The following is a 72,089-nucleotide window of genomic DNA, read 5'->3' as shown; positions in this document are numbered from 1 at the left end:
ATGTTCTCCACTATAACATCTCCACATACTCTGTGCTTTCATGTTCCAAGAGGTGGCCATCTTAAAACCAGGCAAAACACTACTTTTCTGTACTGTCAAAGCTATGAGCACGCAAACCTGTGCTACTTTAGGCTGTGGGTGCCGGTAAACTTCACAACTCAGCGGTTGGCAGAGTTTTTGCCAAACTCTGCGCTCCAAGGAGAGCACAGAGTGGCAAAACTCTGTGAACTCCGCCAACGGAGTGGAGTTTACTGCCCAGGCCTACATGTGTTTCCACAGGCTGGCTCCCCAATTCTCCTATGGGACTCTGTGTATCCTCTGAGCCATCTCATATGCAGAAAACCATTTATCTATGTCATCCCCACCACATAACAGGGCACCAGGTCTTGAGGTATGCATACCCTCACTGCTCCATGACACACTGGATTGTTGCTACCAATGCTAGTTGACTCTGCTGTTTGCTTAGCTTTTAAGTCCAGCTCCTCTCATGAGCAGTAGAATCTAGGCTCTGTCTGACTCCATCCTTTCCTCCTCCATGTTAAGTTAGGCCATCTGCAGCTGCAGCTCTCGCTGCTTACCTGTCTGCCAGCTCCTCAGGAGGCAAGTTGTAGGTGGACACACAGCTCCCTGCCTTCCCAGGGGCTCCCCTCCTGGGGATAAGTTGTCCTCCTCCTTCTCCTCAGATTGCTGCAGCTCAGGGTCTGTGGCAAGGAGCTCCTCTTCCTCCTCCAAAACAACCCTCTCCCCCTTGGGAACATCATCTTCCTGATTATCTGGGGTGGACTGCACCCCTTTAACCTTCTCAAATTCTCTACGGGCTACGTTGGCTTTTTTGCCACATTCAGCACCCTTTCCTTGCAGAGCTTCTGCAGCTCAGCCCTGCTGAGTCATCCACATTGATACGCTCTGTTAGACCTGGTATCATTGGTGTGAGTCCCCCTTTCATTTTTTTACTGATTGCCTCCTCTGTTTTTTTCTGTTTTGCTGGTTAGATACTTTGGGCACTGTGCCACTGCTATTCAGTGCCACAGTGCAAGTGCTCCCTGTGTTAAGTTGATGTATTGATTAGTGACTCCATGATTGGGTTATTTGATTTACTTGTAAGACCCTAGTACAGTGCACCATGTGTGCATACGGCTTTTAAATCAAATGCTGCTGGTGGGCTTGCAGCACTGGTTATGCCACCCACAGAAGCATCTTGTAAAGTGTGTCTCAGGCCTGCCATTGCAGAGCCTGTGTGCAGTCTAGCACTGCCATGTCAACTTGGTAAGTGCACCCACTTGCCAGTCCCAAAATCCACCCCGAACTGCCAAGCCATGCCTTCCCTGGACCAGACTCAAGCTTCCTAGGACCGGTTTCTGGCAATTCAGAGTGTTGGACTGTTCCCATGAGGCACAGGGTCAGACTGATTTGCATATGGCCATGTCTGAACTGGGGTGGCAGAGTGGGCTAAAGAACGGTGATGGATTAAACCCAGATCTGTTGACTGGGTGCGAGTGTTTGATTGTTTCAGATGCTCCGTCCATCACCAACCCCTTTTGTACCGCTTTTTCACCATAAGTTGGCAAGTTATGCTCAGACGTGAGTCCCTTGCTCACTTTGCCACTGGATTCAAGCAAGCCTGGCTGAAGACGGCTGAAATGCCAGAAACCGGTCCTAAAAAGCTCGTTTCCGGTCCAGGGAAGGCATGGCTTGGCAGTTCGGGCTGGACTGTTCACATGAGGCACAGGGTCAGACTGATTTGCATATGGCCATGTCTGAACTGGGGGGGCAGAGTGGGCTAAAGAACGGTGATGGATTAAACCCAGATCTATTGACTGGGTGTGAGTGTTTGATTGGTTCATATGCTCCGTCCATCACCACCCCCTTTTGTACCGCTTTGTTCCCCATAAGTTGGCAGGGTATGCTAAGACGTTAGTCCCTTGCTCACTTTGCCACTGGATTCAAGCAAGCCTGGCTGAAGACGGCTGCAATGCCAGAAACCGGTCCTAGGAAGCTTGTTTTTCAGTCCAGGGAAGACATGGCTTGGCAGTTCGGGCTGGACTGTTCCCATGAGGCACAGGGTCAGACTGATTTGCATATGGCCATGTCTGAACTGGTGTGGTGGAGTGGGCTAAAGAACGGTGATAGATTAAACCAAGATCTGTTGACTGGGTGTGAGTGTTTGATTGGTTCAGATGCTCCGTCCATCACCACCCCCTTTTGTACCGCTTTTTTAGCACCAATGTAGCCACCGTAGCACCATAGTGCAAGGGTGCCTCCATTGCAGGCAGAATTGTTTTTGTGCAGGAAAAATACCCCTTGTTGACCTAATTGAAAACTGCCTGCTGTACTTAAAGATCTCTGCCAGCAGGTAGACATCTTTTTGCCTTCACCAGAGCCACCAATGGCTCTGCTGAAGGCACTAAAACACTCATGAGTGTGCACCATGTTTAAATTGCCCGTTCAGCAGACTTTTTGTTTTCAAAAACAAACTTCCAAAATGGTTTAATGGGAAATTTTAAACATAAATGTCCCAGGCATAGTGTGGATAATTTCTTTGGTTTCTTGTTCTGAAACACCAGTATTTTCCTCACAGTCCTAGTGATTTGTCTTGGATAGTATGCACAGCACCATATCCAGCTTATCTAGGATGGCTGGTCGGATATATCTTTGGACAGCCATAGCTTGATTGGTGCCGTACGTCTGAGCATAATAGTATCCTGTAAGGAGTTCATATTCCTAACACATGAAAAACGTGGAAAATAACAGTAGAAGCAGAAAGTGGTGTATCACCACCGAGCCACATAATCTCTTATGCTGCTCATTCCATCATTACTGGACAAGATGGACACTTCATAAACTGGAATCCAAAGGTGGCACGTGAAGACAAACCTGCTAAGATCATTTCACCTAATAAAGCTAGACTGCAGTCTTTCTGAGCAGGTCATGGTTGTCCACAGCCTAGAAGAACATGAGGAGGGAGGCCAGGTCCCTGACCTCTGATATTTCGATGGACAGCAGCACGTGCTTTACTAATCTATGAACACCTTGATCTAAGTTGTCTAGTATAGTGAATGATGTCATGGCAGACCTGAGTTATGAAGATTGTCTGTACTTTTTCTGCCCATATAGCCAGAGAGGTACTCCACTCTATGCGCTGCCCACTGAGGTATTCACAGAGCTGTCTGGAATGTCTATGAAATGACTGACTGTGAGAGAAGAGCTGACTGGACATGGAGGTCCACATAGCACAATGTTAGAGGGGATGAGACTTAGAGCATTCGACTTGTGCGTTTTTGTTAATTAAATATGGTTAGTATCCAAGTGGTGTAGCTCTCTAGATAGGGATAGTAAGTACATATAAATGGTACAAGCTAACTGCTTGCCCTGTGGTTCTCTATTAGGAGTTCCGGGCCTGGTAAGTTGAAATTCAGCTGTGCTAAACTCATACATAAAATTCACTGTGCTTGTGCACAGGCATGCAGCTCACTTTTCAGTGTATGCATCTCTGGCACTGTGAGCTTTTTCAATCAACTTCTCACATTTATGTTATGTTATGTTAATATAACTTATTAAGCACATAAACACCTGGAGGTCTCTAGGTGCTAAGACTTAACATAAGCCCAGGGATATGAGGAAACCTAGTTTTGGAATAGCCATGGTTTAAGGCCCTTTCTAAATAAGGCAAGTGAGTTTGCAGCTCTGATGTCCATAGGAAGAATATTCCATAGTTTTGCCGTGCTGTAGCCAATGCTTCGGCCTCCCCAACTAGAGGTGCGAATCCTCAGAACCATCATAAGCCTGGCGCCAATAGAACGTAACTGTCTGCCAGGATGATACCAGGAGAAGATGATTTTAAAAAATACCGGACCCGTGTTATTCAAGGCCCTGTAGGCTAAACATAGTGTCTTAAACTTGAAACGATGTGCCACCGGAAGCCAGTGAAGTTTACGGATTTCTTTAGAGACTGATTTGTGCTTTGGTAGATTTAACAGGAGCCTTGCAGCTGCCTTTTGCAGCATCTGCAGTTTGTCTGATGTTGCTTCTGCATATTCAGATAGAGACCCTTACAATAATCTAACTTTGATAATACCAGTGCAGTTACAACCGTCCTCCTGGAATCGAAGGGGATATAAGGAAGAACCTTCTTCAATTTCCTAATCAAATAGAAGGCAGCAGAAACAGTAGCATTTGTTTGCTGAGAGAAAGTTAGTTTGTTGCCAATCAGGACCCCAAGATTTTTTGCCTTTTCTACAGGTTTTGGTAACTCTCTGATCTTGACAGGCCACCAAAGGCCGTCCCATCTTGGCTAGAGATGACCAAAAATCACTATTTCGTTTTTTGCCGAATTAAGTTTGAGATAATGCTTGCCCATCCAACTGCTAATTTCTATCAGGCAGTTATGAAACTACAGTGCAGGGGTGCTTGATCTTTATGTGCAGCTATCACGATCCGTGTGTCATCTGCATACGATGTTAAATTGAAACTAAAATGTTGGATTAGGTGAGCCAATTTTGACACATAGATGTTAAACAGGGATGGGCTAAGCAATGAACCCTGTGGGACCCACAAGGAAGCACAGAAGGGGTTGATATAAACTGCTCCAGGGTCACTGTCTGTCTTCTTTCCTTCAAAAAAGATGATAGTAAGGACAGCCAAACCCTTAACCCCTAGTTTTTCCAAACGCAGTAGCAGTATTTTATGGTCAACGGTATCAAAAGCTGCCGACAGATCAAGGAGGATCAGGGCAGCAACACCTCCTTTTTCAATTCCTGTCCTAATCTCCTCAGTGGCCTTGATCAAGGAAGTCTCCGTACTATGCCCTGGGCGAAAGCCAAATTGGGAGGAATCAAGTGGTTCAATTTCTTGATGAATTGCATTAAATGATTATTCATGATTTTCTCCACTAACTTCACTGGAAGTGGCAGCCTGGCAATAGGACGATAGTTGCTTGTGTTTCATGTGTCCATTTTATTAATGGAAGGATAGCTGCATCCTTCCAAAGAGCAGAGACAATACCAGAGGTGAACATAATATTAAATATTTCAGTAAGGATGGGACTCACCTCTTTTGCTATATCTCTCAAAACTGCGGGGGGCAAGGGTCCAGAGGGGATCTGGATTTAATTTCCTTAATTAATTTTTCCACTCACTCACTAGATATCTGGGAGAAATTCTAAAAGATATTCTTACCGGGCTCAGTGCTCAAAGACTCCTTGACTGGCTCGTGTGTGAGGGCAGCTTCAAAGGAGTCATAGATGTCATTGACTTTATTCCTAAAGGTGCTGGCGATGTCATCACAGAAACGTTGATTTCTCTTTGTGGATTTTTTATTAGGCAAGGAAGTGAGTTTCTCTACCATCCCAAAGAGTTCTTTGGTTCTATGATGTTTGACTTCTCATTTGTGCTTGATAGTGGCCATTGTTTAGGGCCTATGTTTGCTTCACTAACTGAACACAATGGAAATGAACAGTTGTTGTGTGTTGTCCAGAAGAAGTAGGTGTCCATCGCCTAAATGCCCATTGTATTGTTGGGCTTGCCCAGAGGTATTCTGCATAGGTCAGTGTCACCTTCCTGACCCCCCAATCCAGAGCCATGTCTCATGGAGTTTTCAGTATATCTTACCTCTAATACTGTTCATTTTGAAGGTTCTATGACATTAGCAATCATTGTTCAACATCATAACAACAGTCTGCACTGGCCAGGATCTGTTGTGGGAGCGTATCACTCCTTTAGTATTCAAATATTCAATTATATTAGTGGCAGCCAATTTTCAGGTAACTGTGGTGGGCCTTCTGATAGCCAGCCTCAAGAAAACTGTTGTGGTACACCACTAGAGAGCCTTTTTTATAGCACTTCTCAGAGGCTTTTCTGTTGTTACTTTTCCTAGCTTACGTCAGCAACATAGAACTCTTGCTAAGGACTTTTCCCTACTGCAAGGTAGTGATGTGGTGTGGTTATGTCTGTGGTGACACTAGTACTGCTGGTTCAAGGCTCTTTTGTTACCAATGAATGAGTATCCTGACATGAATTGGTGAGGCTGAAGGAGCTGGCTTCCACGTCCTAGATCTGCTCTGGAACCCAAGGTTGATGGCTCTTTTTATTAACATGAAAGCATGGAGGGAGAGCGAAATCATTAGTAAATGAATCAATGCAGGTCCAATGTACTATGACTCAGAAGAATCACAGACTCCCAATCAAGTTTAGTTAATTTATTACAAAGCTAAGTGCAGTTGAACCTACAAGCACCACAAGGTGAGGGTGTTGAAATACATCAGAACTAATACGAAGCCAAATCTATGCTGAAGTTGAGGCGGTGCAACATGCACAGGATTATCAGTTCGAGGACCAGGATGCACAGAATATCAAGATTCCCCTTCATTGGCAGTTAGTCGATATAAAGTATTAATCTGTCCCTAAAATATCACTAGCATGACATCCGTACATAGCATTCCCCAAGGCAAGATCCATTAAGGTCTCAGTGTGTCAAGTCTTCCTAAGAAGTCTCTTCACATCAGATGGGTCAAGTAGCATAAAGCTACAGAGCTAGTTCTAAGATGCTTTCTCTCTCATGGCAAGGCAGAAGTCTCTAGTACACTTTCCCTAACTTCGATACATCAATACCACAGGTAGTATCCCATGATGCATTGCAGCATCACACCATCCAGTTATGCCACCTACTTGTAGGCGATTTTCCATTCGGTAGCGATGCTCCCAGGCCTTGGAGAGATGACCTTGATTCCCAGGCTTACTCCAGGGGCGTAACACAAGCCCATGCAGACCACGCGTTGCGGGGGGGCCCGCGCTCCTGGGGGCCCCGGCCGGGCCCCTCCTCACGTCACTCAGCAGTACAATATACGCTGTAGCCTGAGGCAGTGAGGCTCTTAAATGGTGCGCAGCGCTGCCGGCCTTGGCAGGCAGGGGGCCGGGACCCCTGCGAGTATTTGAGATGGTGCGGGCGGGGCCCCGGCTGGGGGCCCCCCCTGGCTGGGACTGGAGTCTTGCCTGTAAATGGTGCGGCCGCGGCGCCGGCCGGACCCCGGCCGGAGGCGGGGCCACCTTGGGACAGTCTAGTGTTCTAAATCATGGTGCGTGCGGGGCCCCGGCCGGGCCCGAGTCTTCGATGGCCTGGGGGGCCGGGGCCCCGAGAGCAAGTCCGAAATGGTGGGGGGGCCCCGGCCGTGGCCCCCGTCACCCTGTGAGTGAGTGTTGGACTAGACTGTCACTGGACGGAAAGTGAAAGAATAAAAGGCCTGTCCCGCGGCCCGCCGCCATTTCATAGAATCAGGCGGGCTTAGACTAAGATAACAGTTATCTTAGTCTAAGCACTGCCGCCTGATTCTAATTTCTATGATATGGCGGTGGGTCACTGGACAGGCCTTTCATTCTTTCATTTTCTGTTCCGCACTTCCGCCGCCGCGTATGCGCGTGGGGGGCGTGGGCACTAGGGCTGGCTGCTGCTGAGTGGTGGTGAGCAATGGGGTAGCCCCAGGGCACGCGCAAACATCATGCGCCAGCCAGCCGGGCCAATAGGCAGCAGCACTCAGGTGCGTGTGGGGGTGGGCGTGTGCGTGGCATCAGGGGCGTCCGGGCGCGGCGGCGCGCATAGCCATAATTTAAAGTGAACAACAGAAGAAGACAACGAACGAACAAAACAACTTCTGACTAATCCTTAAGTTCTAAGACAAAGAAAGCAGCCAGGCCCGCCCACGCTCAGCCTGTCCGATTTCCGAATCCATTCCGAACTGACAACTCCGAAGACCGAAGTAAGTAAGTAGTAGTGTTTTGCTATGACCCGGTCCCGGCTTCAAGGAGGTGCGTGGACCAGGCCTTGGTTTAAAACATTGTTTCTTCCTCAATCCTCAGTCTGTAGTTATTCATGGTTACCGGGCCACACGGTGTGCCTTGAACGAGAAAGAAATAACACACCCATCGCTAAACCACCAGGCCTGATAAATTAATTTGCACGTAACGTTACCTTTTGCAGGTGGGGGTGGGATCAATATTCGAACTGCGTCGGCCGAGAGCAGCTGTGTTACTGTCACTATAACCTGCAGGAACGATAACAATTGTAACATTTACACAATTACTGCACAGCAACACACGTGTATTGCTCTGCGCAGCCGTAATTGGGAGGAAGGATGGTTTGTGGAAATATGCCTTTTTACTGTGGGCGCCCAGGCAGCAAACACAAAAACTAAACCAACTCCATCTTGCTTGTGTTGTGTCATGGATGACATTGCCCGGTTACTCACCGGTAATACCCATTACTCCGAGTCCTGGTCTCCCCGTCCCATTCCTGATGAAGTGAGCAGCTAGTCTGCTCTACAGAACCCCTAGCTAGCTGAGCTGTTGGCACTTCCCCCTTGGATGATGTCACCATCACGGGACTACAAAAGGGGGAAGTGCCGGAAGAAACATCCTGAAATACCAAAGACAACAGAACGAAACACATACAATCACCCACAGACACCCCAAACCAGGGAGGGAGGGAAGGGCTCAGGAATGGGATGGGGAGACCAGGACTCGGAGTAATGGGTATTACCGGTGAGTAACCGGGCATTACCTCCTCGTATTGTCTCCCCGTCCCATTCCTGATGAAGTGAGCCCATACCCAAGCACACGGTGATTGTAAGAAAAAAACAGACCAGAATAATGCAAGAAACAGGTCCAGTTTAATCCACAAAAATAAGTACAGATCACAAATCATGTACAGCAGACAGGACAGAAGCCCCAAAAGCAGCAGAGGCCGCCATCCCCAACTCCAGACGATAATGGGCAACAAAAGTGTGGGGAGAAGCCCATGTGGCAGCATTGCAAATGTCCCTCAACGAGGCCCCCTTGAACATGGCCCAGGAGGAAGAAACACTCCGAGTCGACCGACCCTGAACAGAAGAAGGCAGGGGACAGCGGGCAGAATCGTAAGCAGAAACCACAGCGCCCTTGACCCAACAAGACAAGGTGGACAGAGAAGGACGAAGCCCCATACCCGACAGGCCATAGGTGACGAACAGGGAATCCACTTTACGAAAACCAGCCGTACGCTCCAAGTAGATGCTGAGAGCCCTCAGCACATCCAAGGAATGGAGGAGCACCTCCTCAGGAGAAGAAGGAACCGGAAAAAACACCGGGAGAACAAGATCCTCCCGACAGTGAAAGGAAGAAACCACCTTAGGAAGAAAGAACTGACTGGGACGGAGAATGACCTTGTCAGCGCAGAAGCGCAAGAAGGGGGGAGAAGCCATCATCGCACCAATCTCACCAACCCTCCGCCCAGAAGTAATGGCCACCAGGAAAATAACCTTCGCAGAAAGGAACTTCAGGGCCATGGAGTCCAAAGGCTCGAAAGGAGGACCCGTCAAAGCCCGCAGAACCAAGGGAAGATCCCAAGGAGGCACAGGCGAATGGGAAACAGGACGCTGAAGCAAGAAACTCCGCAGAAGGCGAGCCACCAACGGGGAGACAGAGGAAACAGAGGAACCCCGAAAGGCAAGAATGGCAGCCCACTGCGCCCGCAGGGAAGAAACCGCAAGCCCCAGGACGAAACCATCCCGTAAGAAGTCCAGCACCTTCACGGCCACACAGGAGTCAGGAGAGAGACCCTTCCCCAGACACCAAGAGGAAAAACTCTTCCAGTGACGTGCATAAGAACGCAAGGTGGAAGGACGCCTGGAAAGCTGAAGACACTGGGCAACCTCCAACGAGCAACCCAAATCCAGCAAACTCAACCTCTCAAGTGCCAAACCCCCAGCCGGAGGCGACGCAGGGAGGCAAGGCCGAGAAGAGGAACCCTCAGAGGGGAGGGACACAGGGGAAACCGCCAATGAGGGCGAACAGAAAAGGTCAGCAGAAGGGGGTACAAAGACCGCCGAGACCACTCCGGAACAACCAGGAGAACCTCCGCCCGATCCCAACGAATCTTCCGGAGGACCCTCGGAAGTAAGGCAAACGGAGGGAAGGCAAACAGCAGACCCCTCGACCAAGGAATCGAGTAAGCATCGGTGGCCCACGCCTGCGGAGAGGGGACAATGCTGCAAAACCGAGGAAGAAGGGCGGAGTCCTCCGAGGCAAAAAGATCCAGCCAAGGAAGGCCAAACCAGAGGACAATCAGATCGAACAGATCCGGGGACAGACAGATGGACACCGAGGAAGGGAACAGCCGGCTCAAAGAGTCCGCAGGCCCATTCTCCTTCCCCGGAAGATAGACCGCCGTCAGAGACAAGAGACTCGACTCGGCCCACAGGCCGATCTTCCGGGAAAGGAGAAACAGGGCACGACTCATGCCCCCCTGGTGATTCACATAAGCACGAACCACCTGATTGTCGGTCTGCACAGAGACCGCCTGACCCCGAAGGAGAGGAGTCAACGAAAGAAGAGCCAACCAAACTGCCCTCAACTCCCTCCAGTTCGACGACTGGAGGGACTCGAAGCCGGACCACCGACCCTGAGCCTTGGAGGCACCCAGAACGGCACCCCACCCTAGAGCACTGGCATCCGTGGACAAAACGACCACAGACTGAGGAGGAAGGAGATCGAACCCCCGGGAAAGAGAGAGAGGGGACAACCACCACTGGAGATCCGCCCGAATCCCCGGAGTGACAGGGATCAGAGTCTCGTAGTCCAAGGAGGCAGGATCCCAGTGCAACAGGACATGATGCAACAGGGGGTACAGATGGAGCCTGGACCAAGGAAGGAGATGCAGAGTGGAAGCCATCTCCCCCTGACTCCGCAGCCAGAGACGGGCAGACACCCGGGACTGGGACAGAAGCCAGGAAAGGTGACGAAACAAAGTCCACTGGCGCTCCTGCGAGAGAAAAACCATGTCCAAGTCCATGCGGAAGAGAGCCCCCAGGAACTTCAGGGACTGGGAGGGCACCAGGGAGGACTTCCTGTGGTTGATAAGGAACCCAAAGGACCCCAGCAGAAGACACACCTGGTCCACATCCGACAGAGCCTGCGAAAAAGAAGGAGAGACAATCAACCAGTCATCCAGGTATGGAAAAACCAGAAGACCCCTGGAATGAAGGATACCCACCAGAGGGGCCAAGAGCTCGGTGAACACCCTGGGCGTCGAGGAAAGGCCGAAAGGGAGCACCCGGAACAGATAGTGAAGGGTCCCCACAGCAAATCGGAGAAAACGCTGGTCTTCCGGATGTACAGGAACGTGCAGATAGGCATCCATGAGATCCAGGGACGCCAGGAAACCCCCCGGCAGGACCAGAGGCAGGATGGACTGGAGCGTCACCATCTTGAACGGACGATGGACAACGAATCGATTGACCCGCTTCAGATCCAAAACAGGACGAAGATCCGAAGTGTCTTTCTTGGAGACCAGAAAGAGAATTGAATAGCAACCCTGGCCCCTCTCCAGCGGAGGAACCTCCACAATAGCCCGCTTTGCCAACAGGAGCCGCACACCTGCCAACAAAGCACCTCTTCGCAAAGGAAGATGCGGCAGGGGAGTCTGAACAAAACCCGGAGGAGGAGGAGAGGAAAACTCGATCCGGCAACCTTCCGAAACAGCCTGAACCGCCCAGGCATCCGGAACCGACAACCACTGGGCGCGGAAGGACAGGAGGCGGCCACCAACCGGCCAGGGCAGACAGTCATTGAGAAGAGGAGGAAGCAGGGGCGGCAACACCGGCAGCGGCCCGGGGCTTGGCACTACCAGGGGCCCCCCGGCCACGACCCCTGCCATGAAAGGGCTGAGAAGCGCCTCTAGCAGGAGGCCCAAAAGCGCGACGATAACCAAATCCACGCCCCCGAGAAGGAGGACGGACCGGGGCCACCAGCTTGCGGTTCTCCGCTGACTGCTTGACCATGCCCTCCAGCTGAGGACCGAACACCTTCGAACCCTCAAAAGGCAACTTAAGGAGAACCGACTTCTGGGAAGAGTCCGCCTTCCAGGAACGCATCCAAATATGACGACGGGCAGCAATGGACGCACCAGAAGCAGCGTCCGACGCCCCCAAATTGTCGAAGGAAATGTCCGACAGGTAACGCACCTGCAACTCCATCAAAGACAGAAGAGGCGTGGCATCCTCCTCGCCGTCATTCAGCAGAACAGACAGAGACTGGAAGTCCTTAAGGAGCGACTGAACCATATAGTTGGAATACGCAGTCGCCCGGACAGAGGAATTAGAAGCAGCATAGGAACGCTTCACCGCCCCTTCAACACGCTTATCCACAGCGTCCGCAGGAAGGGCGTCCTCAGAAACAACCAAACCCTGAGAGGAGAGGCCAGCCATTAAATTGTCCACTTTCACAGCCTGAGGGAACTCATCAGCAAAACCCTCAAGAGGGTAACGTCTGGACAGGAAACGAGGAAAAGAAGACTTGTCCACCTCCTTCCATTCGTGAGACAGCACATTGCGCACAGCACTGTGCAAAGGCAAAGAATCCGGAGCAGGCTGGACATACTGCGTAAAAAAGTCATCCTCAACAACAGCCTCCGAAAGAAAAAGAAAAACCCAAGTTGGACCTCACATGGGCAAACAGTTCAGCGAGCTCAGCACCCTGAACAAAACGACCACGGACACCCTCATCCTCATCAGGACCAAAGTCCTCCACAGGATCAGCCTGCGCATCCAAAGAAACACGAGGCACCTTGGGAGGAGGCCCAGCCGCGTCCCTAGCCAGGAAAGCAGCAGCCACAGCCTCATTAATAAGGAGGCGCAGGGCATCCAGAGGGGCCGCAGAAGAAGAAGCATCCGAATCCATTGCGGAAGCAAAAAAGTCCAAACAACACTCCCAACAGGCAGAAACAAGGACAAAAAACATCCCCACAAGGACCCCAGAAATAGCCGAGGACCCGAACACCTGTGGGAGGAGAAAAAAACAGGCCCGGTATAAGAAGCCCAGTCAGCCGCCAAAATCGCCCCCTGAAAAGATGCAGGACACCAAACTCCAAATAAAAGCCCCTGCCCGCTAGAGCAGGGTGAAAAACGGACCGGAGAACGCCCAGGAACGGCCGCTGGAGCAGGCCAACCCAAGCCAGGTGAGCAAGCAGGCACAAGCAACAGAAACGGCCGCTAACGCGAGCCGCGTGTAAAACAGTGCCCCCAAACAGAGACGGCCGCTAACGCGAGCCGCGTGAAAGAAAGAAGCCCCAAAACGGAGCCTAACGCGGGGGAAACGGCAGAGTAGAAAACACAGGCGGCCGCTAGAGCAGGCCGCCGTAAACAAAAAAGAAAACAACACGGAGACTCACCAGAACAGGAAGCCTCCAACAGCACAGCCAGGAACGCGGTCGTAGACTGCAGAAAGAAAAAAACAGGATGTTTCTTCCGGCACTTCCCCCTTTTGTAGTCACGTGATGGTGACATCATCCTAGGGGGAAGTGCCAACAGCTCAGCTAGGTAGGGGTTCTGTAGAGCAGACTAGCTGCTCACTTCATCAGGAATGGGACGGGGAGACCAGGACGAGGAGGTAATGGATGTGAGTGTGACACATTGCTGCAGCAAGCGGCGCCTCTTGGAGAAGATGTAGAGCCCGCGGCAGTTCATGCCCATTTGAAGTGCACTGTTGAGGACGCTGGACAAAGCTCCTTCGAGCCGCGCTAGACTAGAGCCCTCGTCGCGATCACATTGCGACAGTGGCCTTTCTGAGGGGGGTCGGAACATGCTGTAAGAGTGGTCTGGAGATCTACTGGGAGCGAGCGTTTGACAACAATATGATGGACCCGATGTAAGCACGCTGATTAAAAATTAGTCCTTGATTGATAGCGTAACTAGCTTTGGTGGCGTTCACTTATGTGACTGACTCTTAGAGTATATCCATTCGTATCTCTTATTTCTGTTTGTATCTCTTCAGTGTGAGTCTACATCTTGTACATTTGTAATTTTTTTCTGTTTGTATCTTTTATGTAACACATGTAATCCTTAGTCCTTATGTTTTTCAACTGGTTCTTATGTAAAGCGCTCTGACACCTTCGGGTAATGTTCACGCTTTATAAAATCGCATTAAATTAAATTAAATAAACGCTTGGCTTGAGTGACTAATAATGAATGGTATTTTGCAGAGCTATACTGCGGTTGGCGTGGAGTGACAACGGAGTGAGATATGAATATGATGTTCTTGTTCTGGCATTTACAAGAGTTTGTCATGGTTGCATCTGCTTTGGGAAGAATGCATTTTTTTAACAAATATTATCGCTGTACCAGGAGGGTTTGTTTCACGTATAATCGAATGCATATCTGTTTGTCTAGGGTGTGTCATAGTAAAATGCTGCGTGAGCAGTTGGCTAACTTCACTGCCAGTGACCGCACACAATGATGTTCCCTTCAATGCAAGGACTGCTATGGAACTGTGTGTTTTTTCAGTCCAAAAATATATTTATCCCTTTTTCTTTTAATTTTTCCTTAATGTTGGTGAGGGCCCAACAGCTTTCACCACTATAACAATGTTTTAAAAATAATGACAACTCCAAATGGCTGGCAGAGCACTTAGTTTGCGAATGTATGTTTCTTAAAGGGGTTAATGCGATGACATACCTACTTTATATTGTAATGTTTTGCTTTTACTAGTAAGTTTGTCCTGGCTGAATTCATTGCTTTCATTGTCTCTTAAACATCTTGTATTGAACGTGAGGTTTGTCTTTATTTCGACCACATTGACGTGTGTCTTTGAATAAGGCGTAGAAACGATTGGAAATAGAATTGTTATGTTTTCATTTTTCTGAGTCCTGCAAAAGTCCTGCAACATGATCAGACGTTGGACAATTGTGAAAAGTGTTAGTAAAAAAATATTAACTGCACTAGAAACAGTTTAATGAACTGACATGTTCCCGTAGAAAAACATATCCAGCACTCACCAAACTGCATGTCTGAAATACATCGATGTTACTGTAATATTCACCAATTAATCCGCTCTTAGTTCATTCCGACGTTATAATCGGTTTTGTTTGACATTTCCATTAGATTAACTTTGCTTATTGTTGGGGTGTATGCAATTGAGGTCTAAAATTAGCTTCCTAAAAAAACACCATCCTTATGCTTTGACGTACAACGCACAATGTTTAACCTGAAGGGTGGAGCGAGTGCTTTAGTAAATAAAGCGGCTTGGACCAAGATCAGGGGATGGTGTGCGTGTTTCAGCTGCACACAGCTGTATTGTCAAGACCCGCTGCTTCAAGTTTAAATTGATGTATATCCACAAATCAAAATTACCAGTCACATATTTGACGGCTGTCCGAACGAACGCTTCTAATATATCATGGCAGCTCACTACCTCGTGCATTATCTGTCGTTACTCTAAGTACTTATTACCCATGACACCCATGGTTTAAATGGAGCGTCCAAACTGCCAGTGTTCTGAAATTAAAACAAAAATGGCAATTACGTTTAAGTAATGCCTGAATCATTTTTTTATACCAAATTGTACTTTCTACAACCTTGTCTGAGGCCCGACTGTTAAATCTGAGGTGTATTGATTGCAGAAGACTGTATCTCACTTTCACACAGTGTTCCAAATTCCAGCTAGTACAGCTTAACCATAAGGTTCTCATCTGTAGAGCTGGTATTTAACAAATTGCTCTAGTTCACTGAGGTCTTCAATTTGTGAATACTTTTATTTTAGACTTTGGTTTTGTAAGGCTCTAGTGCAACAGGAAGAATACTTAAAACTGCTGGTGAGCAAATGGGTAAGCAAGGGAAGGGATGGGGGTGGGGTGGGGGAGTATTACCTGACAAGCATAGTAATCGGCAAGGCCTGTGTGCTTGGCAGAGGAGGTCTGTTTTCAAGTATTTCCAGTCTGTAATTAAGTCCCCCTCAAAGCGAGCACTTTAAGTTCTGGTGGTCCAAAATGCTGAATGCAGGTTCCTTCCACAAAATTGTTCTCTTTAATGGGAATGAAGGTAGGCAGTTCTTTAGAGTTGGCTTTAGGTATCTGGCTCAGTAGTATGGGGATTATACTATAGACACGCACTTTTGTTACATGTTGTTGACAAAATTGAAGGTTTTCAATTAAAATTTGATAAAACAGCAGCCAGCGGAGTGACATCCGTGCAGAAAATGTGTGTCTACTCCTTTTAGGCTTAGCGTTGCGTGGGCTAAGAACATTACCCTCTTGGAAGTTTGTTCAATGCTTTGCCTAGAGAACCCGCTAGAGTCTAACCTTTGACTGTAAGTCAGGATGTTTATTTCAGATCGGTGAGTTATGACTCTGGGTAGCCCATAAATTTAGCTCCGCTGACTAAATTCACAGAGTTTTGCCCTCTCCGCGTTATGTTTGTATCACGGAATTCAGTCAAAGCTCCGCTGAGTGGCAGAGTTTTTCTCATGTGCAGCTTGCCAATGGTGAATTGGTGAGCGTTAACGACAATTAGCAACCCCAAGCGCAAATTTCAGGCACTAGGATGGCACCCAGTGAGATTTTCTCTACGCAAGCGGTCGCGCGTGGTTGTTTGCGGTGAAAAAGCTGCAGCTCCAGTAGAAAATCCTCTTGAGCGGTAGCAAAGAAGCAGCTCTGTCTGGCGCGTTACATGGTGCAGTTCGCACTGATTTTGCAGCATGGAACAAGCTCCCAGCACTAAAAATCATGTGAGTAGTGTGACATGCCGATCAGGGGCGTAACACAGGCCCCTGCAGCCCCCGCGGTGCGGGGGGCCCTCACCCTCCAGGGGGCAACGTCAGCACCGCACTTCTGCTGGGAAGCTCTAGATTGAGTCCGGAGGGGGCCCCTTCACTTACCTTGCAGGGGGGCCCCCTCAAGGTTCGTTACGCCACTGGCTTACTCTGATGAGAAAGTGCAACAGTTTTCCATTATCAGTATCAACACTCAATGTATCCTTGTCTCCCTAAGCCTAACTCCTAAAACAAAGAAATTATACTAGCTAACAAAGATGAATTTTCCACCCGTAACAGAAACCTGAGAAAGAATAACTCCAACATGCACATGAAGTTCAACTATAAAATCTAATGCAAAGGGAAAAATACAATTCAGGTCTACATAGATCGGCCAACATAAGAAATGGTAATAAAGGCCTCATGAAATTACATATAAAATGAACACTATTCACTGAGCACTTCTAGATTAGCACATCAAATATGTGAATACTTGTCAGTGGCATGTATGAGTTCTGCACGTTAATGTTTTCAGCTAAACACATGTAGTTGCAATGTTAATTTCTTTACATTTACATTGAAAATATCCCTAACACATCACCTTTCACGGTATTACAGTTCACACTCTAATGTCCCTGGTTAATACTACAAAGGAATATGTGTGAGTGCAGATTACCTGTGATTATGATACACCTCTACAAATGAAAGAACAAAAATTGTGTTACATCAAGGCTGTACAAGACTAGCAGTTTTTCTTCCAAACCATGTGTGTCCTGTCATTATACAGATGTTCATGCAGAACGTGGTAACACCTACTTCGACTTCAGGATTGTGCACCCCACCTTCTCACTATAAGGAAGTTAAACAATGAGATTTGTATCCAGGCAACCAAAGATTTGGTGCAAGGGTGTTGGCAGTAGTATTGAGTCTTTGAGCATGAGTAACAGAATCACCATAAAGATACATTTATTCAACTCTTACAACCTATTGTGTTCCAAGTAATGAGTATAATTTACAGGTAGTGGAAATTTTTAGAAAGAGGATAGTAAAGTTTATGATAAGAAGAAAACTTGGGTAGCCACTGACCTTCCAAACAACGATAAACAAGGCACACGTAGCAAAATATCTCTTGCTTTTCAGGGAATCTCACTAGTCCCCAAAAAAGCAGAAGCTTTTGAAGTAGGACTGATGGAACATCTTACGTTGAGAGGGAGCGGATGTGCCTTACTAAAAAGTTGCAAGTATGTCCCACCTAGACCCTGATGGAGCCACCCACAACATACAGTCCTTTTGAACAACATAGCAAGGAAGCATGGCTGGAGTGTAACACACAATGGCGGCTCGCAGAGGTAACGCTGGGGGACGGAGAGGCTGGGCGGGGGCGGAGCTGGATGGGGGGGTAGTGGAGTCGACATAGTACGGCAGATATTTATTTATTTAGTTAGGTTTACCTTTGCTGTCAGACTCTACTACCCCACCACCTAGCCCCGCCCCACAGCATTACCACTGCGATCCGCCTCTGGCAACTCGTCAAACTAAATGGCCTTTTTCAAAGTCGATAGCATTTGAAGGAGGTCTTCATGAGATGCATGAAAAACCAAAAGGGAACAAGTGAGAAGTTCCAGCACAAGACCCAAGCAAAAGCAAAATTGCAGCCAGTCCACATCAAGTGGGACTTTGCATTGAACTAACTGAAGGGAAACCAAATAATATTGTTTCAAACATGGATGTAGAAGGAGAAAGGCAATTGACAGTTAAGGAGTTCCAAAAAAAGGAGTGTCCTCATCAGGTTTGCAGTCCCCGACAAATTTCGCTAGCTGGAACACAGGCATGGGTATTGCAGAACCTGACTGTGAAAAAGATGCAGTTGGAAGACCTGATGCGGAAAATAGATGCTCTCATGTTAAGTGCTCGATGGCGTAAGCCTTCCAGAGATTAAACAATGCACTGAGGGAGTGAAACCTCTGCTAGGTGCTACAACCCCTTCCGAGTAGGTTTAAGTCTGGAAATAATACTTCGAGAACCCTTGCTGTCATGACCTATGGTGAGACAGATGTATTATCTGTCCCGACGAGGAGTTGATGTGGGCCTTCCAGGAGCAGGCAATCTGAGCACAGGAAACTCTGCAACACTCAGCTGCCTGAAGAATCTGTGGTAGGACATTGCAGTAGACCTATATCGCACAGGCACCATGAGATTTCTACAGTCAAGCTGTATGGATAATTCTGCACCTTATACCTTAAATGGCGAACATTAAGCTAAATGCTAGCGAATAGGAACTACAAAAAAATTTGAGTTTATAGCCTCTTCTAGTTGTCTTTGTAGATCCTTATTTTAGTGCTTCTAGTACTTACTTGTAAGTAAAAGTTCTTTAAAGGTGGAGCACTGACTAGAAAATAAAGTGTTATTTTCTGTGCACTACTGCTTCTGAGCTTGTAACCTCTACCACCTCTGAGAGTAAGGTGTAACTATTTGCTCTCACTACCTAGAGATACCTAAAGGGAGTAAGTCGGTTAGCCAGTTGTGGTGTACTGAGACATCCGTAGTGTCCACCGTACCCAGGATTTCCTAGGACCCTAAATGACTCACATTAGAGGAGGATGGATGTTAATCCCATTACTACAGGTGCATGTTGATTTCTAAAGCATGTGATTGTTGAATAGACCTTTGTATACCTGACTATGAATGTTATGGCATTATGTTTTCATTTCTTTGAATTTGAAGAATCTATGCCATCCATGATAAGTTTAAAAACACTACCTCATAGGTCTGTGCGGTAAACCTGTTTGATGCACCATGTGCCATAGATCCTGTGATAAGGATTACTTATGATCACAGAGAATGCAGAAAACACAATTCAGTCCCATCATCAATGATCATTTTTATTCATTCTTTTGTCCAAATGCCATGAAAAGATGGAGTCCATGGACCAAGATGTACCTCAGCAAGACACAGATTTGTCTTCTGTTCTACGCACATCATGTCTCTTCAAACCCTCCCATCTAGAGGAGCATGAACATTCCCAGACCAGGACCAAGGACCTGATCCTTCAGAAGTCTAAGGAGGTCTGCCCATGCAACCCAAAGACAATACCCAGGTCTCTCTTCAAACTCTTCCCAATTCTTGAATGGGGACCACAGTACAAGGTCAAAGAGAAGCTGCTGGGGGACATTGTATCAGGGCTCATCGTTGGAATAATCACCATTCCTCAGACTATTTCTTACTCACTTTTGGCCAACCAGGACCCGATCTATGGACTCTACACCAACTTCTTCTGCTTTCTTATTTACATTGTCTTTGCCACATCACGCCATAACTGCGCTGGTGCGGATGGCGTACTTTGCCTGATGATTGGTGAGACAGTTCTCCAGCACCTGAAGGCTGCCGGCTACAACACTGATGTAGGCATTCCTGCTGGATCATTCATAAACTCATCCTTAGCAGCTAACTCTACCGACGTATGCAATAAAAGCTGTTATGCTATTAAGGTTGCTACATCACTGACCTTTCTTGTTGGGGTTTATCAGGTATTTATTTCTTATTTAGTTTTTTGTAGCAATGACATGTTTCCACTGCACAGTGCTAGGTTTTATTGCATGGTTGACCTACGTAATGTGTTTGTATTTTGTGGGTATATTAAAGGTTAAAGAGCATAATACTTTTCTTATATATGATCAAGGCATAGTTCTTAACCAGTGTGCCATCACAGTATTAGTTCAGAAGTTAGAGGAAGCGATGTGAAGGAAGAATGATTATTTGTGTGAGGGTATACAATGTTGCATGTTGGAGAACATAGATTGCTCCAGGAGAGAGTTAAACACCATGGGGCAGATTTACAATAACTGGCGCATCCCTGCATATCAGCAGGGATGCGCCAGTTATTGTGCACCGCAGCTCTGCCACCCTGGATGCGCCGCATTTACAATGCGGCACACCATGGGGCAAAAATGGCACAGATGCGTCACGCATCTGTGCCGTAAAAGCGGCGCATTGCTGGAGTTGAGTCGCAAGCACGACGCAGCTCCAGCAATGCTTTGGGGGGCCCTATCTCCACAATGCTGCGTCAATCCTTATGCCTGCTTCAAGCAGGCGCAGGGTTTTGATGCAGCATGGGCCCAAAAGTGACTGAGTGAAATCTTGTAGATTTCACTCAGCCACTTTTGGGAGGTGTTGCTGCGCCGGAACGCCCCCCACCCTGCGATGGAACGCCTCCTTCTGGTGCAGGGCTTTACAAAGTGACGCATCTGGGAGATGCGTCACGTTGTAAATACCCCGCACTATGACGCAACGGTGGCGGAAAAGAGGCACAGGGGGCTTGTAAATCTGCCCCCATGTCTTGTTTTTTTTTTCAATCAATATATCCTAAGTTCTTGTTCTGGACCTCAGAGCTTGACTGCATAAGAGTCAGACGAGGCTAAAATGATGAACTTCTTTACCACGTGCCTTGTTTACTATGTTCATCACAATTGGATTTGTGTTATCGACTGTGGAAGGTTGGGAGTTTGCTTGAGTTGAGGTAGATGCTGTAGACTCACTCATTAAGCCAGGACAAATTTGCTTTTCAGTGAAATTGAGTTACGAAGTAGGTCCTTCAATACAACAAAAGTATGCACTGTGTTCCGAGATGCTCTAAGATGTTCACATTTGGGTGAAAAACTTGCTTCACCATTTCTGTCCTTGGGGGTTTTCTTTGGAGAAGGTGTTTCAGTTCTGGGAACGCTATTAGAAAGAGAGCATAACCGAACCTTGGGCCTTGGTGTGTCGATAGAGCTGCCTCTGTACTTTTTTTTTCCTGGACAGTGTTTTGGTAAACAGTAAATGTTTAAGCCAAACAGAAGTTACTGGCTGTTGTGACCCAGGATGCTTGTTTCCGGTCCAGGGAAGACATGGCTTGGCAGTTCGTGCTGGACTGTTCCCATGAGGCACAGGGTCAGACTGATTTGCATATGGCCATGTCTGAACTGGTGTGGTGGAGTGAGCTGAAGAATGACGATGGATTAAACCTAGATCAGTTGACTGGAGGTGAGTGCTTGCAATGTTCAACACTCCGTCCATCATCCCCTTTGGTTTTGGTTTTTATAAACAACCAGAACTCGGAGTAAAAGATAAAGGACCTCATTTATGAAAAGTGTTGCATTGTTGTGGGAAAACAGCGATGCAACACTTTTTAGTGCGCCATTCTTGCAACACCATGGATGCGCCGTATTTACTGTATGGTGCTCCATGTCGCAAGGATTTACAGATATGTCAGTGTTCCTGACGTATCTGTAGGTTCAAAAGTGACACATAAGTCATAAGTCATAAGTTCTTATATAGCGCACGATTCACCTAAAAGGTATCAAGGCGCTTAGCAGAAAGAGACAACAACCATGAGTTAAAGAGAGTGACACTGGTTAATTGGGGAAGAGCCATGTTTTCAGACCCTTCCGAAAGGCCAAATGGTTAGATATGGACGACAGATGGAGGGGCAGTTTGTTCCAGAGTAGGGGGGCTATGTAAGAAAAGGCCCGACAGCCATTTCTCGTGGTCCTGGCCCTTGGCTGGACCAGGAGGCATTTAGAACTGGATCTTAAGACTCTGGAGGGATTGTACCAGACCAGTTTCTTTGCTAGGTAGGAGGGACCAGTTCCCATAAGGAGCTTGTGGATGATACTAAGTATCTTAAAATGGCTTCTTTAGCGCACAGGGAGCCAGTGTAATTCCCTAAGACTAGGCAGAGCGGGTGACCTAGGGGACAGGCCAAGCACCAAACGAGCTGCGGTGATCTGAACAGTTTGTAGCTTGGTCAACAGACACTCATTAATGGAAGCAAACAGGGCATTACCATAGTCTAGGCGACTGATAATGAGCCCCTGAATCAAGGGTTTCCTAGATTCAAGGGGAAGCCATTTAAATATTTTGCGCAACCTGCGCAAAATGCCATAGCAGGTACGAGACACTAGATTGATGTGGGACTTCATAGAAAGGGTCGGTTCAATCATGATTCCCAGGTCACGTACCACTTCTTTGGGCTCTGGGCAGAGTCCCATTTCTTGCGGCCACCAATCTTGTGTCCATATCTGCTTGGCCTTACCAAACAGCATTATTTCTGTCTTGCTGCAATTCAGTTGGAGTTTGTTGGCACTCATCCAGTCCTTAATCGCAATCATGCATTTCTGGAATCTGGAACGAGTATCAAGAAAATCCAAACTGCAGGTAATCAACACCTGAGTGTCGTCCGCCTAAGACACTGTAGAAAAACCAAAAGATTTTATTATGTTGGCCAAAGGGGTGAGATAGAGATTGAAAAGCAGGGGACTTAAAATTGATCCCTGGGGAACTCCTATGGAAAGGGGGATCCTACTGGATTCCAGGGTGTCAAGCTTTACGTATGTGTGCCGGCCTGCCAGATAACTCTCAAACCAAGCACGGGCTTTGCCTCTGACACCAATCTCCCACAGTCGTTGATGAAGAATACTGTGGGAGACGGTGTCAAAGGCAGCCGATAAATCCAATAGGATAAGTACAGCAGACTCCCCTCTGTCAAGAGTGAGGCGAATATTGTCCACTACCTCCATTACTGCAGTCTCGGTCCCGTGAGCAGCACGGAACCCCGACTGCGAGGGATCGAGGAGTCCCTGTTCCTCAATAAAAGTTGAGACTCGCTTGTTGACCAGATGTTCCAGTACCTTTCCAAAGTAAGGCAAAAGCGAGATCGGCCTATAATTGTACAGGATAGTGGGGTCACTGTTAGTTTTTTTAAGAATTGGCTTCATCTGGGCCACCTTCCAACAACTGGGGAACGAGGCCAGATCAAATGAAGCATTAACGATGTTGGTGAGGGAACTAATCAGTGACGGGAAGATCTTATTACACTTACGCGGGACCAAAGAATCTGTAGGGGTACCAGATTTCACCTTCAAGAGGGTTTCTAACACTTCCACAGTAGTGGTGGGCTCAAATTCCAGAATGAAAGGGGATTTGATGAGGGCAGTGGTAGAGAGGGGGCAGGGAGGGGCCTCTCTGATTTGAGGGATATCTGGTTTAGGTGCAGCAAATGTGGAGTAGATCGTCTTGATTTTGTTATCAAAGTAAACTGCAAGTGAGTCGACCCACTGAGCAGTGGGCAGAAATGCTGACTGCTCCACCTGCGGAGAGGTGAACTCATTAACTATTTTCTATAGTTCTTTGCTCGAGTGGGCGGCTTTATTGATCCTAAGGGTGAGGTAGGCGGATTTAGCAGCTTTTATGTTTTTCAGGAATTAGAATGGACCCGTTTATAGTTCAGACGATTTTCAGGTGTTCCGGTCTTTCTCCACAGTCTTTCCGCCGATCTGCTGGCGGATTTATCAGCTTTGAGTTCCTCCGTAAACCAAGGTGATGCTATTGATTTCACCTTGATTGTGGTTTCAGGTATAATAGTGTCCAGAGTACCCCTAATAGATGCTTCTAGCTGGACTGCGGTTGAATTGATGTTTGTAATATGATGATTAGGGGGTATAAAAGCAGATGAAAATGCTTCTAAGGTCAACTTGCACCAGGGCCGTATTAATTTGGTGTCTGAGTGATTAAAGGTCCTAGAGTCAGTTGGTTTGCAAAAGCTAAACTTTACAAGATGGTGATCGGTCCACGTCATGGGTAATGGAGGCTCACAGTTAAGGCTGGGCAGATTGGTGAAAATCAAATCAAGAGTGTGCCCCGCCTGGTGTGTGGGTCCAGTTACTCTTTGAGATACTGATAGCGTTTCTAAAGTTGAGAATAGGTGGCAGGTATCTTCATCGTGGACAAGCTCTGCGTGGTAATTAAAATCGCCTACCAAGATAAAATTATCTGTGGCCAGTACATGAGAGGCTATGATATCAAGGAGAACATTGACAAACTTAGTTTTGTCTCTCGGAGGTCTGTAGACTAGGGCAGCCCTTCCCAGTGACGTTTTATTATACAAGATGTTAACTATTATTATTTCAAGCAAAGGATTGACGAAAGATTCGAGCAGGGTGATGGAGATAGGAGATCTGGCCGCCACCGCTACACCTCCACCTCTCCTACCTTCTCTGTCTTGCCTCATAAGATGATAGTCCCGGGGAAAGGCAATAGCCACATCAGGCGAGGCTTGGCCATGTAGCCATGTTTCAGTGAAGAAACAAATGTCAGGTCGCTCAGTGTCTAAGAGGCTCCATACCTCAAGGGCTTGCTTGGGTATGGATCTAGTGTTGAGATATAGAGCTGATATCTGAATACATCCGTTGGTTGCATCCGAGTTCGTAGAAACAGAGCGATCAAGGCTAGGTAAGGACACAGAAGAAGCGGTGGTTTTGCAGGTACTATCCTTCAGTGTGCTCGGCGTAGCACGAATTTTATGTACATTTGGCAGATATCTGGGATTGAGGGCTATTAGTTCCTCCCGAGAGTAACAAAGCATGATGGCTGATGGAAAAGGCTTACCGCTAAGCAGCTGAGGAAATAGGCAGGGGTCGGGGCGGCAGGCGGCGTCCTGGTGCGGACGGGCGCAGACGGGCTTTTCTTTGGCGTGCCTTCGGCGCGCCGCCGGCGCTGAAGTGTGCCTGAAAACAGAAGCAACTCCAACAATGTGTGTTTTCACATGGGGCAAAACCCATGTGAAACGGCCTGCGTCACTCCTTATGCATGCTTCAAGCAGGCGCAAGGATTTGATGTAATGGCGCCCTAAAAGTGGTGCAGGGAATTCTCCTATATTTCACTCTATCACTTCTAGTGGCTTTTCTGCACTGGAACGCCCACCGTGCATACATTATACCTGATGCAGGTATAATGTAGTGCAGGGGTTTACATTTGTCACTTTGTAAATATGGCACAGTGTGACACATTTTTTACACCGTCGCAGTGTAAAAAGTGACACACCAGCGGCAAAAGGGCCTCATAAATAAGGCCTAAAGAGCCCTTTACACTAATAGTGCTATTTATTAAAATCTGACTTATAAGCTTAAGGCTTATCATGGCTGAATTGTTTTACACTATTGCGTAGTTTATCTGCAAGTTATAACTTTTGACCTTTGTAAATAGTGTCATATAGCAATAATCTCAGTGCCAGGGCCGAGGCTCTCAGTAAATTCTCCAGTAGCTTGTAAATGTAGTTGGATCTTTTGTATAATGGAGATCATGAAGTGAAGAGTTTATTGAGGCTGAGATCAGAGTTGAAAATAATACTCCTTTCTGCGTTGCTGCTGTGTGCCAGGATCAAGAACCAACCAAGCATGATAGTTTTGACTTGTGCACTACCTACAACTATGACCCTTGTTTGGCGTCATTATGTATCAGAATGTTCTCCTTCATCCAATAGTATATGCAGTCTGGATACCTATTGATGTTTGCTTGGTCCTCTACTTCATTTCCAGGTGGAAGCTGATCAAGATGTTATTAGAAACTTAAGATGGAGTTAATCAATTGCTTTTGGCTGTCAGTGTTTTTTTGTTTATTTTCTTGAACATAACATGTGTTGCCTTTTGGCCACTCCCTAGTGCTTGTCTGTGTGTTTTACATTAGAGAGATGGGTCCCATAGTCTCCATGCATGAAGGTCCAGAGGGCGATAAATCAGCTGGTGGTTAAATTGTCAGGTGTCTGGCAGGCCTGAGAATGACATGTTCCTCTGTTAGCACAGTCTATCCTCTCGTTAGAGGCAAATCCTGATCAAGGTAGTCAGATAGCAAAGTTTTCCCACTTTAATCATCATTATCCTCATAGCTTTATTCGATTTTTTTGCGACAATAAATCGTACAAGTGTACATTAAAATGACGTTACACAAATATCGATACAAAAATATATAAAACCTGTTAATGGATAAAAGACTATAATATCAGAAAATGTCAATAAAAGTCATTGGCTCGCAGTCACACATAAGCAGGAGTCGTATCACAGAGAAGAAGCTGAAAACTTTATTCAATCATTCAATAAACTTTATTTCGGTTAGTTTTTAACCATAAAAGTACATAAAATATACATTTTCATTTTTCCACAGTTCATTTGTAAATATGGAATTAAAATACATCATATGCAATCAGAGGGGTGAAGACAATTTGTTTAAGACAATAAAAATTTAAATAGTTTAAAATTCTTTCTTTTTAAAAAAAAAGTTAAGATAACATTTGTTGATCCAAAATAATTATCACATCTCAGCAAATAAAAACATAAAGTGCAATGTCATTTAAGTGATTTCCTTCGTATGGACCACATAGAAAATAGAAATTTGGTGATAGCAGACACTATCAAAGGATTTGTGTCAGACTTTAAAATCCTAAAGAAGACTTGGTAGTCCCTTATGCCCAGATTATTACATAATTGTATTATCCACTTTCTACGTATGTGTGAATAGGCTGGACAGAAAAGAGTAACATGCAGGGTGGTTTCATTTTCGATTCCACAGCCGGGGCATAACTGGGTTGTGCCCCCCGTCCACCTATCAATCGTAGAATAGAGGGGCAGCGTTCCAAATCTAAACTGTAAGTACAGCTTCTTCGCTAAAGTGGGTTGAATTACGTCTATTTCTTGTTCAAAGCTGTATGTGGACTTATGGCTCAGGAAGGCACCAGTCAGGCTCGTTGATGATACTGAGCTAATGGTCCTCCAGAGACTAAAGTCCTTCACAGCACTGGACAATGTTTTCTTGGAAATAGTTACGGATACTACCTCAGGATTTAGCCACAGATTTTTGTATCCAATTCGAGCAAGAGACTGTCTTACAAAGCGTAGCCATGGAATTCTACCTGCTCCTGGAGAGGCTAGAACCACCTTTAGTTCCCTTTTGTAACTTTCCAGCTCGGGGGTGCTCCAGAGCCTCCTCCAATAGAGGAGGGGGCGTGAGGCGATAACTTCGGCTATAGGCCTAATATTCAGGTCAAGCCTGAGTGGGACTAAAGAAGTGCTTCTGGGCAAAGTTAGAATTTGCCTAATAAAATTGTTTTCTGTAATGGTTAGGTCAGTAGAAGGAACATGTCCCCAAAGTTCCGCCCCATAAAGGGAGGAAGATCTTGCTTGAACTTTGAAGATTTACAATGGGGCACTTATAATTTTGTTCACACAGTTTTTTTGAACTTTTTAAATTACCCCAGTTGTCTGTACTAGTTTTAAGTTTGCCTTAGCCATTTGTGCTCCCCACCCCATTTTGTCGGTGAGAGTCAACCCTAGATAGTCAAATGTTGGGACTCTTTCTAACGGTCTGCCTTCCATCATATGGTGAGGACAGTTGGTGGTATTGGCATTAAATACCAGATACTTAGTCTTATCGATGTTGACTACTAAATTTCTATGTTTGCAGAATTTAATGAACTGGTTTAAAACCCTCTGCATACCCATAGGGGATTTTGAGAGGAGCAGAGTATCATCTGCAAACATTAATGCAGGAAACCTCAGCGAGGCTAATTTTGAGGAATCAATATATTTGATTGATAATAAATCTTCGATGAGCCCATTAAGAAAAAGGGAGAAGAGGGTGGGGGCAAGGACACAGCCCTGCCTAACCCCTTTCTCAACCGGGAAGGGCCCTGTTAGCTGACCGTGTTTCCCAAAGCGCACTCTGGCGTAGGTGCCATCATGTAGGTGTTTAAATTGGTGGCATAAATAGGGTGGCACCCCCATTGATGATAAAATTGCCCAAAGTTGATTACAATCCACCATATCGAAAGCTGACTTTAGGTCCACAAACGTCAAATATAAGCTTCCCGGTCCAAGATAACGTGCTTCCAATAAAGAACTTGGAGCCGGAAGAGTTGGTCGATGGTAGACGCTTTGGGCCTAAAGCCTACCTGGAGGGGGGTCAGTATATTATTATCGCTTACCCAATCCTGTAGGCGTAGTAAAAGTAGTCTCGCATAGATTTTCTGACTAACATCGATAAGGCTAATAGGCCTGTAATTTGATGGTTCTGACGGAGAACCCTTCTTAAAAATGGGAATGATCTCCGCCCCCAACCATGTGTCTGGCAAAGGTAGGCCCTGCAAAAGTGTGTTGTAAAGTAATAACAGATAGGGGGCCCATACTACTGGTTCTTCTTTGAAGTGGTCGCCTGGGATCCTATCTAACCCAGGAGCTTTGTTAGATTGCAGAGAGTGTACTGCAATAAGAACCTCGTCCAAGGTAAAAAGCGGTATGGGGCAATTAGGGTCCATATCCGTCAAAACAGTAGGGGCTAAACTATTTAATGTCGGGGGGGGGTAGAATATAACTCTTTAAAATGTAGAGACCAAGATTCTTCAGGTATATTTGGATCAATTGAGGTCCTACCTTCTGGTTTCCCTGTATGAACTAGGTTCCAGAAGGACCGTATATCTTTGGCCTCAAGTGCAAATCTGATGGCGTACCATCGTTCTTCTTCCCACTCTTTTTTTGCATTAAGAATCTTTAATTTATAGGCACGCCTAGCTTCAGTCACGGCGGCCGAGGAACCTTGTTTCAGTGCCGTAAGTAGCCCCTGCTTCATTACTTTACATCCCACATTAAACCAGGGGTGTTTTGAAGCAAATGGCTTGGGTTTGATAGGGGTAATTTTGTAAAAGGAGTTCGCCAGTAAATCAGTAAGTTCCTCGTGCAACCCTGCCAGGGACCTATGTACACTGTTACTCATTGGTTGAGTCATAATTAAGTTTGCCCTTTCTCAGAGGGGAATTATACTCAGGTACAATTTACCCAAAACGTCAGTGGATTTCTTCAAGTTGGCCCATCTGATTCTCCTCCCGCCTTGAATTATTCTGAGGTCGCTATTTTCAAATGTTTCGGTAGCCTCAGTAATCATGTCAAAGTTAATCTCAGTTGACAGGGGATTATGGTTGCTCTCCGTACGACTAGAGATTTGGAAGTTGAGGATCCTGGGCCATAGGGGCATACTAACCATGAAGTAGTCAATTACAGAGGAGTGACCCCTACCACTGGAGGTTGGTTGGCCTGGGCTGTCCCCCTTAAAACGCCCATTACATGCTCTAACAGAAAAAGAATAGGTTATTGAGGTTAGCTGAAGTACCGAGGACGACCATTGTTTAGCTGGATACATACTTGGGTGGGGGATTGACCATAGTTCATCCTCATCTGTTAAGGTAAGGTGGACTCCAATGAGTGGTTCGTAATGACAATTGAAGTCACCACCAATCATCAACTCAACGTCTCCCGGAAGGGAGTACAAAAGAGAGGACAGAGAGTCTATGGTTTTGGAGGTGCCCCCCTGTCCTGCTGGCCTCGAGTAGATATTAATTAGTGCCATTTTAGGTGTTTTAATGTGTGACAGTATAATGCAGGTTATATCAGGGCTGTTAGTGTCTATTCTTTTTACCGAAAACCCAAGATGAACACCCACCCAAATACTTAATCCCCCCGATGGTCTACCTCTAGGGCCCTGCAGAGCTGGCTCCATAAACGTAACATAACCCAGTCTAGGTATAGGGTTAAGAGCCCAAGTTTCCTGGATATACATATCCCGTGGAGGTCTACAAAAGCACACCAGTCAGGATTGTCCTGATTGGCGGCAAGGCCTGCTATGTTCCAGGTAAGAATTTTGAAGGTTGAGTTTTGGTTATGGGTTCTAGATGGCTGTTTACCACAATTAACCAAATTAACTGGACCATCAGGAGCATTCGTAGGTCCTTTACGTGCTATGTTGGATGGTGCAGGGGTAGGGACAAAAATGTAAGCTGTTGGTAAAGTTAATGCTGGTCCTCTTGGTGATGAATCCCTATCCAAGGGGAATTCATCACTAGAGGATAACAAGTCAGTAAGATCTTCTGCACCCTTCAACTCCAATCTAACATCAGGTGGTGGCTGGGCAAACTCTCGTCCAAATCCCTTTTCCACAGATCCCCCGATATTTAAAGTTATACTATTCTGTATCAACGTCTGGGGCTCAGAGCGTCAGTCGCAGTCCCCCAAGCCCGATAGGACATCAAATCTATTAAACAGCATGATGTTCCCTAAAGGGCATTAATTCAGCATTTCGTCCTGTGGGAATGAATCTCTTGCAGTTAGATACCGGGGTTCATAAAAATGGGACAGTGGCAGTGTAAAAATTCCAGGCAACAGAGTGTTTTGGGGCCAGTTACAAATAAATTCGACGCACCTCCAGTCTCTGAAATTAATAATAACACAGTCCCCCACCATAGTTTTAGTGCTCTTGCCAATCAGTTCACTCTCCTAGCAAAGAGAATTTCTGCTGTAATGTTTGTAGGGAGTGGTCGTTTCTGGTTGAGCCAGAAGGTACACTTATTTTTAAGTTCTGCATAGGACTCCCTTTTTCCCTGAGCCAGAGCGGGGACCCCCGCCAAAACCACCACATAGGGCGCTGATTGTGGTGGGAGATCGATGTTAGGCAGGTGATCAGTGTTCTGGACCGGGGGGAGTTTTCGAAGTCTTGGTGCTGTGCTGTCAGCAGCTATTTGATGGGGTTGACCCTTGTTGCAGTGTTTGCTCCTGGTGGCAAGCTGGAGGCTAAGGCATCAATGGAGGTTAAGGCAGAAGATCTTTGGGTGGGGACAGTACGACTTTTAGATGCTGCAGCAGCGTTGGAATCGGTTGGCCTTGGGTCTGGTGTTTTTGTATGCCTATGAGTAGAGTAATTAGTCCTCGAACCCACTAGCTTCTGGAGTGATGCAACTGAGAGTTCAAGGCAGACTAATCTATTCTCAATTGAATCTAATCGTGTGGTAATTGGGGTACAGAATTCTTTGAACGTACTTTCCAATTTCTTCCAAAACAGTGGGCCCATGTCAGGTTGGTCTTCTCCTCCCGGAACATTTTTTGGTCCACTATTCTCTTCTATGGCAATCGCTGGTGGATAGAGTGGACTAGGTGGAAGTCTGGCGGCTGGAACTTCATTGGGCACAGCCGTTTTGCCAGTTTGGGCTTTTTTGCCTCCTAGGGTGGTTTGTGCGCCAGTGCGCTTCCTTTTAGCAGCCGCTCCCACATCTCGTTGGGGAAGACATAATTTTGCATTGGAGGCTGAGCGAGTTTTAATATTAGGAGAAAGTGTAGCCTTGGCGGTGTTTTGAACAACCGTCCCAGTAGGGGAGTTTAAACTAATTCATGAATAACAACTAGCTGTGAAGTGTCACTTCGCTCTACAACTCCCGAGGGAGGCGGTGTATCTTGAGAGTTAGATACATGGCGAATAGGTGATCTTGCCCTTGCCAGGCTTCCCAGTGAAGATCTTTTATCAAATGGGATTTCCAAGGAAAGTCTCTGTTCTGTAAGTTCATTATCCTTGGCCAGGGCTGACGATACCCTAACTAGGAAATTGTCTAGGGTGCCTAATAATGAACCCCCAGTTGATTTCCTAATATTTGGGGCATCAGATGATGCAGTTGACATGATTATTTTTAGAGGGCTTGTCGATTAAACTCCTTGATTCAAAAGGCCAGTTACAATTTGACAGAGAGAAAGAAAACTGACCTTTATTCGCAGGGGCAGATGAAAGAGGGGTGGCCAGTCCCGACCTTGGCCGGTCTTGAATGGGCTTAAACGGGCCCGCCCTTGGCCCGGGCTTAGCCCGGCGCCGCCTGCGCGCGCCCCGCGACACAGAGGGAGCTCCGGTGCTTTGAGCGCCTCCGGGCGCGGAAATGGCCGTGGGTGGGCGGGGCGATGCGTTCTGAGGGCTGTGATCCCCCCCCCTCGGCGGCCGCGGTGATGGAGGATGCGGCGGCGGGGGAGACCAGCAGGCTCAGCCCACAGCCCGGGACAACAGCGCAAGTAGCAGACAGGAGATGTCTGCGCCCACAGCAGCAGGTAGGGTTCTGTGGCAATAGCGGTGGCCAGAAAGGATTCTTTACGGAGCTCCCACTCCTTCGAGGGAGCTCCGGTGCTTTAAGCGCCTCCGGGCGCGGAAATGGCCGTGGGTGGGCGGGCCGATGCCTGCGATGCGTTCTGGGGGCTGTGGTCCCCCCCCTCGGCGGCCGCGGTGATGGAGGATGAGGCGGCGGGGGAGACCAGCAGGCTCAGCCCACAGCCCGGGACAACAGCGCAAGTAGCAGGCAGGAGATGTCTGCGCCCACAGCAGCAGGTAGGGTTCTGTGGCAATAGCGGTGGCCAAAAAGGATTAGTTACGGAGGTCCCACTCCTTCGAGGGAGCTCCGGTGCTTTAAGCGCCTCCGGGCACGGAAATGGCCGTGGGTGGGCGGGGCGATGCCCGCGATGCGTTCTGGGGGCTGTGGTCCCCCCCCTCGGCGGCTGCGGTGATGGAGGATGCGGCGGCGGGGGAGACCAGCAGGCTCAGCCCACAGCCTGGGACAACAGCGCAAGTAGCAGGCAGGGGATGTCTGCGCCCACAGCAGCAGGTAGGGTTCTGTGGCAATAGCGGTGGCCAGAAAGGATTCGTTACGGAGCTCCCCTGAAAACTTTATTGTTCCTTAGGATGTATTCGCTGACACTTGCAGCCTTTTTAGCTGAGGCACCCCTGTTCTCAGATGTCCAGGTAATCTCCACTCTCATTTCAGGATACAGCTTTCCTAGCGCTGTGATATCCCTCGGGATGATTGTTGCGCTTAATAAATACAAATACAAGAATATCGGTCAAGACAACCATGAGACTAGTATCAGCGCACAAAAAGACTTTCACTTTAAACACCAGCCAGAAAGTATGATATATAAAAATATAATTGAGATAAAGATAAAAGTTGCAGATTTTTGTTTTAAAATGGTCTAATCTGGCTAAAATCCATAGACAACAAGAGGGGCCTTATATATTTATGATGGAGATTAGTGAATCTGGAACGAATAAGTGCTAGGTGCATGGTCTTGGAGACTGATGCGTTGTCACAAATACAAAGAACAAATTAGACGGGTTAAGCCAGACCCCACTGGTAAACATTAGCTGATGAAATATGTCCAATCTAAAATAGGTCAAAGACGACGATGGTGGTTCTGCATTACCAAAAGAGGTACGGCTCAATCCAACTAACCGATTTAACCATAATCTATTTACACCTCGATTGCTTGGACAAAGCGGTGGCATCCCGTTCAGCTGCCACCCTGAGTGAGAAGCTCTGCTTTACCCAGTCAAGATCTTTTTTCATAATACCCTTGAGATCTAAAAATAAACCTGGTCTCCCTAGATCTTTAAGGGCGGACTTTATGTAATGAACAACAAAACACTAGGAGTGGAGGGTCCTAGGGGAAAGTTTACCGACCTAAACTGCTATGACCCCTAATTACTTAACTACACCAACACAAGATAGCAGTAAGTCAAAAAATTATATATATAACTTAAGAATGTATCTGTGTGTAAACCTTAATACCAAGAAAGGTAATGGGTGAGATCTTGCCTGTGGAACATCATCTAAATGTGCGAGTTCCCATCAGTCAACTCACGAGACCGCCCTTCATCATTTGGGGACCGTCACGTTTAGAAGGTCGAATATCCACAATAGATTGGCAGATGTTGTAAGGCTAATCTATATCCAACGCATCAGGAGGAAAGCGTGTCTGTGGATAACTGAATAGCAGTGCAAAAGAAATAAGTGAAAGTGAATCAGTGAACAGTAAAGCAAAAAAGCAAAAGAATTTTAGGATTGGGTAGTTACAGGGGAAAAAAACATTTATTCTGTACCCCTTCATTCCCAAAATCTAAAAAACAGTGCAATAGTAGTGTAACAAAATAACTACTAGGGAGTATCTTAGGTCGACATGTTTCTGCAGACTACCGGAGCCAGGTGGTCTCCCACAGCTTCTTCAGGACCATTAAATGCTACTGCTAGAAAAGAGAAATTAATATCACCTTAGACGTGATCTGTTACCATCTTCCTGACTTCATGGTACAATCGTCCATGGTGGAGAACCAGATACATACAAAAGAAACGAAAAAGACAAACAGGGCACTATTAGTGTATCCCTGAATCGTAAGGTTGGTACAGATCCATTTATTGGCTGATATATTGGCAGCCGCAACAGACAGTTTAACTTGTCATCGCATTCTCCTGCTCACTCACCTTATTAGCAGGAAGGAATAACCCCACCTCACCTGGTTCCAGCTCAGGTACCTGGAGCACCGCTCTAGCGGAGGGAATAAAAAGGTATTTACACTATGGAAATACAAAACCATGAAACAGGAGTGATCGATCTATCTGTAACGACCAACCAGTCAATACCGGGTGTCTCCCCATGTGTTTAGATATGGCCAATTAATTTCAAGACTTGCCACCAAATACTGCTTCACGTGACAAGTCACTCGCGGAGAAGCAGCGTTAAAGAACGGGAATGTAGGTGTTAGAAACAACCCGTTCATGTGACATTCGCCGACCCATTGTATGACATAGTTCGCGGGTATGCAGCTTTTAATCTTATGCTCAAGTTACCGCTATCATGGTTGTGATGTCAAGAGGCTCGCAACCCTTACGGTTCAACTAATGTCGTGAGATCATATCTACACTAAGGCTTAAACGCCATTCATCAGGGCGTGTCAGTCAGCGTGCTCTTAGTCAAAACTCGCAACTCCACCATTTCGAGTAACAGTTTGTTTATCAAACATGCTGAGCGCTATGCACTAACCTCTCCGTCGGTACCCCGGACGTCCCTCTGGGCTGTCTGTTGGGGAGGTACCGGCGCAACGAGGAATCACCCGTTTAATTCGTTCTGACGGCGGCGGCGCAATAACGTATGATGTCATCAAAGCGAGCCGCGCTCGGAAAGGCGGGTAATGTAGTTCTACTGGCTGTTGCTTGTAGTTCTTGCCAAAGAACGCAATGAATTTGCGAGGAAGTGGGACAAATCCAAGCTATTAGTTCTGACAATTAGACAGTCGAACAGTCACCTGTATTAATAGATTGGGGTATTTTTACTAACACCATACTGTTAGGACCTGGGGTTAGTCCTATGTCAGTGTCCATGGACCATCGTCACATGATGTGAATTGCACTTATAAAATGTTGGTCCTACCTTACTTTCATTGCTTGATATTGCCTTTGTTGGGACCTCGGTATCTTGCTCCCTTGCTGCTGAGCTGCTGCATTGGATTCCTGCTTCCCTGCTTCCCTGTGCGTTATTTTTGTGCTCGTTACACCCTTTTTGTCTCTCACAGGATCGTGGGAGATTTTGTGTTCGTGCCTTCCCTGTTTTCCCTCGTAGGTAGATAGTTAGCCTTTTTGTTTGCTCCCTGGCTTGTTTCCTCCCTTTTTTCTTTTTCCGTCCCCGTTTTAGGTTTTTCCAGCGTGTGTTCTTTCGTGTATGTGAGTGGGGGCCCCCGCTCACGATTTAGGGCCTTTTTTCAACTTGTGCCCGCTTGTCATTCACGGGAAGATGCTTTGCGTTTCCGTGTTCATTTTCTCGGGGCCGGGTGCCGGGTGCAGTGTGTTTGCACGGGCGCCCTTCCGCCTCGTTTTGTGCGGAAGTGACATTTCAGGTCACTCCGCTACTGGCCAGAGATACACGAACACCGCGGAATACACACGGGGAAATCGAGTGCCTCCTCCCTGTTACTGCCAGCCCAGTTTTAGGCATTTGTGAAGGGTTTTTTTTGTCCCGTTTTGGCTGAGTGTTTGTACAACTGAGCCCTAGGGTTTTTTTCCCTTCAATTTGGTGCTTCGTTATTTTGAAATCATAAAAAAGCAACTAAGGACACTGTGTAAGAGTGTTAAGTGCCCCTGACTGGATTTATTTGTATCTGACGTTTCCAGTCCTTTCACGAAGCCAAGCCTGCGCTTACAATTGGTAAGGAGAGGGTGCATGTTGGGGTGGGACATGCCGCTATATGTATCAACAAACCATTTTGCATTCCCTAAATAGCGAATTTTAAGGAATCGCTATTTAGGAAATGCAAAACGGTATGTATGTACAAAATCGCTTTCCAATAGCGATTCCTTAGCATTCCTAATTTGAGATTAGCAAATTGTTAATCGCAAATTACCCCTTCATTTCCATGGGCCAGGAGGCCCATAGGAATGAAAGTGCAATTTGCAATTAGCAATTTGCTGATCGCAAATTATGGATTTTTCCAAGGGTGCAGGGGTGTCTCAAGAACACCCTGCTGCACCCCTGAAAAAGACATTTGGGGGCATATGGCGCACATACATGCCCTAAGGGCATGTATGGGCGTCATATGGCACCTTTGGTTTTTTTCAAAAAAGCTTTTTGATAAGAATTCGCAAATTACCACCAACTAGAAGTTGGTGGTAATTTGCTAATCCTTAATGGCATTTTTTGCATATTATTTGTTTGATACATTGCATTTAAGGAATCGCAAAATTTGCAATTCCTTAAGTGCAATCGCAAAATAAGGATTAGCAAATTTTGCTATTCCTTATTTTGCATCAAACTTGTTTGATACATACCATTTGTCTATTTAGCATTCGCAAAGGCCGAAATTCGCAGAATTTCGGCCTTTGCGAATGCTAAATAGCTTGATACATATAGCGGATGGTCACTGACATTGAGACGTTATAGAGCCTGTAAAAAAGGAGGTGTTGCTTTTTTCCTTGTTGTCCCTAGGTGCAGATGCGTGAAGGAGGGAGCCGTGTCCTGCAGTTCTACAGGGTGGGAGACTTGGTGTCTCGTCATTATACCACCCTCTTTTCGGGTTCACTGGAGTGCTCACAGTGCGTTAATCCTGTGGGTCTCGGGTGGACAAGGGAAGGAGATTGGTGCATGCTACGCTCCCGCAGTGCTTGGGCTGAGCGGGGTCTAACACATACTACTTTATAGGACCCATCATACGCCTTACTTATTAAAAGATCTCAATAATAATTAAGGCTATGAGAGACCAACACAACTGTAAGCGCACAGGGAATCCCATACTGAAAGATGATATACTCGGAACCCCTCTGATTATTAAATTGATGTAAACAGTATGCTGAGACCATGATTGTGTATCCCAGAAGACTCTGGTCTCTTGTGGCAATCAGCGGTGGAAAGCTCTAATGGTGTAATACTGAGGCTAAAGCACAAATCAATTAGAGCGACATCCAGGGGATGTCTTCGTTTAGCCCTATTTTGTCCGTCTTAAGCCTAAACACCCATTTTTGTTCGCACCTGAACAGAAAAGCAGAGGCATCAACCCCAGATGGGATCAATGGTTGGTCCAATACTGTCCAATGGAGATCAGTCGGTAGGTGTCCTACTTCTAAGAAGTGATTGGTTAGTTTGGTAGCTTCTTTCGAACACCTAACCGAACTCTTATGCTTCAAAATCCTCACCTTAATTTTTCTGGTTGTCATCCCTACATACTTCTTGTTGCAGGGACAAGTAATCAGGCAAATCAGGTTCGTGCTATTACAGTTGGTGAACCTTCTTAACTGCCAGGGGCGATCAGTGCCTATATCGATGTTCAAAGTTTTAGTTGTTTGTGGGCAGGCGGCGCAGCTGCCACATGGATAGTGTCCAGTGACAGCTGGCATGTCCCAGAGTGTCCCTACAGCTCGGGGGATGGTGTTCTTGGGTCTGGTATGAACTAGTTGGTCTCTCAGACTCTGTCCCCTTTTAAAAGCGAACAAAGGAGGTGGTAGTGTATCAGTGCCCGTATTGAGGATTTTCCAATGTTTCCTTACAATCTTTTGGATTTGGTTGGATTGTGTGCAGAACGTGTTTACGCACGTAATCCGTTCTTGTTTTGGCTTAGGGGGCAAAATATCCAGCAAACTCTCTCTATTGTTGTTCGAGGCCCTTTTCTTGGAGGCACGAATTAAATGTTTAGGATAGTTTTTCTCTACTAGATTCGCCGCCAAGGTCTTAGAGTGGGCCTCGAAAGCAGACTTTGTGGAGCAATTCCTCTGGATCCGGAGAAATTGCCCATAGGCCAAATTGTCCCTCAAAGCCTTGGGGTGACAACTTCTATAGTCCAATAGGGAGTTGTTTGCCATGGGTTTACGATACAGTTCAGATTGGAGGCCAGTTGGGGTAGATGTGATGAGTAGATCCAAGAAGGCCAATCGATGCTTGTCAAATTCTATAGTAAATTTGAGAAACCTATTTCTCTCATTCAGCCAAGTGTGAAAAAGCTGTAGGTCCTCAACCGTTCCACGCCACACCACCAAGACGTCATCTATATACCTTTTCCACAGTCGCAGACAAACTAGATGTGGATTGGTGTCTGCGAAGATGTGGTCTTCCTCAAACTTATGCACATACAAGTTAGCGAGACTAGGAGCAAAAACGCTGCCCATACTAGTCCCGCTAACCTGCAGGTAGATGGAATCCTCAAACTGAAAAAAAATGTCAGTCATGGCCACAGTGGCCAAGGTCATAATTAGTCTTACAGGCGTAATAGAATTCAGATCTCTCTCTGATAAAAGCCCTTCAATCACCTCCAACGTCTCAGTCTGGGGGATGGACGTATACAGACTTTCGACATCGAAAGACACCAATATGTCAAGGTCTTTATTGAACTCGATGTCAGGGAGAATCCTAAGGACATCTTTAGTATCCTTCAGGAATGTAGGCATTTCCCTGACTAAGGGTTGCAGAAAGACATCTACAAAGGTTGATAAAGGTTCTAGTAGTGAACCTATGCCCGATATGATTGGGCGGCCTGGAGGGGGTCTTTGTGCCTTGTGCACTTTTGGTAGTATATAGAAATACGGCATCTTGGGGTTGATGCCTCTGCTTTTCTGTTCAGGTGCAAACAAAAATGGGTGTTTAGGCTTAAGACGGACAAAATAGGGCTAAACGAAGACATCCCCTGGATGTCACTCTAATTGATTTGTGCTTTAGCCTCAGTATTACACCATTAGAGCTTTCCGCCGCTGATTGCCACAAGAGACCAGAGTCTTCTGGGATACACAATCATGGTCTCAGCATACTGTTTACATCAATTTAATAATCAGAGGGGTTCCGAGTATATCATCTTTCAGTATGGGATACCCTGTGCCATTACAGTCGTGTTGGTCTCTCATAGCCTTAATTATTATTGAGATCTTTTAATAAGTAAGGCATATGATGGGTCCTATAAAGTAGTAAGGTGTTAGTAAAAATACCCCAATTTATTAATACAGGCGACTGTTCGACTGTCTAATTGTCAGAACTAATAGCTTGGATTTGTCCCACTTCCTCGCAAATTCATCGCGTTCTTTGGCAAGAACTACAAGCAACAGCCAGTAGAACTACATTACCCGCCTTTCCGAGCGCGGCTCGCTTTGTTGACGTCATACGTTATTGCGCCGCCGCCGTCAGAACGAATTAAACGGTTGATTCCTCGTTGCGCCGGTACCTCCCCAACAGACAGCCCAGAGGGACGTCCGGGGTACCGACGGAGAGGTTAGTGCATAGCGCTCAGCATGTTTGATAAACAAACTGTTACTCGAAATGGGGGAGTTGCGAGTGTTGACTAAGAGCACGCTGACTGACACGCCCTGATCAATGGCGTTTAAGCCTTAGTGTAGATATGATCTCACGACTCTAGTTTAACCGTAAGGGTTGCGAGCCTGTTGACATCACAACCATGATAGCGGTAACTTGAGCATAAGATTAAAAGCTGCATACCCGCGAACTATGTCATACGATGGGTCGGCGAATGTCACATGAACGGGTTGTTTCTAACACCTACATTCCCGTTCTTTAACGCTGCTTCTCCGCGAGTGACTTGTCACGTGAAGCAGTATTTTGTGGCAAGTCTTGAAATTAATTGGCCATATCTAAACACATGGGGAGACACCCGGTATTGACTGGTTGGTCGTTACAGATAGATCGATCACTGCTGTTTCATGGTTTTGTATTTCCATAGTGTAAATACCTTTTTTTCCCTCCGCTAGAGCGGTGCTCCAGGTACCTGAGCTGAAGCCAGGTGAGGTGGGGTTATTCCTTCCTGCTAATAAGGTGAGTGAGCAGGAGAATGCGATGACAAGTTAAACTGTCTGTTGCGGCTGCCAATATATCAGCCAATAAATGGATCTGTACCAACCTTACGATTCAGGCATACACTAATAGTGCCCTGTTTGTCTTTTTCGTTTCTTTTGTATGAATCTGGTTCTCCACCTTGGACGATTGTACCATGAAGTCAGGAAGATGTTAACAGATCACGTCTAAGGTGATGTTAATTTCTCTTTTCTAGCAGTAGCATTTAATGGTCCTGAAGAAGCAGCGGGAGACCACCTGGCTCCGGTAGTCTGCAGAAACATGTCGACCTAAGATACTCCCTAGTAGTTATTTTGTTACACTACTATTGCACTGTTTTTTAGATGTTGGGACTGAAGGGGTACAGAATAAATGTTTTTTTCCCCTGTCACTACCCAATCTCAAAATTCTTTTGCTTTTTTGCTTTACTGTTCACTGATTCACTTTCACTTATTTCTTTTGCACTACTATTCAGTCATCCACAGACACACTTTCCTCCTGATACATTGGATATAGATTAGGCTTACAACATCTGCCAATCTATTGTGGATATTCGACCTTCAAAACGTGACGGTCCCCAAATGATGAAGGGCGGTCTCGTGATTTGACTGATGGGAACTCGCACATTTAGATGATGTTCCACAGGCAAGATCTCACCCATTACCTTTCTTGGTATTAAGGTTTACACACAGATACATACTTAAGTTATATATATAATTTTGTGACTTACTGCTATCTTGTGTTGGTGTCTTTATGTAATGAAGCCATGGCATATCAGATGCATTTTCCAGGGACAGGCTGCCTCTAAGAATTAACCTAAGTAAATGTAGCTCCCCCTTGTATCATACTGAGCACCAAAGTAAAAGAAGACGAAGACAAATAAAATTTGTGATAACATTTATGCTAACTTCTTCTTGAATAATTTTATCTAGAATGTCCTGTCTCAGTGCCTAAAGGCCCCTCAGAAACTTGTTTTCCGTCACTTGTATCTGGTCAACAAGTACATGTGCCCATATCGCGCACCCAAATGTTGCCATTAGGATACATTTGGTCTTGTTTATATCTGTCAATAATTTTGAAGGCCTGTGCCCAAAGTGACTGGCAAAATCGTTCAGGCCAGAGGTTGCCCTCATGAAACGCCCCATATTTTTATTAACCAGCAGTTGCCAATTAAGAACAGAACTGAGTAAAAGCCAGAGGTGGGAGAAATGTTCCACAAAATGATGTTTTTGTGTTCCGCATCATCGGCGTATAAAAGTGTGGGAATCGCTCTACCACTGACTCTTTGGACATCAAGGCCACAATTGGATAACACCCCCTCCAGCCCATTAATTTGCATGATGAATAAGGATGGCACGAGGATTCAGCCCTCTCGAACTCCTCCTATTGGTCTAAAGGGCTGGGTACATTCCCTGTTGGTACTTTATCTAACCACTCCTGGCAAACAGTGATGAAGATCTCTCACAAGGGTGACAAGAGCCAGTCGACCCCCATGGACCCCAGCTCATCCCAAACCTTATCTCCATTAACCTTATCAAAGGTAGAGCTGAGGTCCATAAAAGGCAAATGTTCGGTTCCCCTACAGGCCTTAGTGTATTTTGAGATCAGAAGATATAAATTTAGGTTTCGCTCGATTGTCTCCCTTCTGGGCCTGAACCCATATTGTACGTCAGACAGGATGTTGTTCGTATTAGCCCAACTAGTTAATATCTCCAGGATGACTCTCCCTATAATTTTTACTTCTACAACAACTAGAGTGATGGGCCTGTATCAGACAGGATTGGTTCTGTCTCCTTTGCTATATACTGGAACTATTACAGACTGGTGCCAGGCATCGGGCAATGGTCTCCTGATGGCAGCATTTATGTGGAGGGTAATATTGGGAGCCCATAGGTCTAGAAGGGACTTTAACAAGTCTCCCAGGACATTTCTGGCTCCAGTGCCTTCCCCAACAATAGAGATAAAACTGCATCTTTCACTTCAACCCACTGGATTATAAGCCTGTCAGCTCTTAGGGTGGACTGGGCCGGTGTCTCTAGATACTCACAATTATAGAGGGCGTAAACGTGGTCCACCCAAGCATGCTCCAATACTGTGGCTGCCTTATGGGTAAGCTGGTTTCTGGTTTTCTTTAAAAAATGTTTTATTCAAAAGCCTCCAAAACATGGATCTGTCCTTCAGTTTGCTCCTCTCACAAAGTTATCCCAGAAGTCGTTCTTCAGCTGATGCTTTCTGTCCCCGTGTGCTGGTCTATAAGCAATGCTGCACCTCTTAACCTCTAGAATATCTCAGGGTATGTTTTTTAAAGATGCCAAAAGTACCTTCCTGGCCATTGTACAGTTCTTATCGAACCACGTACTGGACATGGCAGAACCTTCCACCAAGGGATAGGGCTAGTATATTATATTCACATATTGAGTCCAACACCTTCAGAAAACAGTCTTCCGAGGTCTCATCGTTAAGGCAGGTTCAAAAATCTGCCTGACACGCCCATACCATATCAGCATTAAAAGCATCTGGGGTGATCTTATCCTATTTAAGTCTACAACCCTTGTCTTTGGTAATGGCTGGGGCTTTATGCAGGACACAGTCCTGACTGCTTATTTTCACTTGACAAAATAGCAACCAGGAAGTTCTGGTCACTATGGACATTCTATTCTGTTGCAAAACTAGACAGGGTAGAAAAAAGCCACAATTGGATAACACCCCCTCCAGCCCATTAATATGCACGATGAATAAGGATGGCACGAGGATACAGCCCTCTCGAACTCCTCTTATTGGTCTAAAGGGCTGGTCACATTCCCTGTTGGTACTCTATCTAACCACTCCTGTCAAACAGTGATGAAGATCTCTCACAAGGGTGACAAGAGCCAGTCGACCCCCATGGACCCCAGCTCATCTCAAACCTTATCTCCATTAACCTTATCAAAGGTAGAGCTGAGGTCCATAAAAGGCAAATGTTCGGTTCCCCTACAGGCCTTAGTGTATTTTGAGATCAGAAGATATAAATTTAGGTTTCGCTCGATTGTCTCCCTTCTGGGCCTGAACCCATATTGTACGTTAGACAGGATGTTGTTCGTATTAGCCCAACTAGTTAATATCTCCAGGATGACTCTCCCTATAATTTCTACTTCTACAACAACTAGAGTGATGGGCTTGTAGCAGACAGGATTGGTTCTGTCTCCTTTGCTATATACTGGAACTATTACAGACTGGTGCCAGGCATCGGGCAATGGTCTCCTGATGGCAGCATTTATGTGGAGGGTAATATTGGGAGCCCATGGGTCTAGAAGGGGCTTTAACAAGTCTCCCAGGACATTTCTGGCTCCAGTGCCTTCCCCAAGAATAGAGATAAAACTGCATCTTTCACTTCAACCCACTGGATTATAAGCCTGTCAGCTCTTAGGGTGGACTGGGCCGGTGTCTCTAGATACTCACAATTATAGAGGGCGGAAACGTGGTCCACCCAAGCATGCTCCAATACTGTGGCTGCCTTATGGGTAAGCTGGTTTCTGGTTTTCTTTAAAAAATGTTTGATTCAAAAGCCTCCAAAACATGGATCTGTCCTTCAGTTTGCTCCTCTCACAAAGTTATCCCAGAAGTCGTTCTTCAGCTGATGCTTTCGGTCCCCGTGTGCTGGTCTATAAGCAATCCTGCACCTCTTAACCTCTAGAATATCTCAGGGTATGTTTTTGAAAGATGCCAAAAGTACCTTCCTGGCCATTGTACAGTTCTTATCGAACCACGTACTGGACATGGCAGAACCTTCCACCAAGGGATAGGGCTAGTATATTATATTCACATATTGAGTCCAACACCTTCAGAAAACAGTCTTCCGAGGCCTCATCGTTAAGACAGGTTAAAAAATCTGCCTGACACGCCCATACCATATCAGCATTAAAAGCATCTGGGGTGATCTTATCCTATTTAAGTCTACAACCCTTGTCTTTGGTAATGGCTGGGGCTTTATGCAGGACACAGTCCTGACTGCTTATTTTCACTTGAAAAAATAGCAACCAGGAAGTTCTGGTCACTATGGACATTCTATTCTGTTGCAAAACTAGACAGGGTAGAAAAAAGCTCTTGGAGATGAAAATATCACCAATAATAGATCCCTCCCCATATCCTCAAAAGCGTGGTATGCCATTGGTCTGCTCTAGGGTTCTTTTGCTAAACAGATTGACCAAAGTACAGTCTATGACCAAATAATTAAAAATGTCTCCTTGTACAGTATGCGTGATAAGGGCCTGGTCGAAGGCTTCCCCTTCAGGATCCAAGGAATCATAAAGATAGCAGTCTCTGCATGGGTGGAGATTAAAGTCCCCTGATATCAACAATAATGTGTGATGGGAAGAACAAGAGGTGCAGAAGACATTAAAAAAACTTTCCAAGCTCCTCCAGAAAATCAAATGTTTCTCTACCATGGACAGCATTATAAACATTAATGCAATGAAAGCTAATTATATGTTCAAAGGACAACAAAATGTCCTGAAGAAAAGGGGAGTTAGAGGGAATCGCTTTAGGATTACATTTCAAATCAATTTTTACCTGGATGACTTGTCCCCCTACAGATCACCCACTTGAAGATGGAATTCCCTTGGTGCTATAGGATACATAGCCATTGTGAAACTCCCCATTAGCATCCCATGTTTCTTGTAAACTACTAATGTCATAACCTTTGAGAGTCTAAATCCAATCGGAGTTCCTCATTTTCCCCTGTACTCCTGCTATGTTCCCGCTAAAAACATTTAAGACCCTCTTAGTAGTTTTTCTTCTAACATGAGTAGTATGGCTATTGCGGCAATCTAGTCAATACTGATGGTTTAGCCAACTCAGAGGCCCAAAGGGGCTACACCGCGGTAGAAGATGTCTCTGGGATTGGGATATATTGTGAACGGTTCCTGGTCTTTGGACCAGATTAAACTCCCTCCATCGAGGCTCTCCCCATCCTGGGTTTATAAAAAAAAGCCCAATAGTAACACTGGAATTCTGCTCATGAGGTTTGTATTGGTCATTGTTTCATTTAGAATGGCTTCCACTGTATGAGCATTTGAGAAATTGGCCACAATACAGTCCCCTTCCTCAGTTTTCGGGGTGTACCCTAACCAACCAACTCTTCTGATCATAACGATCTCCTCAAACAACCGCTGGCTAGAAGATTGGGGAACCTCCCTGCCTGACAGTGTACCACCTTGTTTTTAATTTGCGGGTAAGGTTCTGGTTCCCTGTATTGTAATGGTGTTACCATAGACAGGACCAGAACATATGGTGTGCACACCGGGGGAAGTTGGATGGTAACATCACCGGGAATAGTGCCTGGGGGGTATGCTAGATGATATTTGCGGGTAAAACCTCAGGCCACGTACCTCCGCTTGTCTTTTATGAAGATTACTTTGGGTTTTACCCACTTCCTTTAATCATTTTAGGAGCATGAGTTGGCTTGGAAGTGATCTGTTTGAGATTCAGATGTTTTTGGCACCTGAGGATAGCCTATCAGATTTCTCTGGTATTAGAAGAGCTGGGGGTGGAGGTGAGACTCTAGTAGGGTGCCAGCATTGAGATTTATGGGGTCTCAGCAAGCCTACGGAATGGTTTATCTGACTCAAAATTACATATTTTTTCCATAGTGAGAGGTTTCAGGGTGGGATACATGGTAAAGTGTGCCTACTGTTTGAGGTTATTAACTTCTTTTTGGTAGGTTAGCACAGGCAATGTTCAGGTAGTTCACAAAGGGATGCAACCTAATCGTCACACTGGAGCAGCAGGAGTCCTTCTTAAACACATTGGAAACATTTCAGAAGTATTTTTTTCTGCAAGTGTATCTTTCTTATGGACATTTAAGAGTAAATAACACTAAGGATAGAGCTACTCAGAGAAAAAAGGTTTTTGAAAGGTATCCATTAAGATGAATGGTCATTCCTTCAACAAAAGCATTAATCTCGGGGGTGTGGCTAGCAGTCAACGAAAATGGCTGCAGCCTTAGAGAGCGCCGTGGTAGACAACGTTTTCCCCTCTACTCCTGTCATTAATCTGGCGACGAAACTGCATAAAAAGGAACAAGGGTGACACTGGAACAGCCGGGGCACAGATTCAGACTCTGAACGAGCGACCAGCGGGAGACTGTGACCGTGGGGCGGAGTCATGGCCTATGAACTGAGAAAAAGCCAGGGCCTCGCGTGAATTGAGTGCCGAACAGGGCAAAAGTGAAACCCGCCCAGATTTCCCGGGGTGGTGGAGAGACCTGGGCTGCATGGATACCACCAACAGCCACGGCGGGACAAGCCTCACAACGCGGCGTATGGGCCGCCAGTGCACCTAACCCCGGCAAAGAGAGACGACTGAGCGCCACCCTCACCGTGCGAACTGGAGGGGGCAACAGGCGAATGAGAGGTGCATTGTGACCCAGGCCGGGATTGTGATTTTGTAATTACGCCACAAGGATAATACGGATGTAGGCAAGGGCCGGGGGGGCTTGGGTGGCCTACAGAAGGCCCTTGTACCACCACCGTGATCCGGGCTGCCCACCACGCACATAAGGAGTGGACACCAAATATCGGACATCTGGCACAGGCGTTTCGGTATGGGCCTGTAACGGAGAGAGGCCCGCTCGTGCCAGAGCTGCAGCGCTAACATCTTTAAGGATGATGCGTGACCCCATTCTCCCTGCGCCATAGACCTTCCTGCCTCCTCTGGCCATCCTCTGGCAGTCCAACATTGTGGTGTAACGTGCTTTTACGACTAGGTGTGCAGACCTGCCCTCAGTTCCAGCTACTAGTTGAAATAAAGGATCTGGGCCTCCGCAGCACCTGTGGGGGACAACTAATTGCCAAATCAAACTGTGACAGTCCAGGGGGCTATTTTGGCAATGGAGGGGCCTAATAGACTCCCGGTGAGCTGTGCAGTTAACGGGCGGTCCGAGTAGAAACGGCGAAACAGCACTGAATATACGCCAGGGCTGGGGCGACCTACAGGTGGCAGCACCCTCTCCTGGAGACGTGACGGTGGGAGACAGGAAAAAAGAAAGGCCGCACATGGATGATACCCCCACAGGCTGGCAGCGTTGACTACTGTTCTCCCCCCCCCATGTGGCCTGCTGAGACAGACGGCGAACTGGGTTCCATGGGGGGCCAGGGCCAGCTCACCATGGAAAGCAACAAGCTGGACAAATATGCATACCACAAAGACCAGCCGAACAAACCAGCGACAATCTCAGAATGTGGGATTGGCCCACAGATCGAAAAACCTAAGGAGGTCACCTTGCAGGATATAATGGCCACCCTACACCAGGTACAAACGTCTAGTGGCACGCTCTCAACAGGCATTACACTACTGCGTGCTGATGTCTCAAAAATGAGCACGAGAATAGAGGAAGTGGAAACTACCACAGCAGCTCTCTCCACAGACATGGCGGCTTTGAAGCGGCATGTACGACAACTAGAACTAGCGAATAAGCAAATGACAAACAAGCTTGATGATCAGGAAGGCCACTCAAGATGCAACAATGTCCGCCTGGGTGGTGTGCCAGAGAGCGTGGGGGTACCAGCTCTGTATCATTTTATAGAAGACCTCATCAAGACTCAACCTCAACCTCGTGGGCTGTCCAGCTTCTTCTCAGTGGAGAGGGCCCACCGAGTGCCTGGGGGAGGACCTCGTCCGGGGGCACCCCCACTAGCACGCATATTCAACTTCCGAGATCGAGACATGATTCTGCAGGTGGCACGCATCGCCCCTCAAATACGTGTTGAAAACTGCACTGTGACCCTCTATCCAGACTACACGGCAGCGGTGACCAAGCAACGTCGTAACTCTATGGACGTCAAGAAAGAAGTGTGCAACCGAGAACTTAAGTATGCAATGTTGTTCCCTGCGAAACTGAGGGTAGAGGCAGAAGGGAAAATATGGTACTTCACGACACCTGAAGAAGCCCACGACTGGCTGGAGGGATGGCGCCCAGCTGTGGGGCCAAGGAAATTAAATGAATTTGTGTCTTGGCGCTGTACGCATACCGCTGTGGAACCCTTCCTGGCTTTTCCTTGTGAAATGCCCACTCCTGGGCACCCCCAAGGTGAAGCCAGGCATCCCAGCGCTGTTGGGGCCATTGTGGAGATTAAGCAAGCTATTGCCCAGAGTTGCAGAGTGGGACCCCTGATTAGAATAGGTACCGAGGCGAGAATGATCAGGTCCGAGGAATTGAGCCCAAGACCCGCCGAGGCGGGAATTGAACCCTGGCCCCGGGCCAGACCTCCGTATCAGGGTCTGCTGCTCTAACCATTGAGCCACACTTCTCCACAGGGACAGAAGCAGACGCACCAACTTATGGCATCGACGTCGTTGGGAGCGAGGGAGTCGGAGGCAATTGGAGGCATGCAACAGAACGCAGATGAGAACTCAGATTGATGTTGCACTTAACAGGTCTCAGGACTGTGTAGGGAGCAACCCCAGCGGGATGGACGTGGGGACCCGACAACACAGCAATTCGCTGCAGGAAGACCACTGACAAGGGTTGAATTGGACATACTGCATGGTGTCATCAGAGACCTTTGCTGCTGCAGCGGTGACATTTTGGTGTGAACAGCTAGCCACTATAGAATGCAAATTTAAGGGGATGACTTAAGGGGATCGCTGAATGGCTCTCCCCCTCACGCAAGTACAAAGTTCTGGGAAATAAGTACTCTGCTGAGTTGGGTTGGTGGGTAGTTTTAAGTCCGCCGTGCAGGGAGGCAGGGAGTGGTTTGGACGGGAAGGAGTCAGTTAAATAGGTTATTGTTTGCTTTGTTACAGATACATGGTGATGTCATTGACGGCATACATTGTGACAACACTCTGCTCATATCACAAGGCGCTCCCCACTCCTACACAGACGATGTCACACACGACACGAATAGACACACTGACTGATGTTTCGACCACCCAGTCATCGACCTCTAATGTGTCACACCTTCCTTTCACTGTGATGTCATGGAATGTAAATGGTCTGGGTGACAAGATAAAAAGTGTGCTAGTCTTCCTATACATTAAATGTAGAGGCCCGTCTGTAGCACTGGTCCAGGAATCACATTTGGTGGGCTCGGCTTGTAGGGCCCTGGATAGATGGGGATTTACAATGGTGGCACATTCTGAATTCACCTCAGGTTCTCGAAGGGTGTGGATTCTGATCAATAAACGCTTCCCACTGATAATACCCGGGTCCTGGACGGATGACCAAGGACGATTTGCAGCGATATCATGTCAATGGGAGGGACGGTCATACAACCTGGTATCAGTCTATATCCTACCGATGCTGCCCTGGGAAAATTCCTGTTATCACTCCATCAGGGCAAACTAATTGTGGGGGGGTGGGCGACTTTAATGCTATGATTGACACATCCATAGATAGTAAACCCCCTAGGGACCCCAGTAGTGTAAACCTTAAACTAGTAGAGTTTATCGACGCCATTGGTCTTATTGATGTCTGGCGATTCAGGTACCCACAGGAGTGCCAATACACCTTCCCTTAGGGAGTTCATAACAGTCTTTCAGGAATAGACAACATATTCACACTGGCAACTGGATTGGAGAGAGTGTTCGAGGTTTTGCACTTGCCCAGGGGCATCTCAGACCACTCATCGGGGCGTCATTCCTACACCCCGGAATGACGCCAACTGTTTCCGCTCTACCCGGGAAATCTTAAAAACCGTAAGATTGGGAAAGGTCTGTTTACAGCCACAGAGCACTACTTCACCGAAAACTTACTCTCAGTTGCATCTCCGATGACTCTGTAGGAGGCATATAGAACTGTGCTGCGGGGCCATGCAATCTCCTCCCTAGTTACAAGGCATAAACAGGTCCAACGACAGCAGATTGAGACCCTGGAACAGGGGGTATCCCAGTCAGCGGCTGACCATGCCACAGACACCAACAATACTACGGCACATAAGTTAAATATGGCCCAACAGGAATACAGGGCCTATGCATGGGAGGAGGCGAGAAAACTAAACTCACCACCACACAGCACATAATTTACAAAGTAGGTGATAAAGCAGGCAAGCTCCTAGCCAGGCTAGATATATGGCAAAGGGCTAGCTGATGGGTGGCGCAACTTAGGTTAGACACTAGGATTATACCCACAGACCCACAGCAAATAGTTGATACATTGGCGGCCCACTACGAAAAGGTATACACGCCCACGGCCACAACCACAACAGAGGACAATCTAACCTTCCTAAAGGACATACAGGTGCCCACATTGACACAGAATGCAATTCAAGCACTGGAAGCAGATCTGGACAAACTCGTGCTAGCAGTAGGAGCATTACATATGGGGAAAGCCCTAGGACCCAAAGGTATACCTAGAGAATTCTATAAGAAAGCAGCAACTCAGCTCATACCACATCTGCTTAACATGTACAAAGATAGTTTGGGGAAAGGGGAGTTGCCCAGGGATCAGCGCCTAACGACAATAGTTGCAATACATAAGCCAGACAAGCCGCCACAGGAATGCACGTCTTACAGGCCAATTTCCTTGATAAATGCAGAAGCCAAAATACTCGCTAAAGCACTGGCCATGAGGCTGCAGCTGTACCTCACAACATTGATCCACCCAGACCAATCGGGATTCATGCCGAACAGCAATACGGTGCTTAACCTAAGGAGACTACACAATGTCATAGCGCATATACCTACCATTAAAGAAGATGTGCTCATTCTGTCCCTAGATGCGCGTATGGCATTCAACCTTGTTGAATGGCCATTTCTCTTCATGGTCCTCTTCCACTTAGGTTTCAGCCCAAGGTTCTGCTCATGGGTGCAGTTACTGCACAGAAAACCCCTGGCGCAGGTAGTGGTGAATGGTCGCATCTCGGCGGACTTCCCTCTGGGAGGAGGGACAAGACAGGGCTGCCACCTGTTACAGCTCCTCTTTGCGCTAGTGCTAGAACCACTGGCGGCATGGATATGACAGGATCCGGTCATCTGTGGGTTAAAATGGGCTATGGGGTGGGAAGATCGTATTTCGCTGTATGCGGATGATGTATTATTGTACCTGGCGTCCCCTGCGCGTTCTATTAATTGCATAATATATATATTTGCTGCATATGGACGGGTCTCGGGCTATCCCATAAATTGGGCAAAATCACTCCTCTATATAATTCATGGTCCTCCGCCGCGGCTCCCACATGACTGCGAAATCCAGATTGCTAACAAGGGATTCAAATATCTTGGCCTAATGCATCAGCCCACACAGTTTATTACGGAAAACCACATGCAGCCCCCAGCGCGATTTCGCCATGATGTTAAGCACTGGCGATCACTACCGCTCACGCTACTAGGAAGGGCTGCCCCCTTTAAGATGATGGCACTCCCCAGATTCCTATACGTCCTGAAAGACACCCCATTCCCAGTTTCCCCAGCATACTTTGCAGCAATAATCGCCGAAGTGACCAATATGTTGGGACGGAAGGTCTGCCCGTATAGCCACACATAAACTAGTGAAGTGCTGGTATGACGGCAGCATCACCCTCCCCAATATAAAAGTATACTACTGGGCTTCCCAGCTCACGGTAATAAATCAATGGCTTCACGCACCTCAAGAGGAACCAGCATTCTGCATGGATAGGCATCTCCTGGAAGCTGAGGGAGTTATGGGGGCACTATACAATAAATCAAGGAGGAATGTTCTCACAGGTCCAACGGCACACACCGTCCAAGTCTGGTTTGTGGCACAACGAGCGCTAGGCTGGGGGCGGGGGAGTCATAACACAGGCCACACCACTATGGGAAACCCAACGATTAGGCAAACTGCGTAACACTAAGGGATTTAGACAGAGGGACCTGACAGGTATCTCAAAGGTGGGGGATATGTGGAAAAAAGGTGAGGTCATCGCGTTCGCCTAGCTGCAGGACACTTACAGGCTGGCACAGACACAAACCTTCCAATATATGCAGATCAGACACGCACTCATGGGGTTATTCCATCAGGCACACAACTGCCAGAGGCCTCACCGCTAGAGGACAGACTTCTGATGGACCACTTGAGCAAAAAAGCAATTTCTCAAACCTACCGAAAAAAAATAATAAACAATCAGCCGGACCCCACAACAGCCCTGAAGGAGCGATGGCAGGCTGGAGTTGGAGAACTGGATGAGACAGACTGGCAGGAGGCAATCACGTCCCCAAGAGAGGTAGCGATATCTTCCAAACTAAAACTAATACAACTGAAAATCCTACATCGCACTTACTATACGTGAACACTTCTACACAGATTAGGCTGTACAGACACACCACTGTGCCTGAGACAATTTTTTCACACACTCTGGAACTGCCCGGTAATCACACCCTACTGGGAGGCGGTTATGTGCACGATTTCACAGGTTACTGGAGTTATGGTTCGGCTGGAACCAAAGTGATGTCTCCTTAACATTTGGGAGCCTACAGATCTCAATCATATGGCTCAAGACTGGGCGACACTGGGTATGGTGATAGCAAAGCAAAATATAGTTCAGCACTGGGGACCGATTCTGGCTCCTAACCAGACCCTCCAGGATATCGCGATTTCGCGATTTGCCGCAAAATCGGCACTTTTGTAAAAATGCCGCGATTTTTACTAAAGTGCCCGCGAAATCGGCACTTTCGTAGAAATCGCGGCATTTTTACAAAAGCCGCTATATCCAGGGGGGTCTGTAAACAGTCCAGCATCGCCCAAGCAGCGGAATGTGTGATGTGATCGTCGGCAGTCGTTAACTCCGGATTCAGACCTGTTGCAGAAAACAAAATGCAGCGCCCAGTTAGGAAATCTGTGCATTTACACCACCCTCTGCCAGCCTCTTTTATAAACGCTGCCCCGCCTCCTCTCTACTCGGAAAGTTAATGATTTAACACACAACACACAACCCCCCCATTACCACGCAGCGAGTTAACTCTCTCCTCCCCCCTGATCCCGAAGCCATTACACAAAGGAGAGTCAGGATTATCTGACAGGGGCCCTTGTTATCCCTGCAGGAACTGAATGTGTCCAAGATCAGCCAGTGAAAGAAACTGCACGGCCGGCCTGGCCCCGGAGGCATGTCCTGGCACACAGTGCACGGGAAATAAAGACGCCGCGCAGCAGGTCTGGACAGGGGAGCCTGAGCCTCTGCACAGCTGTCCAGGGTCCAAGCCCGGGGACAGGCAGAAGAAAAGAAACCAAGACTGCTGGCCTGGCTCCGGAGGCATGCCCATGGACAAGCTGAGAAAGGGAACTAAAGTCACTCCAAAGAGAGCCTGGCTCTGGAGGCATGTCCAAGGACAGGCTGGGAAAGGGAACTAAAGAGTTACATCTAACTTAGATGTAACTCAATGAAACTCGCAATTTAGGATTTTGCATGACTGTGAATGAGTTGTTTTTGAGTAAGTCCCTTTCTTTCCATTATTTTATTTCTGGCGTGCTGCAGCCTTCTGCAGTGGATGCTTAACGCTGCCACAGCCTTGTTCCTGTTTATGTAACTTGTCTAGTTGGCCATCGGACTCAATGGGCTTTACATTTTCTTATCCCACGGGGACATCCACATGTCTTGGCCGTTTGGAGACATACATTCCACGTCGTTTGATTTTTCACCTGAATCAAAACCTTGCACTTGAATTCCTTTCTCTGTGGTTGTGCCTGAGGTTTGTTTGCACTTCGTAGTCCCAGCAAGCATTGCCTTGAAATATCGTTTTTTTTTTTTGCCAGGAGGTTGTGTTGTATGCTTGATTCCATTTCCTGCATGTAATGGAGAGAACAAAGTAAAATAGTTATGCAGCAGCATAACCATCCTCTGGATTCATCATAATCCTTGTTTGCTTTTTTCAGAACACACAGCTGCTCTCCAACGATTCTTTGCTTAATGGGAAGCCAGTGCAGGTTTTTTATATCCAGAGACACTGAGCAGAATTTGGGAATCTTTAGAAGAAATCAAGCTGAAGAATTTGGAGGACCTGCAGTTTGCTGATATTGTCAGGGCTTTAAGTGGGCCGGGTCTCATGGGTGATGAGCATTGGCCAGACCCTCCAGTCTTCAAAGATGTTGGTTACTTTACAAAATATTGTGTTTTCCCTCACCTTTAACAATCATGCGCAACATGCAGCAGTGCTAGCCAAATCATGTTGGCTGATACAACAACTCTGCTTCTCATTTAGCGCTTAAAAGATCAGAGAGCATGCAGATTACATCAGTCTAAAATGATGAACCCCAAACAGTAGTGATATCATAAAACATTTTTCCAGTATAGATGATGAAATGCCTTCCCACAAGTCATGAAACAAATGCTGTTGTAGTAAGTGATACCAATTACAGTGGCGGCTCCTCTGCTATGCGGACTACTTTCTAGGCAGATATAGACATGTGCTGGAGCAAAATGCCATCACTGATAACGCAGCTAGGCAATGGTTAAAAGGGCAGTGTCTCAGGCCATATTCTATAGGTGGGCGGGGCCGAAACGTGAATGACATTTGAAAAGATCACTAGATGGAGACGGCCTGAAAGTCACTCTTTAGGTATATATGTATTTATTTCTATTACGATTTTTTTTTATTGAACATGTTAACATTATTAAACATGAGTCTTATTAGCTACAGCTGTGTCTATGCCAATATAAAGTGTCTACATTGAAAATAAACCAAATATACATATATAAATGTTGTTAAATAACTCAAAAAACTAAGATATCTGTGTTTGTTGTAGGAAAAGTGGCCAAATAAAATGCCGCAAAATTGCCGCTAAATTTCCATATTTGTGCCGCTAAATTTCCATTTTTGTGCCGCTAAATTTGCTAATCCATGCCGCTATATCCTGGGGGGTCTGCCTAACCATCGCCAATGGTGTCGTGACATGGACAATGAAATGATAATAGAGAAATCAGTATATTTCCACAGGGGATGCCCCAAAAAATGGACTCGGATATGGGGCAAATGGAATGCTTTCCAGGGTAACATCTCCGAGCACCAACATGAGGAATCATTGTCAGACGTTAGTGAATGAAGGACCGAGGCGAGGATAATGTGATATGTAATATAACTCTCTGCAGCTATGTTGTCAATGAGTAAGAGACAAAACTTGCTGACTAATATGGAAGGTAATCAACTCATGTATAATTTCTTAACACAGCGTATGTACCATTGAATATTGTTGTAATGTATCGATTACCGTCAATTGCAAAATGCCACAAAAATGTTTTTAAAAAAAGCATTAATCTCTAAGGTGAATGAGAATTAATAGTCAAACATCATGCTTGGGATTTAACTGCACGGACGAGAGCAGAGCCAGTGCCCTAAGACCATGTTGATTTAAAATATTTAAAGCTTCTGTCTTCAAACAAGCGAGCCTTTGTTTTCGCCCCTTTCAGGTGCAGTTATTTTTTTCTTCATAAAGAATTTTTTGACTTCATCACTAAAAGATGGTGTGCCAGATCCCCAAAACATTCTTCAGTCAAAGTTTGACATGAGTGTCATTTTACTATGGGCCTGATTCCGATGTCCGATGCACCGCCACCGATGGCCTGTCGGTGGCTGTCCATCTGACATCTAGTGCCCCGGTCCGACCGCTGCATTATGATGTGAGTGATCAGAGGCAGCGTGCGGAGCGTCCAACCAGCGCTTCCGATGGGATCAAAGAGCCCGTCGGACCTTCGGTCGGAGCGTAATACCCTACAATAGGGGCAGGGCAGGCTCAGCCACCGCCATAGTGATTACGATGTTCCTTTCCGACAGCCTTTCTATGGAGGTCCGGACGTAGGCACCCTTGCTATATGGCGCAGCCCAGGCACCCTTGAAACATGGGGCAAGGGTGCCTGCGCTGGCGCTAGGCAGCTTCTTTAGAGCCAGCGCTAGGGGAAATGTAGGGGTGCAACGCATTCTTGTAAATACGGCCAATTCCTTCATTTTGAAACTGACAGAGCTCGGCGTTACCAATTTTGGCATAACACTGTGCTCTGCCAGTTTATAGTAAACAGGCCACCCAGTTTGATAGCAGAGTCACCTGATGCCACAAAACTCCCCAAACCATTTTACTATTTCCTTGACTGAGTGATCATGAGGCCTTAAACAGGGCAATTTGCCAAAGGGCTGGCACCCCTGTGCCTATTGCTGGCACATTTTATAGTTTACAGCAGGAAAACTATTGCCTAGTTTCTGAGGGCTACCAAGATACTAAACTTCACTCTCTTTTCTTATTGTTTCTCTAACTAGCCTGGCATATATATTAGGACATTGGAATTTTGTGGGCTCCATGGAAGACAATGGAGCAGATCTGGGCTTATAGCGGCTGGTATAAGCCTTCTGCTCCCACTTTCTAATGTTTGTCTTTCTGTTTCTCCCTTTCTAATTTAGAACATTCTACCATCGGTGGGTGGAATATTTTAATAGCCTTGTAGCCCTTCTACCTCGGACTATACTGGTTGTTAAAGGCCCTCACCCTCGTTATTAACCCTTACCTATAACTTGGGTTCTGAGCCTTTAACAATTGGTAAAGCCCTCTGCAGTGGGCTATAAGGCTGTCGTAGGTAATGTTTAAGTCAGTGGTGGAAATAGCAATACATTTGGCTGGGTCAGATATCTGAATGAAGGTAGCTATTATTTATGGCCTGTCCTCTAGTGCGCAGTTTCTGAGCAAATGAAATTCCATGAAAAATAGCTCAAAGCCAAGAGCTAAAGGAGTGATCAGTATTCAGCAACGTCTGCTGTTCCTATAACTGCAGCATGGACTAAGTTATGTGAGATGTGAGCTATTTATACCTTGCCCACCTAGACAAACTTCTGCTTCCATTCTCTGCTCTTCTGTTGCCCACCGGATCAAGGCTCTTATAATTATTTAGCCTCCAGATAGAACGTATATACTGAGTGGAGCATTCTGGCCTTGCCATACTCAGCCCACGTATAGTGGCAGAGGGGAGTGGCTCTTGGAAAGGTGAGTTTGTCTCTCAGCTATTGGTCAGGCTAAGAGGAAGCCGCTCGGCCCGCTTTATTTCTTGATCACTCGCCTGGTGTCCTGGCTGCAGAGCAACCCGAGTTGAATACGATTTGAGGTTAATGGAATGGAGTAGAGTCTTCTTTATGAAATATAGCCTAGTCTTTTTTATATTGTCATTAGTTATTCTTTAAAAATGTACAACTGAAGTATCTTTATAGTATAGGAATCCAAGGTTCAAATGGGTTCACTTTCAGGTCTTTTCTGAACTTCAAATGATCTTTCACAGCCCTTATAGCAATGGTAATGAAGTGGGTGAGAAAAGGCAGTCTGAGGGATAATCTACAGCAAGGGGAGACATCTAACAAAGGTGGTGGGACCGAGCCATACAAGGCAGTACATTATGCTCAAATGGAATGATCTTGCATTATTAGCATATGGTAGATAAATATGAATGAGAGAATCTGAATTTAGGGGAGACGAACCCACACTGCTCCTGTAGCCCTGCTCATACGAGATTTGTAAAGGATCCCAGAAGTGGACTAGGAAAGCTGCTAAATACATCAATTTATTTTTGTAGTGCAATGCGCACAATTTACACATGCAGCTTTCCACCTAGTGGAAAATAAGCATTTGGGTAACTCATTTACTATCGTGGCCCAAAATCGTTCACCCCGCTTGAACAGGTTGACCGACTCTATAGCAAGCCACATCCGATGGGTGCAAGATCCAGCATCCACCAAACTGAAGGGATAGAGCCATAAACGGGATCAAAGGGGCATTTGTATGAAAACAGGGCTAGCATAGTCCTTGTGGTGACTCTCTGAATGCAATGATTAGTAAACATTCGTTTTTATTTGCTCTAGATTTTATCACTACCCCAACACTAAAACAGACTTCTTTTACTGGTAAAGGCTCTGGGAGCCTAATTGATGTCATTTTCTCAGAAAGTATAAACATAAGGTTGTTGACTTCTCGATTATAGACAATTGTGTGAGTGATCATAAACCATGGACTTTTTGTTTTTCCATTGGGCAAAGGTCAGTCCTCTCCTGCCTTTTCTATGTTACCTATAGAGGCCAACTGCAACAAAGGTATTCATCGCAAATGGACAACGGTGAACCTAAAGGCTTTTTTAGCCAACCTTATAATAAAAAAATGGGACCCAGCTGATGACATGCCTAGAAGATGAAATATACTGAACTTTGAATGCATGTAAGGAGATTTACAATAATGTAAATTAAATGCTAACGTCTGCAAATGCCTTCAGGGACCCCCTTCCCGTCAGAAGTGGTTTGATGGTGCCTGCTCACTGGCGCATAGAAATCTTATTAGTGCCCTCAAGTGGGTACCTAGGTTGGTGGGGAAGTGAAGCTGTGTAGATGGCTTCATAAACATTCTATACATAAAAGAAGGTTAGTCATAAGACAGGATGAATGGGAACAGCTTCATGTGGCTAGCACAAAGAGTGACATCCGTCTCTTTTGGAAAACAGTTAATGGCCATCTCCTCGGAGACACCCACAATACAATCTTGGATGTCACCATTCCAGAATATAGGTGGGTGGAGCATTACTCTAGAGTCTATGACAGTAGTTAGGTTCTAGATAATTGTTTTGATTCTATGGTGGATACTCTGCAACACGGTACCTCGGAGTTGGCATTGATTACCTGAGAGGAAGTTAAATATGCATTAAAACGTAGTGCCAGAAATAATTCCCCCAGTCTGGATAGAAAATCTACTTGAGTGTCAGCAAATTTACTCCAGAAGCAGCCCTCTGACTGCGACCACCCATGTCCGGCCACGTTTGAAAATGATGCTAGGCGGTGGCAAATCTCAATCGCATTTCTTGAGCCTCATGGGAAAACATTCACCACACGGCGATTGGTGGAATTTGGCCTTAACTCTGTGTTACAAGAGTAACACAGTCATCAATTTCCACCAATTCCAATGGCAGATTCTGCCCACCCATATTAACAATGACTAATTTCTGCCTCCCTAGCAATGCTAATAACTTTGAGGGTCTGGAATAGTCTGAATTGTCACACTTGTAGGAGTGTGATGGTTAGTAGTTGTGTTGGTACTGCCATTGACAGTGCTAACAGGGGTAATGTATGGTGCAAGCTGCAATGGCCTGCTGACGATGGCCCTACTTTTGTTTTACAAATTAAGCACCTATACACGAACACACGCACACATGCACACACTATGTCATACTTCTATTTATGAGGACCAGCCACTGAATGTAATGGAGTGTGTATTTACTATTCTAGCTCCACGTGCACTTTTATACTGGAGTAGGTTATGAACAGACCAAAGCAAATATAACTGCATTTTTAGTTTTCTGATACACTCGCTCAAAAGTACCTAGGCACGCTACAGAGGCTAGTCCTCATAACCCACTGGTCCTCATAGAAATGGTGTTTGTCTGGTTTTGTCAGGGTTTACCAACACTGTGAGGACTGGTCCAATTCATCTGTCTTCATGTACACCATCACCAGAAATTATTTCTCGAATTGTGAAGTATTTTAGAAAAGCTCACTCTTTCTCTCTGTCTCATCTGCAACACTGGGGCAACTTTCCTTATCATTTCCTCCGAATACCATTTTTGTGTTTGTTAATTTTGCTCCTGGTTCCATTTCCCATTCCTGTGTCATTAGGGTCATTTTTATACACCTCACTTTCTATAACTGAACTTCATTATTTATCGCTAAAGTATATATTTTTTTGATCATTTAATTAAAAAAAATTGTATATTTAGGTTAATTTTTAAAAGCATTAACATGAGACAATTTTTGTTTTTTAGATTATTTTTTCTATCTTCAGACTGGGCTTCATAACCGTGTACCTCTCTGAGCCACTGCTGAGTGGATTTGTGACTGGCTCATCCCTAATGATTCTAACATCGCAAGTGAAGTATCTCTTTGGGTTGAGCCTACCGAGCCGGAGTGGCACCGGAGCCTTGATACTCACCTGGATTGACATCTTCACCAATATACAAAAAACTAACCTTTGTGACCTCTTCACCAGCATTGCGACTTTGGCCATCATCATCCCTGTCAAGGAGATGAATGACAGGTTCAAAAACAAAATGAAGGTACCATTTCCTGTGGAATTTTTTGTTCTTATTATAGCCATAGTCGTTTCCCATTATTTTAACTTCAAGGAAAAATACAAATCTTCTATCTGTGGTAATATTCCCACAGGCTTCTTGACTCCAAAATTGCCAGACGTTAGCCTCATTCCCAGCTTGGCCGCAGAAGCTTTTCCAATAGCTGTCATCAGCTTTGCCCTGACCGTCTCCCTGGCTGAAATCTTTGGCACAAAGCATGGATATCCAGTCAGAGCCAACCAGGAAATGTTGGCCATAGGCATTTGCAACTTCATCACTTCCTTCCTGCATTCCTTCCCTTCCTGTGCTGCAGTGGCCAAGACTATTCTCAGGGACTCCACTGGAGCTAAGTCCCAACTCACTGGCATTGTTTCTGCTTTGGTGCTTCTGCTGGTGCTACTGGTCATTGCCCCACTCTTTTTCTCTCTGCAGATCTGCATCCTGGGTGTCATCATTATCACCAACCTCCGGGGGGCTCTTAGAAAATTTCTGGACATGCCAAATATGTGGCGCCTAAGCAAGATGGACACGATTATCTGGTGGGTGAGCATGCTAGCATCCTTCCTCATCACTGTCCAAATTGGCCTCCTGGTTGCTGTTTGTTTCTCCATACTCTGTGTGGTCTTCCGCACCCAAAGACCAAGGGCCGTTCTATTGGCTAGAGTAGGAGACACTGCAATATATGAGGACCAGCTAATTTACAAGGAGCTCAACAACATTCCCAATATAAAAATCTTCCGCTTTGATGCTTCTCTGTACTATGCAAACAAGAGTTACTTCAAGCAAATGCTATACAAGAAGACTAACGTGAACCCTATTGTGGTGTTGGCTCTACAAAGAAAGGCCAGGAAGGCTCAACAGCCAGCTACGGGATCCACTGATCGAGGCTTTTTTAAAAGGTTTAACTTTCCAAAGCCTTTCACCATATCAGAGACCTCAACCCAGTTCTCCATGCCAGAGATTGACATGCATTCCCTGATCATTGACTGCGGAGCCATGCAGTTCATAGATACGGTGGGTCTCACCATGCTGAAGGAAATCCACCACGACTATGAAGAAATTGGTGTATATGTTTTCTTAGCGAGCTGCACCCCTTCGGTAAGGTCCTCACTTCGAGAGGGAGGTTACTTCTCTGAATGTGGGCCTGGGATTGACCCAAAACAGTTGGCCTTTCACAGTATCCATGATGCAGTGCAATTTGCAGAGGGAAAATACAGAGAGCAGCAAAAGAAGAGTGAACAGAGGAAAGTTGCTGACATCCTCAATCACAGTCAGGTTATTGCAGATGACAGTGGGATATTAACCAAGCTCTAGGAAATGGACAAGATAATAAAATTTGTGAGCTGGTTCTGAGGTGCTCATAAACAGTTAATCCCAACCTGTGAGATGTAGGTCAACTCTTGAAAATAAAATGTAGGCATAATTTTGGAGAACATGGAGGAGATCTTCTAGATATACCGACTTGCGTTGGTGCATCAATGTGTTTTTGGTGAAGAGAATGGGGAAATTTCATACATTTTTGTTTAAATCCTTAGCAAATCTTCTTTTTTGGAGAGCCTGTGTTTTTACACCTACAAATAAATGGATTATGTACACATGCTCTTATTCAATCCCAGTGTTTTTTTCTGTGCTTTCTGGATTAATATTTATTCTGATTAACTGGTCAGTATATTTACTTCCCAGCTGTATGTGCCCTTCTTCCCTGTGTTCTGTAACGGTGAAGTAAATACTAATAGCACCAATAAAAATATTACAAAAAATAAAATAAAAAAGGGAACCGTATTTCTTTGTAAATGGGAAATATGTTTGTATTTGTCAATGGTTATATAAAAATCATATTGTAAGACAAGTCAGAGTATTGAAAAATCTTTTACCTGAAGGTGTTCATGGATACCAGATTGAACCACTTGACTTTGCACCATGTTTGTTCTTATGTGATAAGGATCAGAAAACATATTAGCCTCATTCCTCACAATTAGTGAGACGGACCACATTAGAACTGATTTGATAATGAACAAATGAAGAGATACCGTTATGTAAAACATAATTACGAATAGTCAACGGGGACACACGTGTATTATTCGTTGCATTGACAAGTGTCAAGAAACCTTTTTGGATACCATAATGAAAAATGTCTTGCTAACAAGCTTATCAATAACTCTAATTCAAACTGTATCTAAAATACAAGCTTATAACAATGCCTCAACCTCATAGTAACCAGTTCCCACCATTAACCTAACTATAATCATAAACTTAAACTCCGATCTATTGCTAATCCTGCCTGTAAACATAAACATACGCATAACCCTTCACATACCCATTCTGTAACCTCCCAGTAGGCATAGTATTAACCCTACCCCTGACACTAACCCTAAATTCCTCTGTAACCTAACCACAAACTGCAACACAACCACTGTGGTAAATAAATAAATAAATAATACCCTATTTTTGACTAGACTTATAGCATAACAGATAGCTCAATAAATAAGAGTCAAGATTCGAGGTAGTAGGAGTTTCTGCAGGTTTATTACAGCATAAGGACAGGATCAGGACAACCTGCATGGGAATAGGACAATAAGGCCCGGCAGCTGCCGGGGCTGGGTCTGGGATGAGCGCGCTAACATTCAATAACAAAACATTGACTTATATACATAGCGCAAACACATAGCATTACATTGCAGTAGGCGTAGCAGTGGGTGGAGCAGAAGGCGTGACGCGTAGCAGTCGCAAGAGATAACAGTAAAAGTAGGTGTAACTGGGTGTATACATAGACATGTGGTGCAAACGTAACAGAATATGTCATGAATGGGCGGAAACTTTGGAGGGGGCTACCTAAGGAGCCGGGACCTCTAACCTAATGGTGCGCGAAAACTGGCAATGACGTGTTACTAGGAGAAGCTGGGGGCTACGAACTCTGTGCTAGGAGCAGAGAGGGTCGGAGCGACATGTACCTAAACCCTATCTGGTATCTGATGTTTAGGGAACATGTTGATATAAACTAGAAGTCATGAGGGGAAAAGCTAACTTGATTCTAAGACTGGACCATGCATTATTCTACATGTAGTGCGTGATGAAGAATACTAAATGACCATTAAATACAGTATTTCTCTAACATGGAGACGAGAAGGCTAGACAATGACGGAAACTTATTGATGCAGTTCAGTAGCTCAGGAATGCAGAGAAGGAGGACTGAACTGATAACTGGAACTATAACATACTTTTGGCAGACTCAGAGGCAGAGCCAAGCTGCACCGGGCACTGCGAGGCAGGAAGTAAGTGAAGGGTCGAGGATACAGGTGGGGGCTGTATCGCTCCTTAGCGAGGCTTTCAGGAGACAGGAGCTGAATCTGTGGTCTGGGCCCTTTTGAGGCCTAGAAACGGGGATTTTATAATGGAATAACGTGCACACTGAGAAACGTGGCAACATTACTTACATAGGCCTGATATTCGTAGTATTCACGAGGACTGGAAAATAGCATACTAGAGGTGGACACAACTGGAATTGCGTCATTAATCGGACATGGGGAATAACATATGCATATTGGTCATGCACACATAACATATGATGGATAAAGCGTAGGGACACAGAACATGGCAAAATTTACTTTTCCACATTCCCTCCTTGTCACTACGTTTCCATCAGGAAACATCAATTTTCATGATACCATCTATCATTTCATACAGTACCATTTGCTCGTCTCGAATTGTCTTGGAACGGGATTTAGAACGGGGCTTGGGACTAGGAATACAAGAGGTAGCACACATGCTGCAAATCGCAGGGCCACATTGTATACAGAGGCAGCAGCTAAATATGATCGCTACTGCAATACCTAGAAAGGACAGGACTTTCCATCCCCATGCGGAAATTATATTCCAGAACCAACCGGACCATGTCCAGGTGCCTGGATCTTGGTGTAACAGATGGGCAATTTTATGGAGTCTGGTTATAGCTGAATAAACAGACGGCGCGTTATTTGGAATGAAAATGCAGCAACTGGATCCGAGGACTCTACAGGCCCCGCCCCTATCGGCCAGTATGACGTCAAGGACGAGACGATTTTGCAAAACGACAAATCTCATAGCAGATTGTTCTTCGGTTAGGTTACCTAGAGCAGAGGCAGTCTCATCTACTACTGCTTCAAGGGTTCTTGTTAGCCTACGGATTAGCTTACTGTTTACAACTGTGCCTAAATAAGGGAACACACCTTTATCAATATCAATGAATTGCTCTGCAGCAGTTTCAGTATAATCGACAATCGGGAGATTTCTCTTGTGTCTGGTATGTACTAGGAAGGAATTCCTATGATAGTCAGGTGGGGCTAGAAAAACAGGTGGCAGTAGGAAAGCAATGTAACAGGTTCCCTCCCAATCGAGGGGCAGACGGACATATGCAGTTTGACCACAAATAAAATAAGAATGACGTGAAGCTTTAAAAATAAATTTCCTACCGTCACCATACTGGATAACAGTAGTACATTCACTATGACCTATATGTACAGAACCATAACTACGGACACATAATTCGCCTTTGACAGGTAGTACTGAAATAGCAGGTAAGTCTGGAGTAGTATCAGACTGAACATTCAGGACCATGAAATTCGACGAATAATTACCTAAATTATATACTTCATTTTCTAGATCTAAACCTGTTCTGTGGGGGAGACCTTGCTTGTCTGGAAAACATGTATTGTTAAGAAAAGACATATCTGTTGAGGATGACGTTAACGTGGACCATGCTCCACACGAACCATTGTGTGAGAATGGATAAGGAAAAAGTGGCAGAACTCCCTTCGGTGTCTGGAAAGGGGGGAGTCGACCACACACCCAACAATTAGTAGCATTGCTGGTCTGGTGTGAATAATGTAACATACGGATAAATGTGTTGTTGCGCATAGCGAGGCGGTAAGAATATTCGTGAGGAGGCAGATCACTAAACGTGTGCTCTACTGTAGCATTAGCAGACATATTTACATGAGGAACTGGAAAACACAGGAAAAGTGCGTAGCTGGTGCAGGAAATCATTATGCTGAGAAATAATACGAAACTCAGAAAAACGATACATTTGATTGAACTTTGACTGACTCTCTCACTATGGGGGTCTATTTTATACATGTCAGAAACAGTCTAACCGTTTCACCTAGGGGAGGACTTATACAATCAAACTGGCTGACTTATTAGACCTGAGCTTTAACTTATACTCCTGTTGCGGAGTTTTCTCTAACAAGGGAGGGGTTGTAATAATGTCTTGTGCGGGACAGTCCTTAAGAGCAATATTTTGGCAGTCCTTCGAATCCTGGGAAATGTTTTTGGAGACTGATTTCAATCCTTTGAAAAGTTTTACATGAGAAAGGTGGACCCACCCCTTCCTGCCTTCCAACTTGACGGCAGTTCGGGTGGTCAAGAGGACCTGACGTGGCTCTTTCCAACGTGGTTCCAGCGGACTTGATCTGTCAAAATTTCTGATCATCACAAGGGAGCCTGGAACGATCTCGTGCGGTGCCACCTCGGTATTGTCTGGAAATGCGGCGGCAACCTGTGAACGACATGAGTTGAGGGCAGACATCAAGGAAGCTAGGTAATCTGTCAGCATATTACATGAAACATCAGTAATACTTCGGGGTCTAGGAGTACCCCACATATTAGGGGGGCGGCCGAATACGACCTCATACGGGGACAGACCTGATCTGGAATGTGCGACCATACGCATATAAAACAAAGCGACTGGCAGAGCTACTAGCCAGTCCACACCCTTATCTTTACATATTTTAGCAATTCGAATTTTCAGAGTCTGATTATGTCTCTCAACGAGACCGGCTGCTTCAGGATGGCGTACACAATGAAACTTCCACTGGTACCCTAACAAAAGGGAAACGTGCTTCATTAATTCTGAGGAGAATGGCTGACCGTTATCAGAATATACGACTCTAGGGAGTCCATATCTAGGGAAAAATTCACGAACCAACTGCTTGGCAGTGGTCGCGGCCGTGTAATCTGGGACTGGATATGCTTCTGTCCACCTGGACAAAGCGCATACAACTACAAGGACATACTTGAAACCTCGACATCGCTCCATTTGAATATAATCCATCTGGAGGACCTCAAAAGGGTGGTCAGGGGGCTGGAAACCACCTTGTTCCACCGGGACACTTTTACCTGGATTAAACTGACAACATATCATACAGGTACGGACTTTCTGCTTGGCTGCAGCTCGTAAATGCTTGTTGAACCAAATGTTCTGGATACTGTCTAACATAGCCTTTTCTCCTAAATGTGCTGGACTATGTGCGGTATTGATAATGACTTGAACCATAGAATCGGGGAGAAACCATGTGGCTCTACCCTTCGTTAACCATCCTTGATCTGTCTGGACCCCTCCTTGTACAGACCATTTCTTGATTTCATCGGGAGTAGCATGTAACTGTATATCTATGACATCTTGAGTAGGGTCTTTAACTGTCATGCATTTAGTCGGATCTGTAGTATGTGTCATGTTAACTGGAATGTCTGGAGTCTGTGCTGTAAGCTTGGCTGTGCGGTCTGCTAGATCATTACCTTGGGAAATAATGTCAGTGACTTTCGTATGTGCTTTGCATTTCATAATAGCAATAGATGTCGGTAAATGTATGGCATCTAACAGGGCTTGAATAAGGAGACCATGCTGAATCTTGGTTCCATGAGAAGTCATGAAACCTCTCTCCTGCCAGAGCACTCCGAAGTCGTGTACAACTCCGAATGCGTAACGTGAATCTGTGTAAACATTAACCTTCAGGTTCTTGGCATGTATACAGGCTTGTGTCAGAGCGACTAGCTCTGCTGCTTGAGCGGACAGGGTATCAATACGGTGTGTTTCAATAACTTCAGTGTCAGTAGTCACTGCATACGCGGCGACTAGTTCTCCTGTACTAGTTCTCATACATGAACCATCCACATAAAGTGTCAGGTCAGGATCTGGTAACGGAATATCTGTCAGGTCTTGTCTTGGCTTTGTCGTAATGTTAACTACTTCCACACAATCATGTGTGTCTGGATTTGAACTAACTGATGGTAACAGTGTAGCAGGATTCAGGACGTTGCAGCGTCTAATTTCTATGTGTGGCTGGAACAGTGTCAATTCATAACCTGTTAAACGTGCAATTGTCAAGTGCTGAGTTTGTGTTCGGTTTAAAAGAACTTCTACTGAATGTGGGACTTGTACTGTCAGGGAATGTCCTAAAACTATGGAATCACTTTGTCTGATAGCTAGTGCTGTGGCTGCAACTGACTTGAGGCACGCAGGCAACGCCTGGGCGACTGGATCTAATGTGCTCGAAAAATAAGCACAGGGCTTGTATTGACCTGCTTGATCTTGTGTGAGAACAGATAATGCTGTACCTTCCCGTTCAGTAACGAAAAGTGTAAAAGGCTTACTGTAGTTCGGTGTAGCTAGAACTGGAGCTTGACATAGGGCTTTCTTTAACTCGTTAAAACTAAGTGTATGGTCAGATGTCCAAGGGAGGACAGTCGATACGGCTGCCTCCTGTGTCGTTAACTGTATCAGTGGCTTGGCTAGAAATGCATACTGGGGAATCCATTGTCTACAATAAGAAGTAAGGCCGATAAAGGCACGTACCTCCTTCTGGGTTCTGGGCTGGGGAAGACTCGCTATTAACTGGATACGGTCTGGTGTCAACTGCCTACCCCTCTTGGACAGCAAGTGTCCTAAGTATACCACTTGCTGGACACAGAATTGAAGCTTCGAAGGTGACACCTTGTGCCCCATCTCGGCTAGAAAATACAAAACTGTAAGTGATGCACGCTCGCAGTCACGTTCAGAACGGGCTGTGATCAGTAGATCATCGACATACTGGAGTAGGGCAGTGTCAGTTGGCATGTGAATGTTGTCTAGTTGTCTCTTGAGTGCTTGACTGTAAATACTAGGGCTTTCTGTGAAACCTTGAGGAGCGCGTGTAAACATATAGCTCCTTCCATTTAAACAAAATCCGAAAAGAAACTGGCTGTCTGGATGAATTGGAACACTAAAAAATGCATTCTTGAGGTCTATGACAGTGAAAAACATGGCTTCGGAATCAATGGCTGTTAACAGGGAAGAAATGTCTGGGACAACTGGGTACTGAGGAATAATACATTTATTAAGCTCTCGTAAATCAATCACTAATCGATATACTGGGGGTGCATTTGGATCAGTACGTTTCATGACTGGAATGATCGGAGAATTACACACATTGGAGTCAGTTTCTACAACTACTCCTTGAGCCATGAGCTCGTCAATAATTTTGGATAAGGCTGCTACAGCCTCAGGTGGCAATCTGTACTGTCTGATTCGGGGTAACACTACACCTGGTTTGAGAGTCACACGATAGGGTGTGATTTGCATGTAACCTACATCAGTTGGACCTTGCGCCCATAAATGCTGCGGAACATTAGACAATCTTGAATCAAAATCTCGTAATACATAGTGGCCCTTAAAGTCACGTAGGAACAGACGTATTCCCTCTGGGGAACAGCAAATAACTGCACCTAACTCTTTCAGTGTCTTAATACCTAATAGATTTTCTGGACATGACTTAGTAAGTAACAGATCAGTAGTACGGGACAATGGACCTACTTCTAGAGTTACTGGCTTAGATATTTCATTAACTATTGGCTTTCCTGAAAATCCAAGGGAAACATTTCTTGAGCCTGAGAGCGGAGCCCCTGGAACTTCGGCATGACTAATTGTGGTCCTACTTGCCCCTGTATCGATCAAAAACTTTCTGTCTTTCCCTAATACTTGACTGTGAACATAGGGACCTTCTTGATCTACAGGTATCTCGATGAGAGGCAAGCCTACCTCCCTCTCTAGGCTGTTTCATGAATATGACTGGTACTCTGGATACTCGGACTGTGCATACTGGTACATCTGTGATGTGACATGCTGTGTTGCAGCAATAGGCTGCGGTACTGTAACTGTCTGTGGTGCATTCTGTGACTGAGGAGTCTGTGAAACTTGTTCTTGTCTCGGCGGACGTGGTCTTTCTTTAGTCTTACCAGTAGCTATGTTGTGTTTCAGAACTGCACACTCGTTTATAAAATGACCTGGCTGTTTACAATAATTGCAGTTCCCTTTAACGGGAGCTGCAGGATGACTGGCTTGATTCGGACCCCTCTTCTGACTGTCTTGAGGAACAGATTGTGCAACTAGCACTTTCATTTTCGTGTCTTTCATACGTTTTCTCTCGTGTTCTTGCTCTTCCCTGATTCTATTCTGGTGATACTGGAGCATCTGGAGCATCTGGGACGGAGTATTTGCTTGCCAGGTGCTTTCGACTTTCAAAACTCGGTTTTTAATTTGTGGACTTGAATTCTCGACTAATTTGGTAACGAAAAGATGAGGGTATGACTCACTACTTGTCTTGAGACCACTGTTAATACTGAAACATTTCTCAAATCTAGAATAAAAATCACTAATATCCTCGTCTTGCTTCTGTTTACAGGCTGAGATTGCATCCCAGTCTTCTTTCCTAGTTGTCAATAATCTGGGTAAAACTTGAATCAATAATTCTGGTAAATCTTTACATTTATCTCCAAGACCGGTACCTGGTACTCGTGCCTTGTCTTCAGCTTCTAGAGCTGCCCAATCGATCTTTTTCTCTCCCACCTCCCATTCTTTTTCCTTTAACTTTTCATACACCCCTGCGGGTAACAGGACCTTTAACATTTTAATGATATCTGGGTAAGTGTATTCTCCCATACGGAGCATGTCTTTTAATTCTCTATGGAACCCTGCTGGATCTTTGTCATGACAGGGAATTAATTTCTTCATTTCAAGAAGTTCCATCTTTGATATTGGAGTGTATACAAACACTCGTTGCATTACGCCACCCGCCCCTTGGACTGGGTGGACTTCTCGTAACGGATTCTGTCTGTCTATGTAGAATGATTTACTTTCTGGGGGTGAGACATGAACAAAATGCGGGTTCAGGAACGTTCTATACTTGTGACGCTGTTCTAGAATGACACTTATTAAATCGGTACCTAGACCTCTCCATCTATACTGGAGTAACTCGTTCAGGATATCGTGCAACGGGCCTGGATCAGAATGTTGACCCTCATACTGAGTAATGAGGTGCTGGATCATATACATACCCACCAGTCGTTGCTCGGCTGGGGGCAATTTCAGAAACATTTGTGCCACTATTTCGTCTGGAAAAGTGGTAGAATCAGTAATCCATCGGACTGCTGATCGGGCTAGTTCTTGTTCATGCATAGTACTTAGTTCACTGTAACCGACTCGTGATTTCAGAATGTGATCGGTAGCTTGAAATACTTGTTCTAGAGAACCTTGTTCTGGTGCTAGATGTTGAAAAATAGACTTGGGTTCTAGACGTAAATGGCGATCTGGAAATCTGGATTTTCCTACATACGCTATTCTGGCGGGATTCTCGTTCTCTTCCTCTTCAGGATCAGAGATACTTTCTTTCTCGCTTACTTGTGCTGCTTTACGCTGGTCGTGTAACCTTATTATTTCTTTACGAATTTTCTTGTACATACTCTCCATGGCACTGACGGTCTTGTGCTTACCCTCGGCTATATTATCACTCCACCTTGTCAGGATTCTCATTTCGGCCGGATCTTTAGACGGGTAATCTTGTTCTCTTATTAAACAATTGATCAGGAACTTTAATATCATGAGCTGAATCTCGGCTTTCCTTTGAGACATAATCTCGCCAATACTTTCTGGATCATCCCCTGTACGGATGAAACGATATATTCTGTCTAGATCTTCTTTCATATTCGGCAAGGTGACTAGATACTCGGTCACTCTCCTTACCCGTAAGGAATATAAAACCATAGTATATTCGCCTGGAACTGGATCATAGACGCATTCGTTAAGGGCTTGCCTGATTTCTGTGACAGACTTATTACTTTTAGGAGTACGCTGTGATGCTTGAGCATGTGATTCGAGTGCCGATAAACGCTTGTGTGGCGGCGGGGTTTGAGGAGTAGCTCCTCCTGCGGCCCCTAGACTGGAGTCGTCTACTGAGGCTCTACGTCCTGGCAGAGTGGGAAATGGAACTGTAGGCTGGACCGGGGGTACCGTAACAGGTACTCCGGTGTCTGGAGAAACGGGAAGTGCCTGATTTACAGGGACTGGCGGAGCGCGAACAGGATTGGCATATTCGGGGACTGTGTCGTCCAAATAGGACGAAATAAAAATATCAGCTGCGGTCGGTTTGTGACGTAGCTTGGTCGGAATTAATGGCGGCGGGAAATTACTGGATGCCTCTGGGGTCGCTTTTGGCAAACCTTCGGCAAGAAGAGGATACATACCCTTAATAAGGGCATGCCTCTGTCTGTCTGACTGTTCGGCTTTGACTTGTTCACCTATCTCGATTAACTCTCTTTCTTGGGCTCGTTCTTGGGATTCTCTACTTAACTCTGACTTTCTGACTTCCTTTTCCGTTCTTTTATGAGCTTCCTTGCGCCATAACTCGATGGCATCTTTCTGTGACTGTCTGGCTTTCTTTTTCCATAATGCTTCTTCTACTCGCATGATACATTCGGCATCCCATGTACCCGATACGGGCCATCTATACTTTTCTTCTAACTGTTTGGTATATTCTACCCATAAATCTAGATACATTATGGCGCTTATGCCATGTTTCTGATACATAAAATGACCTGGACTGTCCCTAGGCGGGACAGGAACTGCTTCCTCTAACAGACCCTTTCTAGTTTTTAACTGACGTAACTTGGAAAAGAGCGGCATTCTAAACTTGAATCGGAACACAATACAATACACGAAAAACAATAAC

General features: G+C 45.9%; 1 protein-coding gene across 1 annotated transcript; it reads left to right on the top strand.

Annotated features, from left to right (window-relative positions):
* Positions 1–19,459: 19,459 nt before the first annotated feature.
* On the top strand, positions 19,460–61,611 carry LOC144769220 (sulfate transporter-like). The gene is made up of 2 exons (XM_078653261.1): positions 19,460–20,071; positions 59,989–61,611. Exons 1-2 carry the CDS (start codon positions 19,460–19,462, stop codon positions 61,606–61,608), a joined length of 2,232 nt encoding a protein of 743 aa, XP_078509387.1. The 3' UTR covers positions 61,609–61,611.
* The last annotated feature ends 10,478 nt before the right edge of the window (positions 61,612–72,089 follow it).

The sequence above is a fragment of the Lissotriton helveticus genome, chromosome 7, assembly GCF_964261635.1.
Source record: "Lissotriton helveticus chromosome 7, aLisHel1.1, whole genome shotgun sequence".
In the NCBI taxonomy this organism is placed as follows: Eukaryota; Metazoa; Chordata; class Amphibia; order Caudata; family Salamandridae; genus Lissotriton; species Lissotriton helveticus.
The sequence above is the reverse complement of the archived record's forward strand: the minus strand, read 5'-3'. Positions and strand labels throughout refer to the sequence as shown.

What these genes read in the sequence shown, in the direction of transcription:
- LOC144769220 (XM_078653261.1), top strand. Translation starts at nt 19,460, where the DNA reads ATGGAGTCCATGGACCAAGATGTACCTCAGCAAGACACAGATTTGTCT. An exon ending in TTCTTGTTGGGGTTTATCAG is followed by an intron (nt 20,072 to 59,988) that starts GTATTTATTTCT and finishes TTTGTTTTTTAG; the next exon opens with ATTATTTTTTCTATCTTCAG.